Below are 72,089 nucleotides of genomic sequence, written 5' to 3' on the forward strand. Positions count from 1 at the left end.
TTAGTGACTTTGGATTCGGGCACTTTGGAAGAGTCACTTCTATTTAATTATTTTTTCATATACTGCTTTCATCTAATCTATCTGTACGATCCCCATTAAGAATGTGCTCCATGATTGACAATGCCATCCAGTGTACATCTTGTGCCATGTATGCAGTCCTTTAATAGCCGTTCAAAGATGCATACTGCTGTATGTGATGTGAGTGGGTTGCACATTTGGAAGCCCAGATCCTGGATCTAAAGGTGCAGCCTGAGATCCATTGGCAAGCTGGAAAGGAGTTTGTTGCTCACTAAGCAGACACTCGCTGGGATAGTTATGGAGGTGGATGGTAGTTCAGGCGAGCAGGATGAGCAGGCAGCTAGCTGGGTAACAGAAGGAGGGGTAGAGGGAAGAGATCCAGGGAGGCTTGTCCTGAACTCGCACATCCCAATAAGTTTTCAGATAAGGGGGATGCCATTACAGAATTAGCACTGCTGCAGCACAACATGGCCTCTGAGCACCAGGGGGGTGTCTGCTCCAGTAAAAAGGGATATAGGCGCATAGGGCAGGCTAAACAGGTCCTGGTAGTAGGAGACTCAATTATTAAGGGGGCAGACAATGCAATCTGCCACAAAGACCGGGATCGTCAAATGGTGTGTTGTCTTCCTGGTGCTTGAGTTCAACATATCACGGATCAAGTTAACAGATTACTGGGAGGGGCTGATGAGGATCCAGCAGTCATGGTACATACTGGCAACAAGCTAGAGGTAGGTGGAAGGCCCTTAAAAACTATTTCAAGGAACTAGAATGTAGGCTTAGGGCAAGGACCTCTAAAGTGGTGTTTTCTGTAATACTACCACAAGAAAGGCAGTGGAAGATTTGGGAGGTAAACAGAGTTGGTGTAGGAAGTAACGGTTTAGGTTCTACCCTAGAGATAGGATGCTCTCCATGGGGAGGATGCATCTGTGCTGTGGAAGAAGATGGCTAGAAGGTTGGGGGAGTGTTTAAACTAGGAACTGGGTAAGGGCAACCAGTGAGATAGAGGAGAAGATAGTATAGACAGAGATCTCGGCCAAAATAATAAAAATAGGGGTGCAGCAGTGGGAAGGGTTAGTACAGTTAAAATGCGCAGAACAGTTAGTAAGTATAGACTTAAAATACAATGCAACCAAAACATTTTAAACTGTATGGTAACAAATGCTAGAAGTCTGATGAATACGGTTGATGAACTGGAAGTAATAATGTTTAAGGAAAACTACAACATAGTGGGAGTAACAGAGACCTAGTTAGATGAAAGCTGTGACTTGGCGGTGAATTTACAGGGTTACAGTCTGCTCATACGGGTAGGGGTTTGTCTTTATGTAAAATCCTGTTTAAAGCGCACACTATTGTAAGGTGTATGAGAGAGATGAACATGTGGAGTCTCTATGGGTAGAAATACATGGAGGTAAAAATAACAAAATCCTCATAGGGGTTCTCTATAAGCCACCAAATATAACAGAAGCTACTGAAAATCTATTACTGAAGCAAACTAATGAAGCAGCAAATTACAATACGGTAACTATTATGGGGGACTTTAACTATTCGGATATACACTGGGAAGCTGAAGTCTGTGGATCTCCTGAAGGTAACAAGTTTCTGTCAATAACTAAAGATAATTACCTTAGCCAACTTGTATAGTACACAAGGAATGGGATGGCCATTTTGGACCTAATAGTTACCAACAGACCTGACAAAATAACAGTGGTGCAGATTGGGAGGCACCTGGGAAATACTGACCACAATATAATACTGTTCTAATACTGGAGGACAATGTACAGCAACAAACAGACCTAGATAAGCTGGTGGCTTGGGCAGAAAAATGGCAAATGAAGTTCAATGTTGATAAATGTAAGGTTATGTACATGGGCAGGAGAAACGGATGTCACCAATATACACTAAATGGGGTACTGCTAGGGAAAAGGGAGATGGAAAAAGACCTGGGGGTACTAGTGGATTGTAAATTAAACTGTAGTAACCAATGCCAGTGAGCTTCTGCAAAAGCTAATAAAGTCTTGGGGTGCATTAACCCTTTCAAATCCAATTTGCATCCTGGTTTTCCTAGGGGGCTTACTCTTTTTCTGCTGTTATACAATGGCGCTAAATGCTGGCTAAAGCCAGTACTGCATGAGGTGACACGTTGGATAGGCTCCGACAGCAGAGAAGCTGGCAATATCCAGTAAAACAACCCCGACGGATGTTTTCCAACATCAGAGCTGTACAGCCTTAAATCATAATGTCTTCACAGGTCAGACAGTGGATTGGAAAGGGTTAAAAGTAGAGATGAGCGAACGTACTCGGTAAGGCTGATTTCGCAATCGAGCACCGTGATTTTCGAGTACTTCACTACTCAGGTGAAAAGTACTCGGGGGCGCTGTGGGGTGGGGCGTGGTGTGGTGGAGCAGGGGGTAGCAGTGCGGAACAGGGGGGAGCTCTCTCTCTCTCTCCCCCTCCCCCCCACTCCCCTCTGCAACCCCCCGCTCACCCACAGCGCCCCCGAGTACTTTTCACCCGAGTAGTGAAGTACTCGAAAATCGCGGTGCTCGATTGCGAAATCGGCCTTACCGAGTACGTTTGCTCATCTCTAGTTAAAAGAGGTATAGGGACGAAGGATAAGAACATTATTCTACCACTATATAAGGCACTTGTTAGGCACCACATGGAATACTGCGCACAGTTCTGGACACCGGTGCTCAGGAAAGATGTTACAGTGCTTGAGGGGGTTCAAAGAAGGGCAACCAAACTAATACATGGAATGACGGGACTGGAATACCCAGAGAGGCTATCAAAATTGGGACTATTTACCCTGGAAAAAAGACGGCTAAGGGGTGATCAAATATCTATGTATAAATACATGAGGGGACAATACAAGGATCTCTCCCATGATCTGTTTATACCCAGGACTGCGACGGTAACAAGAGGGCATCCTCTATGTCTAGAAGAAAGCAGGTTTCATCGCCAACACAGAAAAGAGTTCTTTACTGTAAGAGCAGTGAGACTGGAACTCTTTGCCTGAGCATGTGGTGATGGCAATATCCATAGAAGACTTTAAAAGGGGACTTGATGTCTTTCTAGAGGGGAAGGATATTACAGGATATAAATTTTAGGTGACCAGCAGGTTGTTGATCAGGGTATACAGACAGGTAGGAACTATTAGAGGTTGATCCAGGGATTAGTCTGACTGCCATTAGGGAGTCGGGAAGGAATTTTTCCCCCAAAAGGGCTAATTGGCTTCTGCCTCTTCGGGTTTTTTGCCTTCCTCTGGATCAACAAGGAGGTTAAACAGGCTGAACTAGATGGACATTGTCTTCATTCGGCCTTCCATACTATGTTAGTATGTTACTATGTAATACTGTAACGTTCTACTTGTCAAAATACTAAACTTTAGGAAGGCCAAGTTTGACCAGATTAGAAATGCCCTATTATAATAAATTTTCGCTTGTCTTCCAAAAGGGAGGTTTTCTGGGAGCTTTGAAAATACTATACTTTAGGAAGGAAGTTCAATCAGCTCAGATATGCCCTTAACCTTATTGACTGGAATAATGCCCTCAAAAATAAGACTACAGACAATAAATGGGTTATGCATATGGGCAGAGGAAATACATGTCACCATTACACACTAAATGGGAAACGGGAAACACTGACATGGGAAAGGACTTGGGGATTTTAGTTAACTTTAAGCTTAACTGCAGCAACTAGTGTCAGGCAGCTGCTGCCAAGGCAGATAGGATCATGGGGTGCATCAAAAGATATATAGGAGCACATGATGAGAACATTGTTCTTCCTCTTTACAAGTTACTGGTTAGACCACACATGGAATATTGTTTACAGTTTTGAGCACAGATATTTATGAAGGACATATCAGAGCTTGAGTGGTTTCAAAGACGGGCAACTAAAGTAATAAATGGAATGGGCGGACTACAATATTCAGAGTGATGATCAAAATAGGGGTTATTTAGTTTAGAAAAAAGACGGCTATGGGGCGACCTAATAACTATGTTTAGGTATATCAGGGGACAATACAGAGATCTCTCCCATGATCTATGTATACGAGGACTGTGACTGTAACAAGGGGGCGTTCTCTACATCTAGAGGAAAGAAGGTTTCACCACCAACACAGAAAGGGGTTTTTTACTGTAAGAGCAGTTAGACTGTGGAACTTTCTGCCTGAGGATGTGGTGATGGCAAAATCCATAGAGGAGTTTAAAAGGGGACTTGATGTCTTTCTGGAGCGGAAGGATATTGCAGGATATAAATCTTAGGTTAATTGTTAATCGGGCTATACAGGCAGGTAGGAACTATTAGGGGTTGATCCAGGGAACAGTCCGATTGACATTAGGGAGTCGGGAAGGAATTTTTCCCCCAAAAGGGCTAATTGGCTTCTGCTCTTGTTTTTTTTTTTGCCTTCCTCTGGATCAACAACACAGGAGGATAAACAGGCAGGACTAGATGGACATTGTCTTTATTCTGCCTAACATACTATGTTACTAACATATAAGGGGGTTCTTTACTGTAAGAGTAGTGAGACTATAGAACTCTTTGCCTGAGGATGTGGTGATGGTGAATTGTATAATAAAGTTTAAGAGGTGTCTGGACGCCTTTCTTGAGTGTTACAATATTATATGTTATAATCATTAATAACGGCAGAAGGGTCGGTCATCCAGGGATTATGCCAATTGTCAGATTTGAGTCAGGAAGGAATTTTATTTTCTTTAAATGAAGAAAATTGGCTTCAACCTCTTTTTATTCCCTTCCTCTGGATCAACATTGGGGGGTTAGTAGGGTGAACTGGATGGACATGTATCTTTTTTCAGCCTAACATATTATGTTACAGTACAAGCAAAGTGGATCATATCTAAGGAAATCATCTAATTGTTGCGTAAACAATCTATGGCGTAAATTTAACTGTGATGCAAATCTTAAATTGGTAGCATGTGAATTCGTGCTAAAGATTTTCAACATAGATTTCATCACTTCAAATTTAAATATTTAGTCACGTAACAAGTAACAAAGAAATTGAAAATATTTTTAGAATGAAAACCTAATTTCTTCAATTTTCTGATTTCATACATCTAGACTATTTATTTTTCAGAAAATGGACATAAATAAAGATGGCGTTGTGACTATAGAGGAATTCATAGAAAGCTGCCAAAAAGTAAGTATCATGCAATCAAATTACCAAATGTGGCATCTGTTCAAGAAGCACCCCAGGGTGGTGGCCATTTTATACGTTTACTTTGTGATTTTTCTGTCTTTTTATTTATGTATTTAACTTACCGTGTTTATGAGAAAATAAGACAGTGTCTTATATTAATTTTTGTTCAAAAAGGCTTAACTTTTTTACATGTATAGCTGCCTGGACACTATTTAAATTGCCTTTTTAATTAACTGTTAGCAGGGCTTAGTTTTGGAATAGGGCTTATATTTCAAGCATCCTCAAAAATTCTGGAAAATCATGCTATGTCTTATTTTTAGGGTATGTCTTATTTTCAGGGAAACGGTAGCAGGGGAAAAAACTGTTGGATCCCTTTGCAGTTAAGGAGTGAAGCATATGGATGTAGCAAAGTTTAACTTCACTGGTAACTTTTTGCTACCAGTTATGTTAAGTCATAAAGCCACTCAAAAGCTTTGCTCTTATTCAAATGCAAAAGCCATTGAAAAGCTATTGAAATGGAAAAACTGTCAAAGAACATTTTCTTAACGCATTATAATTCAAGTTAAACTTTGATACATCTATAGCATATCTTATTCGGAGATGAATTAACACCTTAATGACCAGAGTGTTGTGCTCTTAATGAACAGACACTTTTTAGTGATTTTTCACAATTTTTTTTCCTGTTCTTTTTTTGTTTCATTAGGGGTAATGTGTGCCAGAAGTTAGTGTTATTTTTTTTTTTATTTATGGTTCGTTATTTTTAAAATTAGTATAGAATTGCTCAAATTAAGCATAGGAATGGGTTACCCATTTTGTTTCAGTTGTTCTGACATATAACTTGTATAGTCTCAGAAAATCGGGCAACTATGGCGACAGTTTAGTTTGGTGTGGGCCTTTTTTTATTATATTTCTATTCTATATTTGTTTTACTTATTTCTGTGTGTATATTTTTTTAACATCTATATCCCCAGTGGCTTCATATTAGATCTCTGGGGGACATCCACAATGTCATTTTCTTTTTTTGTTAAATTTCCCAGTTTTCCTCTGTATCTAAGGTGTCCACAGTAGTAGCATCCCTAGGAGACCCAATTACAGGGGAAAACTAAGCTAAATCTGCTAAGACTCCACAGCTCTGCCATGCTGGGAGTCACTGCTGATCACTATGTAGCACTCCTTGAATGCTAGGTAGGCTGGAAAAGAGAAGGAAAAGTGGTTATAAATTGTATCTGTCTTCTCCTCGGAGTCCTCAGCTGTCTCTGACAGACGAGCACCCAAACTGTTTCTGCTAGATTGTAGGAGCTTTAAACCTGCACTAAAATGACGCTACTTGAAAGCCCAGGTAGGACGCTTGGTCATAACTGGGATAGCTGTCAGCCAAATGGATGTGGCCCCTCAGTACTAAATTGCTCCTCTGTTTTCTTTGTCTTTCAGGATGAAAACATCATGTGCTCTATGCAGCTGTTCGAGAATTTGATTTAGCTCACGTTTGCGGACTACGAAGAACGGACGTTTTATCTATTTTTGACAATAATTTGGAGCTGCAGTTTCCATCTTACCATGAATAGACTGTTCAGCTTTATACTAAGTCATATATTATGCAAAGTAGCTTTTCTATGATGCCTTCCAAAAATCAGGTCTCATGACGTATAGTGTTTCGGGTTTGTTCCCATGCTTCATACGTTTCACTGTCGATAAGATTGTTTTACATTCCACGCCACTTAATTTATAGCTTTTTAACATTATTAAATCATGCATAGACCATGATGTATTGTTTAATATCTGTTACTTATGAACACTCCATTCAGACAGGTTATGGGCTGGACCAATAATGATGCCAATGTACATTGGCTCGGCCAACAAGATGGCGAGATCTGAAAAATAACAGCTGTATTTTTGTTTATCATCGCACTATTTATTTCATATGAATTGTAGATTCTATTTATTTGGTTATGAACTGAAAATATAAGTCTGTATCTGTAAATCTTGATTATATGCCTTCTGCCTGGAAGAAATGCCTACAAACTGTTGATAACTGTAAGTTTTAGCAAGTTTTGCCATACTTTTTGGTATTCTCATGATGAATATTGGTTTTCGGAGAAAAAGGATGATTGTTTTTTTTTTGGCCGGAATACCATGATCAACCATGAAGCTTCAGTAAAATAAGATTTATAGAAGAAAAAGGTTGTTGATCTCAATACTTGACTATTTGAAGGTGATCAAATCCATTATAAATGGCAGATATCTACAAAATGCCACTGTTATATTGCACCAACTATATGTCCCTTCAAATGATGATTTGCGGATCCACAACCTGCGCTGCTTTGAGCTTCAAGACAATTTAGGGAGCAATAGAGCTCTGTAGTGGGCCAAGTAGAGGAGGAATGTTCTTGATTCATTCCAAATTAAATGGGTTTTCAGGCAGTAAACTATTGATAGTGTATCCTCAGGATATCTTGTCAATAGTTGATTGACGGGGGTCTGCCACACTGGTGCTCGTGTGAAAGCTGCTCTCAATTCAGTCCATATCAGGCACAGAGCCATGCATTATATAGTGACTGGGTCTGGTATTGCATCACATTAACTTGAATGGGACTGAGCTGCTTTCAGGCCATGTGACCAATAAACATGACATCACAGGCATCAGAAGAGGTCACAGTGTTCGACGATTAGCTGATTTAAGAGTTCACAGCACTTGGTTGGGGATCCCAAGCAGTGGAGTCCTCTGATCAACTATTGATGACCTGTCTTAAGGATAGATCATCAGTAGTTCAGTTCCACAAAACCCCTTTAAGACAGCAAATCTCTATGAACTAAACTCCAGATCCTCAACCTGTACATGATCATAATGTTCTGAGTACTTTAATGTCATTTGTTTGGTCCATCATTTCTCAGTGTTCCTAAGTCAAGCCCTCCCTACTTAGACTATACCAAAGGTGTCCATACACCTTCAATAGTTGTTGGTGAACACTCATTTAGCTGGCAGCTTATTTCTCCAAACTCTCCCATTCATATGAATGCTCTGTTCAGCCAAGTGTTCACATTTTTTTCATGGGTAGAGGGGAGTGGGCTACTGTCTTACATACGGTGGTTTATTTCCAGGGAGAATAAAAAGATTGGGAGTTGAAACTCAACACATCTGATACTTCTTTCCTCTAATATCTTCTGTAAGGGAAAAGTCGAGAGCCCCCCCCCATGCCTGTAAGAGAGTCTATCAGTCCCACTGTTTGGTCAGGTTTGGATGACTTTTTACTTTGGTGTGTATGGAGGCCATTAGTTTCTCTGAAATTCAAAGATGATGGTACTTCAATATTTCCCTGGTTCTTTTTACTTGTGGGCAACATTTCCCTATGAAGGTTGTGGACCCCATCTCATTGTTTGACTGGCCATATTTAGAGCGAAATTAGAAACCACGGCATCTACTACATAATGGAGTCACCTTGAAGTAATTCATATAGATCTGTCCTTAATGGATACCCTTCACTGGACCTATATACATGATACTTGGACCCTAATTTCCTTAGCTCACAACATAGAAAACATCTCAAATCATATTGGTTACTATGGGAAAACCAACTTTTTCTCTAGTTTTAGTATACAGAGTATTAGGAAATTTGTTTAAAGGGGTTGTCCCGCGAAACAAAGTGGGTCTATACACTTCTGTATGGCCATATTAATGCACTTTGTAATGTACATTGTGCATTAATTATGAGCCATACAGAAGTTATCAGAAATTTTTCACTTACCTGTTCCGTTGCTAGCGTCCTCGTTTCCATGGAGCCGTCTAATTTTCAGCATCTAATCACCAAATTAGACGCGCTTGCGCAGTCCGGGTCTTCTTCTTTTCTCAATGGGGCTCCGTGTAGCTCCGCCCCGTCACGTGCCGATTCCAGCCAATCAGGAGGCTGGAATCGGCAATGGACCGCACAGAAGCCCTGCGGTCCACCGAGGGAGAAGATCCCAGCGGCCATCTTCAGCAGGTAAGTAAGAAGTCACCGGAGCGCGGGGATTCAGGTAAGCGCTGTCCGGTGCTCTTGTTTTACCCCTGCATCGGGGTTGTCTCGCGCCGAACGGGGGGGCTGTTGAAAAAAAAAAAAAACATTTCGGCGCGGGACAACCCCTTTAACTTAACAAAACGACCCTGGATACAAATTTATGTTAGCATCATATAGTCTAAACCACTTTACATGTTTCTATGCTAGTTGGTTCTAAGGACTTTTATGAGAGTCTTATTGCAGAATACACATAGTTATGTCGATCAGTGATATGTTCTATGTCTCGCCTCTTCATTTAACATTTGGGCGTAATAGCCAACTAACATATCATAATTAGGAAATGCAATTAGCAGACATTTCATACTGACTCATTAGGGAACATTCATGTCTATGAAGTACAGACTGACATAATGTAACAAATTCAACATATCAATGGATCTGCACATAACTGACTAAAAGGCTTTTCATGCTCCCATTGAAGGATTGCGGGATGATATCACCTTTTATGAGTTTCAACTTAGTGCATTAAAATATGGAATAAACATACATTATAACAGGAGTATCACAATGAATCTGCATGAATTCATCGGTAAGGTGACGGCAGTTCTCAATGGTGTTGGACATTTACTTCATCTGAAGGTCATTTGGGATTGAAGACCCAATTTATTTGAAAAGTCCACTAAAGTTTGAGGAGTTGAATAGAAACAAGGAATGATCACCAACAAGATGAATGCTTACAATCACAGACATCACAATGGTATTGAGAAGCTACTGTAGAAGACTAAAGTAGAAGACACTATTCATATATTCATATGCTTACTACAATTCATACCAACTTGATGGTTTAAAAGAGGGCTGACTATGTTAGACTCATGGATGTTCATAGGAAGCAATACACATCCCAAATTGATGTCAATGACATGACTACGTAATACACTGATGTAGCAAATCCCCTAGAAATAGTCACTTGTGGAGAATCTCTGCTCTTGCTAGCAACTTCCATGTTAGGGTTGAAGTCTGCCAGAGCGAAATCCATTTGTATAGAGTGGCTCTCCATTCTGGCTTATAGGAAGAGCTCCGAACATGTGACGCCTTGCAATGGCCTATATATATATGCCTGTGCCTCTTTAGGAAACAATCCCTTTCTATATGCCTTTTGCAGACTAGTAGAGGATATGGACTCTACTAGCCAGAGCAGACAGACACTAAGGGCTTCTTCAGGCGCCCGTATTTGTATGTGTTCTTGCGCGCATAAAATAAACGCATGCCCTGCGCAGAGAATAGAATCCATTCAGCTTCCCTTGGCAACTGCTGGAGAATTTTGACAGTATGACAAACATGATTGTTAAAATGGACTGTCAACATATCATCATGTCAACCACAAAAAGTCACAGATGAAAGCTAATGAATTAAGTGAATTGCAGATAACAAATTTGTGCAGAAACTAAGCAGTGTTACTGTAGTCTGTCTCACGAAGAGAGTGCAGCCAATAGAGTGTATCACTCCACCGTTTGTGGTTGAAGATTGGCCTTCTGTCCTCTTTTCGCCTCTCCTCCGGTCAACGGAGCTGGTGACGTGATCGGCACCATTGATTTTTGTCAGAGGTGGCCAATCCCCAACCACAAATGGTGCAATAATACACCCAATGTAACCGCTATCGGCAGCATTCTCTCTGTGAGCCCTTTAATACAGAATACGATTTTTAAGAGGATTGACACTGTCATGGCTATAGCATTCTTAGCGGGACAGCGTTATCCCCATAACTCCTGTCTCTGCTCTTATTAGCTCAGTGTACATTTCCTTTGAAATGTTAATGTTGACAGCAAGATGACAGTGGAGGAAAGGAAAACATTTATTAGTTCCTAAGGAATCTGAAGCATTAGCTCAGTGCAGCAAAACATGACAAAAAGCTCCTGAATGGTCTTATTAGAACCTCAGTGTATGCCAACTGCATACCAAGTTACTGTGGATGCTGCAGAATCCAAGAGCCACCGCTACGGAAGGAGGGCGATCACTAACAAGTGTATTCCAAAACAATAGGATATGTATACATGACGGATATATACAGAATACAAGAGCCGCTAGTATTGAAGAAGGGAGACCACTAAGAAAACAACTATATTTAAAGGATATGTTTATGCGGCGGACTTTTATAGAGCGTGAATCAGAAATCTCCTAAAGTATAAATAACATATATGATATATCAGATACTGTTAAAAGCATACATAACTTTTCAGATGACTTCAGAATAAGCTGCCATTTGTGTGTACAAGAGAAATAACACTATTTCTGGCCATTCTGTGACTTGTATCCTGTATTTATCACTATTTTCACTTTTGAAGATTCCATCTCTAATTCTCAGTTGTTCTTGAGCTGGTGGGTGTAGACTAGCTGCTATGATGTCTCCAGACATTAGCACATCCTTGTAATAAATACATCATCGAGGACATTATACAGCAGCACTGAGCAGTGTAGATGTGATTCCAGTAGCTGCAAGACAATGATTACTATTTAGGAGTAGCAACGGGAGAGAGAAATCTCTCTCCCCCCCCCTCCCCCCCATGGTGCTCGGACGAGTAAGCAGTTACTTGAAAAGACTGATGCTCTCTCGAGCATCAGCCTTAAACGAGCCTGCTCGCTCATCTCTACCTACCACATAAGACATACAAAGGGTGCCTGTCCACTGATACATGCAGCCTTACAAGCATTTTAATGATGCCACATAGGATTGCCTTGCACCTTAAAAATGAATCACACTGTGCGAATGTGTCAGTACCCCTGTGGTTTACTTTTGAGGTACAGGGCACACACCAGGCTGCATCATATGTAGTGTCATTAATAGACTGTACGTTTGCTGGTGTATTACATGAATCAATTAGACTGGCACCCTTTGTATGTCTTATCTATGTGCACATAGAATACTTAACAGCCCCCCATATGTGGTAGGTGTGTGAGTGGGTGTTCGTCAGTATACAGCACCTGTGCAATGCTCCTCCATATGACAATCTGCCCATCTGCATGCTGAGGTATGAGGTGTCTATACCTGACCTTGTATTTTGTATCAGTATATCAGTAAGTATGGCCGCATGAGCCATTGTCTTTACAGCTCTTCCTTAAAGGGAATAGATCACCAAATTTTGTTTATTAACTAAAATCAGACAGATAAACATTTGCCATTTTTCTAATCTGTTTTATTCTGATAGTAGAGCATTTTAATCCGCTGTCTATACATGCCCATGGGGGCGGCCATCTGTCCTGAGCTACATGGAACAGCATTTAGAGATATACTTTACAGCAGCCTCATGGGCCATGCACACTATGGACAGGAGCTGACCCATTGACTTGTATGGGAGACTTCTCTAGGCAAGTTCTTCAGCTGTGCAGACATCATTGTGCGGGTAGGGGGAGTAGATAGTCACAGCTGATCACCTCCAATGAATGGTGGATCCTGTGCAATCTATATATAGGTGTCACCTCTCAGGGTTAGGGTGGCTTTACACTAGCGTGTTTTTGTGCGTACATAGTTGCATACATAAGTGCGCACCCATGTACGTGCAAAAACACGCATGTACGAAGGTCCGTGCATTGCCTTCAATGGAGCCGTGACTGCTGCCGGTACCCCGTAATTTTTTTTAGGGAAGGGCTTTTAATATAAGCCCTTCCCTGAAAAACAACAATTTTAGTGTAAAAAACAAAAAGTACCTGTCCGCTGATGCCGTGTCCCCGCGGGGATGAAGAACACATCTGCTGCATGCGGCAGATGTTTCCTTCATCCCCGCGTGGAAAAAGAATTCCCTGCCGCCCCTGCCACATCTGTGACAGATGCAGCAAAGGAATTCTAAATCCCTGTAGGGAATAAAGAATTCCCTACCACAGCTGCCACAGATGACAGCTGCGGTAGTGGATCAAGCTGCCGGCATCCAGTAATTGTTTTTCGGGGAAGGGCTTTAAATATAAGCCCTTCCCTGAAAAACACTCAGTCAATTAGAGGCAGCATTTACTTACCCATTAATAAATTCATGAATGGGTGTGTGAGTACTGCCTCTGATTGGCTGAGTGCTGGGACCAATCAGAGGCAGCTCTCAGCTGTCATTCAATAGCTGAGAGCTGCCTCTGATTGGTCACAGTGCTCAGCCAATCAGAGGTAGCCCATTCAGCAGGCGGGGATTTTAAATCCCAGTCTGAAGCCACCCTAATCCTGCCTGTGATGTTACTAAGACGACAGCTGCAAAGTTTTCTCTACAGATCTGGAAGTGACAAACTAGTATTAGGGTCGGTGGTCAGAGTAACAAATGCAGGATTTTAGAATTATTTTTGGAAAAAAAAAATTTGCCAAAATTTCTTAAAAAATGTTTAATAAAAATGTGATTTTTATAATAGGGCATTTTGTGATGATACATTCCCTTTAAAAGAATTGTTCAGTTGTGAGCTATGTAATCCACTCGGTGCATTCAGCGGCAGGGTTTGAACACTGACAATAGGGGAACAGCGGGGAAGGTAACTATAAAACTTACCTCCCCGGACTAAGTGGGTCAGCTACTGTGAGTCCATAAGCTTAGAGCTTAAAGTAGCGGACAAAGTCTCCGTAACTAAATGGCATCCCCTCTACAGTAACACTCTAGCTCCAGTTACAATTGGCTATCTACTGTTTCGAGCTATGTATAAGTGTATAGCCTCTGAATTTAAATGAGACTGTTCCCGTTATCTGACAGCAAACAGCTCTTGAGGATGGTGAAGGATTGAAAGGCAAATTATATTGGAGCGTTGTACAATTTATACAGTAATTAATCTTTCTATAAAACTGGAAAATCTCTTTTAAAATGACAAAGAAGTGTCCCCTGATGCAGTAGGGCTGCCTTCTCCATAGCACCCCTATAGAATATAGTAGGGGACTATTGTAAATGTCTGTAGATGTCTGGATGATAAAACATGATGTATGTGAATATATGATCTAAAGATAGTGAAGCTCTTGCAGGGCACCCACTGCTGCCTCTACCTGTGAACCAGAGCCCAATGTAGGTCGCATTGGTGAAAGCTATGACCAACCTGCGGTGGATGTGATTATTCCCTTCATTCTCAGTGAGTCGGTACAACCATATTGAGAATGTATTATTCCTTATGAGCTATTCCTAATTTGCACACAGAGGGATGACTAAGGTACTTAGGTCCATCGGCACCGCTGTGACTCAATCGGTGGTTGCCGATGTTACCCTTATTAAGGACCCCAGGTCTTCCATGTATGTGCACCTATTGGACCCTATCTAAAAATGTTAAGGCTCTTGGAATGCAGTGTCACAAGAAGAATAGGGAAATAAGCTTATGGCTTTCAGAATCCAATGCGAAAAAAAAGCAAACTTAACTCTGTATATAAGTGGCTTGTCCAGGACTAGAAAAAAGGGATGTGCTGTTTTTCCAGATGCAGCACCACATCTGCCCATGGGCTTTATCTGGTACTGCAGCTCAGCTCTATTCACTTCAATAGCTCTGCTGTTTCTGGAGTCTTTAAGGGGTTCATATAACATTTCTTCTAGTGTCTCAGTATTTTAACCTAACCTAAGGTCATGAAGTGGAACCTACACTGCAAAAATAATGGTGTCAGAAGCAGGAATCATGATGAGATGATATACACTAGATTCCACTTTTGCCTCCGTGCAAATTCGGTTACGGACACAGGGAGTAGAAAGGAAACTGAGGGTCCTTTTTAGGTTATAAATAAAGGATGTGCTATTTCACCTGCACTTCAGCATACAGGAGAGCAATGGGGGGGGGGGGGGGGGGGGCGGCAATAACCCTGCAAACCTCTATCCCTGTAGGTTGGGTTGCATGTTTAACCCTTTGAAGGACCAGGCTGTTTTGTACCTTAGGGTGGTTGTTTTTTACAAAAATAATTTTTGCAGCTTTTTCCATGACATATAGGGCGATTTTTTAAAATATCTTTTTCACTGACTTTTTTTTTCTGGTTTTTAATTATATTGGGGGTAAAAAGCTAAAAAAATTTTTTTTCGACATTTATAGTTATTTTTTTTCACATTTGTATATTTATGCTAAAATAAAGTATAGTAACGGACTTCTCATTTTGTTTCGGACGTTTTGATATATATCATGTATAGTTTTGGATTATAGGGAGCTTATAGCGTTTTGGTTGGCGTCGGTTTGGGGTTATTTTTTTTCTTGTGTATATATTGTTGTTTTATTCTATAATTTAGTTTTACTGATGTATGTAATTATGTTTTTTACCATCTATGTCCCCCATGACGTTATGTAAGACCACTGGGGGACATGCACATGTTTTTTTTTATTTGACACTTTTGGCATGCATAGGAGCCCCAGTTACAGGGGAAAACGGCCCCTGCAGTGACAGTAGTAACTGGCAGAGCTGGTTGGGGTCTAGTACGACCCTGCAGCTCTGCTGTCCCAGGGAATCCCAGCGGTCACGTGACCCCCAGCGCCCGTAGTGGAAGTTATACTTCCACTTTCTAGTACACAGTGCTCATTGAGCGCTGTGTACTCGGGGAAGGAAAAGGCAGAAAGGGTTAAAAACCCCTCCTGCCTTCTCCTCCGGGTTATCAACTGTTACTAACAGCTGACAACCTGTCCTGTCTCTTGATTGATTACGGAGCCAGGAGGCTTAAATCTCCAACGTAATTTTACTATCGGCACGGCTTTAAGCCCAGGACCAAGCGTTGTATATTTACCGTGCTTGATCCTCAATGTGTTAAACCTGCACTCTGTACTGACTGCAGACCTTTGGGAGTATGGAACCGCTAGGTGCTCTGGTAAAGTGGGATTAGTATTCTGTTGAGTAGCTAGTGGGTCTGGGGGAACAATGTTTCTTCTTATACAGTGATTGTCAAGTTACAATGGCCTCAGGATACATTATTTCAGCATACAATGGTCTTTCTTGGGGCATTGTAACTTGAAATCAGGTCCAGCATGCAATGTCACAGACAGTCCGGCACATAGCTGGAAAATCTGGTAAACCACTATGGTTGTTTCAATAATAAAAGCCTTGTATTACTGAAGCGCATGCACTGATTGGCTGTCCAGTAGCGCCTCTCTACAGTTCTGTGCGGTACTACTGATGGGAGCCATTTAATAGCTGCAGTGGTCATGTGGAGCCCCACTGGCTCCCTGCAACCCCTGGTACCAGTGGGTACCAGAGAATCGGCGAGACAGCAGCGGTGGGGCAATGATGAGTATGTATTCCATTATTTTACTACTACAATCTGTGCAAGGTTTTGCATAACTTTATGTCCCCAGATAGCCCCTTTAATATTTGCCCTTTTAATGCAATTTTTGAAGCAAGTGTCTAGATTGGATTGTAAACGGAGTCAGAAGATTGCATTGGCCATCTTGGATGGCTGAAAATGGGATCCGGAACCGGTGGATTAGAGCGACGGCAGAGAAGAGCAACTGCAGGTAACATGCTCCCCTCCCCCTCTGGTCCCAGGGCAGAATTTTGTCCCAAAACCAGATGGTTGCTTTAAAGGGAATGTCCCACAAAACTAACTTATCCCTATCTGCAGAATAGGTGACAAGTAGCAGACTGATGGGGTAAGCCGCCGAGATCCCCACTGATCATGACAATGTTTGTGCACTACCACACCATTCATTTTTAGGGGACTGACAGAGATTGCCGAGTCCTGTACTCAACTTGCCTTTGGCAGTCCTATATAGACAAATGGAGTGGCCACACAGTGTGCTTGCCTGTCCCTGCTCCTCTCCAACATAGAAACTACCTGTGAGTAGCCACACACAGATAAGCATTTCTGTGCCCAGATGGTTGGGGGCTATAGGTTGTGCACCCCTGGTGCAGATCAATAAAAGAAGGATTGCAAAAATGTACATACTGTATCCTTAACACCTAAAACTATCTGGAGTTCGTAGTTTGAAGTTAGATTTTGGTTAAGGACTGAGTCTAGGGTCAAACCTTGATAACCTGTTTATCCAATATTTTTTTTCTCATCAGCCATGGGTCTATCAGCTGTCTTCTTCTACCTACTGTATATCCGTAATATTCTGCCCTCTAGTGTTCTGAGTACGGGCAACAGTGAGTTTGGTTACGGTAAACTGAGAATGCCAAGTGTTCACATAACTTTTTATTCCTGAACTTCCCTTCGAAAAATAGGTATGGCCAGAGGGTGATGCGGTTGCTCTACAAGGATCATTTTTAATAGATGGCACCAGCCACACGTGCGTTTGAACCAGAATGGTAAGCTAATTGTCCTGAACAGAATGTGTTCCCTTCTACTCATATTTAGTGTTATATTATGAAAGAAGCCATACATGACTAGGCAATGTACACTTCCAAGGTCAATTACCGGTATTGGAAAGAACCATCCGCCACCAATTAGCTCAAAATGGCAGCAATCACAAAAAAACAAACATTTCTCGAGAAAAGAAAAAAAAAAGTCAAACCATGAAAACACTGCAAATCTTTATTCCCTGTCATTAAACATTGAAATTGATACATTATAAATTCCCCCAATGTATATTGTTCACTAGGCCAAGAACCCATTCTGTATGTACGAACATGAGCGCCAGCCTGCGCTAGTGGGCTTATGTACTGCAAGCCATAGAAGTCCATTCCAATAAATCGTTTCCCCGAAGCACGTGATATTTAGAGGTTATTATATCAACAATCAAAGAAAACTTCTGCAGAAGAACTTGATTAAATTTATCAAAAGTGAACATGAAATGAGAAGAAAGTCTCAGCACGGGGTGGAAATAAATCTCTACAAGTGTCTCTTTCATGAGACTAAGATTAAGAAGTGTGGAGAGCTTGATATGCACAAAAAAACAACATCAGAAGGAAACAGGCGCCTGCAGTACTACGTTTTATTTAACCCTGTGATTGCTGCGCCAATGTCACATGTGGTCATACATCTTCCAATGAAGGATAAACTAAAACCTCTCAACACCCTTGATATTTACAGTATTGTACAACTGGATCTAATGGTGTCCAATGATTTTAGACAGAACAGGAAATTATTTTTATTCATACAAAAATACTGGATTTTCATTTGGAAACGGTTAATGCAAACACTTTTATAAAAGTTATAGCCAGGCCAGCTCTGCTACATGGTGATGACTCTACAGTAATTCTTTACAAATACAAGGAATACAGGAGGGCGAAATACTTGGGAAATACTGGGCTCAAGACAATATAAAATGATTCTCTACATGGCATACCCACAGTTTGAAGCCTAAGTACTGGTGAGATTTAGTTACGGAAAGAACTTTTTAAAAAGTTCATATGGTTTATCAACTTTTACACAAGTACAGCGGTGCTTGAAAGTTTGTGAATCTTCAGAATATTCCATATCTCTGCTTCAATTTGACCTAAAACTACATCCGAGTATCACACAAATCATAAAAGTAGATAAAGTGAACCAAATCAAACAAATGAATCAAAAGGTATTAGATTTTTTTGAGGAAAATCACCCAATATCACATGTCCGTGAGTGGCAAAAGTTATGAACCTTTAGGACTAGCAGATAACTTCAAGGTAAAATTAGATTCAGGTGTTTTCAATCAGTGGGATGACAATCAGGTGTGAGAGAGCAAACGGTGTTATTTAAAGAACAGGGATCCATTCAAAGTCCGATCTTCACAACACGTTTTTGAGAGTGTAACATGGCAAGAACACAGATTTCTGAGGACCTCCGAAGAAGAGTCGTTGATACTCTTCAGACTGGAATAGGTTACAAAACCATCTGTTAAGAGTTTGGATTCCACCAAGCCACAGACAGATTGTGTACTAATGGAGAACATTCAAGACTATTACCCTCCCCAGGAGTGATTGACCAACAAAGATCACACCAAGAGCAACGTGTATAACAGTCCACGGGTTCACAAAAAAATTCAAAGTAACCTCTAAGCAACTAAAGGCCTTTCTGACATTAGCCAATGTTAAGGAGTCCACTGAACAACAATGGTGCGCATGGCAGGATGGCAAGGAGAAACCCACTGCTCTCCAAAAAGAATATTTGTGCCCATCTGCAGTTTGCGGAGGACCACCTGGGGAGGCCAGAAGGCTATTGGAACAATATGTTGTGGATGAGACCAAATAATACTTCTCATCTAAGCCAAAAGCTTTATGTCTAGAGTAAGGAAAGCACTCCATTACGGCATAAATACCTCATTGAGGTTGGAATATCATGGTTTGGGCCCGTTTTGCTGCAATTCAGCCAGCTTGTCAACATTGATGGAGCAATGAATTCTGAATTAATACAGCAAATTCTAGAGGAAAATGTCAGGACATCGGTGAGCCGAATCTCAAGAGAATGTCAGTCATGCAGCAAAACAACCCAAAGCATGCAAGTTGTTCCACAAAAGAATAGTTAAGAAGAATAAAGTTTTGGAATGACCAAACAGTCTTAAGAGAAATATTCTGGAAGGAGCTGAAGTGAGCAGTTCATGGGAGGAAACCCACCAACATAAGGCCTCATTCACACGAGTGCTGTTTTAGTGCAGTATAAGCACGTGAAAAGATTGCAGCTATACTGCTCTAAGGATCGCGTGAACTGGTGATTTCCAGCTATTTTAATTAGCAGTGAAATTGTCCATTCACATGATCAGGAGGTGCGTGTTATCCAGCTCCCATAGGAGTCTATGGAAAGCACGCTCCAAGGATAGGCCAGGTCCTTACTTTTCTTACACCACGGACCTTAGATGGAAGCATTGTAGTTGCAAGTCCTACCTTTGTTAGGTGTGAGTGTTTGGCGCGTCTAGAGTTCTTTCATCTGAACGGCTCTGTAGGATATCATTGGTTCTAATAAAAGCACTTTGTGTGCTTCTAATGCGCTAAAACAGCGCTAGTGTGAACAAGGCCTAAGAGTTGAAGCGGTTTTGTATCGAGGAAGGGGCTAAAATTCCTCCAAGCCAATGTGCAGGACAAATCAATAACTAGTGCAAATGTATACATGCCGTTATTGCTACACAAGGGGTTCAAGCCAGATACCGAAACAAGGTTGTGAGATCAATCCTCACTTGGTTCAGGTAGCCGGCTCACGGTTGACTCAACCTTCTGAGGTCGGTAAAATGAGTACCCAGCTTGGTTTGGGGGGGAAGGTAATAAATAAATTACCTGAAAGCGCTGCGGAATAAGTTGGCGCTATACCAAGATTTATTTATTTTATTTTGCCACTCAAAGTAATATCAGATCATTTGCCCAAATAAATGCCAGGTCTAATACTTTTGACTCCTTTGTTTGATTTGGTTCTCTATCTCCTTTTAGGACTTGTGCAAAAATGTGATGTAGTTTTAGGTGAAATATAAGCAGAACTATGAAAACTTCTGAAGGGTTCACAAACTTTCAAGCACTACTGTATCTCAGACACATCACTCTTAAGCCTTAGGAAACTGCATAACAGAAACTGAACTGCAGCATCTTTTGACTTGTATATTTCTTAAAGGAGTATTCCCATCCTAGATGGTCATAGAATACAGCTATGATATTTCATATAGCATTAGGATTCCCTTTGAGGGGCAATATTTTTTTGCACTTAAATGCATGTATTTTGTGCGGATGATCATTTTCGCAGTAGGGTTTGAAAAAAAAATTCTGTAGTCTCTCTTTAAAGGGGTTGTCCCGCGCCGAAACGGGTTTTTTTTTTTTTCAGTAGCCCCCCCGTTCAGCGCGAGACAAACCCGATGCAGGGGTTAAAAAAGAAAACGGGATAGTGCTTACCTGAATCCCCGCGCTCCGGTGACTTCTTACTTACCTGGTGAAGATGGCCACCGTGATCTTCTCCCTCGGTGGACCGCAGGTCTTCTGTGCGGTCCATTGCCGATTCCAGCCTCCTGATTGGCTGGAATCGGCACGTGACGGGGCGGAGCTACAAGGAGCCACTCTCCGGCACGAGCGGCCCCATTCAGAAAAGAAGAAGACCGGACTGCGCAAGAGCGTCTAATCCGGCGATTAGACGCTGAAAATTAGACGGCACCATGGAGACGAGGACGCTAGCAACGGAACAGGTAAGTGACTAACTTCTGATAACTTCTGTATGGCTCATAATTAATGCACAATGTACATTACAAAGTGCATTAATATGGCCATACAGAAGTGTATAGACCCACTTGCTTTCGCGGGACAACCCCTTTAAGGCCTCCTGCACACGGGAGAAAATTCTGCGGCAGAATTTCCGTCTGTGCCCGCTGCCATAGGATTACATTAGATAATGCAATCCTATGCAGACAGCCGCGATTTGACCGTGTGAAAACTCGTGCGGTAAACAAATCACGGCATGTCCTATTTCTGTGTATGCTTCGCAGAGGCTGGCACAGAAACATCAAGGCTGACATGCCGGCTCTGCTCTGCGCATGTGTCGGCTGGGCGGCAGCTGGCACATAGCAGAGCGGAGAAGACGCCAGGAGGAGGTGAGCCGCGGTGGTAACTGCAGGGGCGCGGCTCGCATCACGCTGTGAGAATTCTTGCAGCGGGATCCGACCCGGCCATCTGCAGGAGGCCTTATCCAATAAAAAGTGTAAGAGAGGAGAGATAAAAGCTAAAAACTAAACCATCCATCCAGCCTCACTTGCAGATCTCCTACTGAGACTTAGACTGCAGTTTATATATACAGTGATATGTAGAAGCTGCAGAAGATAAATGGTACAAAATTTTAATTACAGCCTACTGCAAAAATGATTGTGAGCCCCCAAATTTTTTTCCCTAAAAGAAGTCCATAGCCATTAAAGGGGTTGTCTAGTTGTAAACTATTTATGGTCTAGCCTCAGGATTAGTCATCAATAATAGATTGACAGGGTTCTGTCACCAGGGACAATTGTCGATCAGCTGTTCTTTGGGCCGATGCGCTTGTGTACGAAGCTGATTCCTGCAGGAAGCAGATAGCTCCATTCTCACTGCAGTGGGCAGGCTTGGTATTGCAGTTTGAACTGAAATGAATGGAAACTTTGCGTGTAATACCAAGCCTAATGACTGGAGTGAGAATGGCGCCATCTGCTTCCTGAAGGAATGAGCTCAGTACACAGGCACATTGGCCCAGAGAACAGCTAATAAGCTAGGGTCCCGCCAATCTACTATTGAGGACGTATTCTGAGGACAACCCCTTTAAGGATCATGGGAGTCTTGGCAGTCAGATCCCCAACAATCCCTATATTATAGCATACCCTAGTGATGGGTCATCATTTACTATAGTGGGAAAGCCATTTAAAAGGGTTGCCCCACTTGTAGCTGTTTTGCTGCAGGAAGCAGACAGCTCCTTACATTGGACAGTGGCCCAGGTTAGTACTGCAGGCTGAGTCTCCTTCATGTCAATAGAACTGAGCCTGCAATAATAACCCAGGCCACTGCACTATATAAATAGCAGTCTGCTTCTTGCAACAAAACTGCTACAAATGGGACAACCCTTTTAAGTAAGGGTTAAATATGACTTTTAAAATGGCTCTTGTAACTTATGTCACATTTTAAATTGGTGAGGTATGAAGGAACAATCCCATGGAGGAAAAAGTTTAGTTTTAGGCGTTTTACCCACACATTGTTCTGAAATTTGATTTGGATCCCATCTCCTGCTCTTTCAAAGATATAATTATCCAAAATGGTTTTAGAAAGTGTCAAAATATTGACAGCTGAAATTCTGCTTTAAGAGGTTATTTCATGAATGCTTATCCATTGGCAGCTCTATACGCAGGCTAATGGATGTAGTCTCAAGCAGAAAACCCAATATATCATATCCAACAGGGCATATATGGTCTTAGGAAGACAGCCCATTTAAAAAGGCATTCTAGGCCCCCATATCAGCGGATTCCCAAGGCCGCTGTCACTGCAGTCAGCAGAAAGCACTGATAGCACAGGTGTGGGTATTGCGGGAGAAGCTCCCACTGAATTCTACTTCCTGCTGTAACAGCGGCCCTAGGAATCCAAGCAGTGGGTCCCTGCTGATGGTCATTAATAGACAAGACCCGGAATACCCCTTTAGTGAATCATGAATCTCCATAATATTGAATGTAATAAAAAGAGAAGCTCCATCTATCTTACTCTACCGTACATTCCCATCAGGTGAGATAAACCGGATACATGGTCTTCGGCTGCTCTGTTAATTTAATGTATATAATCCTTATCCATCTGACCCTGAACTAAAAATACATTTGGTTTGAACACTAAGGAAAGAACTGCAACAATGTCAGTCTGAGCCCCGATCCATGTCCACATGTGAAATCTGCAGGCTGACATTAGGATTGGGGCTGACCTTCTTCATGTAGATCCATCAGCTGTATATAGAGCAGTAGGTCGGTATTTTAGATTTGATTATTACCAGGCTTTCCTGTATAGGAGAAAAGAAAGAAAAACGGTAAAATTAACTTCAAATAAACTATAAAAGTCAACATTTAGTCTAATAAGTCTGTACACATTAGACTCTTACAAGTCCAAATCCATGACATCTCCAAAGGCCTCACGCACATGACAAAGCTGCAGTAAGAAGCCTTGTATGGCGGTTCTCATCGTCCCTAACGACCATATTACACTCCATGTCTAACCATTTGCTGCCTTCCTGGGGCACTGCATTTTTCCCTAGAAGAACCTCCGTAATGTGGCATACTTTTAGATTGTATGAATCTATGAGAAAAAAAAAAAAACAGTTCATGCCCCAATGTCAACTCAGAGGCCCATACAGAGATATTGTATTGGCTCATAACTTTTTTTTTTTGGTGCCATATCAGATGTTTATGACACCCATCTATAATATTGACATGGGTCTTCACAATTGTGGAACATCATTACTAAATAACGTACTACAGAAGTAGCTACTGTTGATGATTCAATTAAACGTGTTCTAATAACTAACTGCAATGTACTACAATGCTGTAAATGTCAAGTTAATGTTTGCTATCTCTGTACCCATACAACACCAAAAGGCAGCAGCAACATACATTTCTGGATTGACATGCTCTGGATTCTGTAAAGTACTCGGCATTCTTAGGGTGGCTTCACACGAGCCAGCTATTGGCTTAAAAGCGTGATTTTGACCAATCACTATCCTGTGTTAACCTGTGGACCTGATAGGGTACCGAGTAAGAAACCACCCAGCAGTCACTAGTTGCTTCCTTTAGCAACTGTGAGTGACTTCTTGCAGAGTGTGAACAGGCAGTTGTTCATCTTCGAATGACTGCCTGTTCACAGTGAATGGAGGCGGGCTGCCAAGAAAAGATCTCCATTGCATACCATGTCCATTCACTGAACAACTATTGCTCCCGTATGGAAGTACAGGAGTGATATTGTTGGGTGCCCGACAGTTGTTCTACTTAAGTTCTCCTATATGCACACTCCCTGGTGCTGGAGGTGTCTGTGAAGTTTGAACTTTATGGATACATTACCTGCCCCAACAGATGATATGATGCATATTCTGAGAGCTATGCCCTGGATTCACACTGAAAACAGGAGATTTCTGGGTAATGTCATGGGTAAAGAGCATGCCCCAAATCTGCACTTACAATGTGTAAGGCCTCATGTCCACGGGGAAAATCAGGCCCGCCGCGGATTCTTCATGGAGAATCCCACAGCAGGTCCCTCCTGCCCCGCGGGCATGAGGCTAAAAATAAGAATAAACTCACCTGTCCGGACGCTGCGGATCTTCCCTCCGTCGCTGCCGGATCTTCTTTCTCCGGCCCGGCACGTCGGCAGCGGGCCGAAGAAAGAAGATCCGGCCGCGATGGAGGGAAGATCCGCAGCGTCCGGACAGGTGAGTTTTAATTCTGATATGGGTGTTCCGCGGATCTGGACGGCTTCCATAGGCTTTAACCCCTTGAGTGGCACGCCCGGAAAATTTCCGGGGACGAGCTCCACTGCTCATAGCAACATAGCCCGGAAGATTTCCGGGCTATGTATCACTATGGGAGCTGCAGAGCACAATGCCACAAGCTGTGACAGTGTGCTCTGCCTGCACAGACCCACAGAGAACAAAGCAAGGGCTTTGAAAAACCAGCAGAAGATATTGCCGACATGTCGGCAATGTCCTGCTTTGTTTACAAGTTGCCATAGAGACCATCGGCTTGTCAGAAGCAAGCCGATGGTCTCTGTGGCAGGGAGAGCTGGTTGTTAGCTGTCAGAGGACAGCTAGGTTCTAGCTCTTACAGCAGAGATCAGAGAAAACCTCCGATCTCTGCTGTGTTAACCCTTTACATGCTGCAGTCTATGTGACTGCAGCATGTAAAGGGTTGTCACTGCAGCATGTAAAGGGCTGTCAACATCGGACCCCCGGAATGTGATCAGGGGTCCTGATGGGTCCCTGTGGAAGTCCCCTAAAGGGACAAAAAAAATTTAAAAAATTTTAAAAAATTAAAAAAAAAAAAGTAAAAAAATTATTAAAAAAATTAAAAAAAACACTTGTCTCCCTTTACTTTGTAAACAATCAAAAATACAAATCACACATGTGGTATCCATGTGCGTCGTAATGACCCAGAGAAGGAAGTTAATACATTATTTAACCCCTTAATGACATGGCCCCTTTTTTTCTTTTTTCCCCATTTCTTTTTTTCCTCCCCCCTGTTTAAAAAATCACAACTTGTCCCGCAAAAAACAAGCCCTTATATGGCCATGCCAATGGAAAAATGAAAAAGTTATGGTTCTTGAGACGCAACTGCAAAACTAGTTGAAATTCAATGATTAGACCATTTTAAAAAACCTGCCCTGGTGGGCACGACAGGGTGGTAGGACACCTGCCACTCAAGGGGTTAATAGAAGCCTGCGGGAACCGTCCCCGCGGGAGACCCGCACTAAAATGGAGCATGTCGCGTTTTTTTTCCCACACGTGGATCCACGCCTGAAGGGAAAAATCACATCCACAAGTATTTAACTACCTGTGGGTGTCCAATGCATCACTATGGGGCGCGGATCCACGTGCGGGAAAAACGCTGCAGATTTTAAATAATCCCCGTGGACATGAGGCCTAAAAGTATGGCTCAGATTTACCTTTCCCCCATACTGTTCCAGCTTCTGTAGTGCAGAGGTCACTCCGTCCTTATATTTCTTGTCCATTAATCTCCTGGAAAGCTAATAAAAGGTAAAAAAAAGACACATTGACATCAGCCTGTTGCCCAGTTACATGAATTAAAGGGGTTGTCCCGCGCCGAAACGGGGTTTTTTTTTTTCCAACCCCCCCCCCCCCCCCCCCGTTCGGCGCGAGCCACCCCCGATGCAGGGACGTACAGAAAGCTTACCGAAGCGCTTACCTTAATCCCCGCGCTCCGGTGACTTCTATACTTACCTGTGAAGATGGCCGCCGGAATCCTCTTCTTCCGTGGACCGCAGCTCTTCTGTGCGGTCCATTGCCGATTCCAGCCTCCTGATTGGCTGGAATCGGCACGTGACGGGGCGGAGCTACACGGAGCCGGCATCCTGCACGAAAGGCTCCATAGAAGAAAGCAGAAGACCCGGACTGCGCAAGCGCGGCTAATTTGGCCATCGGAGGGCGAAAATTAGTCGGCACCATGGAGACGAGGACGCCAGCAACGGAGCAGGTAAGTAAAAAACTTTTTATAACTTCTGTATGGCTCATAATTAATGCACAATGTATATTACAAAGTGCATTAATATGGCCATACAGAAGTGTATAGACCCACTTGCTGCCGCGGGACAACCCCTTTAACTACAGCAAGGTATAGCCAGAATTCACATATATGAGGGAGAACATCGTATTTCTGTATGTAAGCTACATTTGTATTGAAACAAAAGTGTAAAAGAAATTCCTCAACCCCTTATCAATCTATGATGGATATATCCATCATGGGTCTCAAGTGGAGGTATGGAGTGAGCTTGGGAGCCGAGCTTGCTTCATACCTGGGAGCGATCAGCTGTTTCTGATAGCTCAGATTGCAGCCATTTAACTGCTTACATGCCACGGTTAATGTGGACCATGGCATCTAAGCAGCTAGCTAGAGAAGGGGCCACTTCCAACGTTCCCTTATACACAATTGTGGGTTGCCAGAACAGCCTAGGGATTAGTGAAAGCTCCCAGGCGTGTCCAGTATTTCAGCCTATTAAACCCTAGCTGTGACTGGGCTTAATAAACTGCTGCTAAAAGAGATTAGATTTTATTATTTTAATTAAAAAAAAATGTAAATGAAAAATAAAAATAATTAAAAAACAAAAAGAAAGAAAAAAAAAAATACATTGTGGCATTTAAATGCCACTGTCAGAATTAAAGAGTTAACAGCTGCAATCGGTGGCACTACTGATCGGTGCTGTTGTGGGCGGTTTTCAGCTGTGAGAAACAGCATTGTGTGGAGGAAGGTCGAATCCAGAACCCCCTCCATACAAACCCCGAACATTTCATGACGTGACTGTACATCATGGGACATTAAGGGGTTAAAGTTTTTTTTACAAGTGTAAAACACTGCTAGCCTACCTTGGGCACACAACATTTGACTTGTTTGAGATGCCATCGCCCTAGTAACCCTCATTGATCTGCAGAATAAAAGGGCTGTAGTGCTTTGACTATTGTTATTACTGTTAGTCTCTTTAAGTGTCACCGACTTCCCGCCCTATAAGAGAAGTTTATGGGCTGGAAGTAGGTGACCCGCTGAGTGTGGGGATGTATTAGATTAAGGCCTGTTTCACACGGGTGACGCAATATCGCCGCGAGAAAATTGCAGCAATATCAGCGCAAGAAAAATCACAGCGATATGGCATCGGTGGTCTGTGCGATAACGGTGGTCTGTGCGATAACGGTGGTCTGTGCGATATGGCATCGGTGGTCTGTGCGATAACGGTGGTCTGTGCGATAACGGTGGTCTGTGCGATATGCCATCGGTGGTCTGTGCGATATGGCATCGGTGGTCTGCGCGATATGGCATCGGTGGTCTGCGCGATATCGCTGTGTTTTCTCGCAGCAATATCGTGATTTTGTGTTGCTACAAAGTCACAAGACTTTGTAGCGCTCTTTTGCATGGTTGGCGCTTGAAATACAAGCCCTACCCCAAAAATAAGTCCTAGCTGCATAAAAAAAAAAAAAATACCAAATACATCACCAAACAGCTGCCCTTCACTGTGCCACATCTTCTCTACACTTGTTTGTAGTTTTCTCTCAGTGCTTCCTGGTCGGAGGTTCAAATTCACCGCATCCAAGAAGCGCTGGCTGTGAATGGTTTTGTAGTCAGAGCCAGCACTCGATGAACCAATCACAGCCATTCATTCATTTAGCAACCAGCTATTTTTTTCCCTTGCAATGTTGCAGGCTACAAAACATCGCTAATGTGAAGGAACTGATGGGAAGGTGTGGGCTTCACATACATACGATTTGTAGCACTATCGCATTGCGAAAAGATCTTGCGATTTTATCGCCCGTGTGAAAGCGGCCTTACCTTCCCAATCGTTCCCTTTAACTGTATAATGGGAGGGCTACTTAGCATACATAAAGCGGCGGTTTTCAGTGCTCACAACAGGGGAACGGCAGAGGAGGTAAGTATAACACTTACATCCCCGGACTCAGCGAGTCACCTACCTCAGCCCATAAGCCTAGTTTATAGGGTTGGCAGTAGGTGACCGATTGCCTTAAATAAGTTTTTTAGATTCCCTGTTAAATAGTTTTCTTTTAGCTTTAAGGTTTGACAATATGTTTGTGCCGTGTACGGCAGGGACCACCGCATCCAGCCAATCATGTGGGTATCCAGCAGGGTTACTAAATGTACATTAGGATGGCAAACGTGGCTTATTGCCAAAGAGATAGATGGCAGCAGGAACCCAGATGGTGAATTTCTCTTTATTCCAAATTGTCACGAGGCCAGAGGAGGGGGAACAGAGGGAACTTAATGTCTCCTGGACAGAGATGGATCTCCATAAAACTGATTGAGTAGAAGAGAAAATACTTTAAAAGTAACTTTGCTGAATTTGTCCATATTACTTCACATCTGTGGCCCTTTAAGTGTCAAAGACATCAACACGAGTGTGAATGATTTATAGGCCTGAACAAACCAACCAACGGGGATCTTTCCAATCGAGACGGAAAATGTGTTTAGCCTCGAATACGTCTCATCAGAATGATATATACCGTAGTATCAATTATTTATATACAGCTAACCCGCCAGAAACTTGGGCACTAATATAGAACTGCGATCGGAAACTGAACTTTAAGGTGAAATAAAATATTTTTACTTCCTCAAAATACAACCAGCAAAGACTTCAAAAAATGCCTCATCACATCAATGGGTTGATATCCCCTTAAAGGACCAGTAACCGAAAAAGAAAATAACTCTAAATCACTAAACTTTATTAATTTTGTTTAAAAACACCAATTTTGGACAGACTCACACATATACGTAAAGTAAGGTGGGGATTTAGTTAATAGATGGAAACCAGAAATCCTTACACCTCATAACCTATTTCTCGTGATGGTATTTCATTCCGGGTGCTACATATCCACCCAACCGATTTAGGTATTGGTGAAATTCGTAGAACCCTCACACCGCAATTGAGCAGTAATATCACCGATTGGGAAGGCACTTCACTTTTGAATGTCTGAAAGCCTCCTCATTGGCTCTGCAGACATTGTATAATGACAACCCATGTATATAGAAATTCTGAATTAGTCTATAAGGTCAGAAGAGAGCAGGGATTCTTTTTATTTGATACATTTCCACACTGCCTCCAAAGCTCAAATACACTTTTGGCATATAAGCAATCTTAGCATTGTTTGATCACCCCTTATTTCCGGTTAGTACCAGCTGTTCAGACTACTGGTGGTGGCTTGAAAAAGACCATTATGGTTGAAATGTTGCCTAATTCAGGATTATGGAACAATAAAATAGAATTCCGTATTTTTCACCATTTATGCTGCCACTGTCTACTGTGTCTTCTATAACTAAAAGAAATGTTCTGTCTCTGTGACTCACCCCCTAAAGGACCGGACACTTTTCAGGGATTTTACCCATGCGGTGCTTTTACTGCCCCTACCAAAATTATTTTTGCTGTGTTTTTTTCTGTGACATATAGGGTTACTTTTAAAATCTTTTTTCACTGACTTTCTTCTGTTTTTTAGTTTTATTGGAGGGGTAAATGATTTTTTTTAACTTATAATTGTTTATTTTTAAAAATTAGTATATTTATGCTAAAATAAAGTATGGGAATGGGTTCCTCATTTTGTTTCAGATGTTTTTATATATAAAACTTTGTATAGTTTTGGACTGCAGGGTGCATATGGCGTTGATTTGCCTCAGGTCATTGTATACACACACAATATACATATTCCTGTATGTAAAGAGATTCTATATACATCCATATATCCAATGATATGATTTCGGGGTGATCTTTTCGGAAAAAATATTGAAACAATTAAGTTCTCAAAGTACATCAAATTAGGATACAGGAATATGAGGTTGTAAACAAAAAAAGTTATAACCCTAGTGGATATACACACACAATATATTTTTTATTATATAAAATTGTTTCACTTGTTTTTGTCACTATTTTTTTTCCATCTATGACCCCCATGATGTCATAAGACCTCTAGGGAACATCACATTTTTTTCATACTTTTCCACTGTAGCTAGAGCATCCATAGGAGCCCCAGTTACAGGGTAAAACATCCCCTTGCAGTGACAATAGTCACTGGCAGAGCTAATCAGGGTCTGTTAAGACTCTGCAGCGACAGGGGCCCTCGGCGGTCACGTGATCGCCGGGTCGCATAGTGGAAGTAATACTTTCACTCTTTAGTACATAGCGTTCATTCACCTATGTATGTTGAGAACTGCTTCTCTCTTCTCCTGTGGGTTCTCGGCTGTGTCTCACAGCCGAGGACCCGAGCTGCTCATGCTTGATTGCAGGAGCAGAGGCTTTAATCCATACTTCTGCTATCGTCCAGAATAAAAGCCCAGGGCCAAGTGCTGTATATTTACCGTGCTTGTTCCCTAAGGGGTAACATAGTATGTACAGTAGCACACAAGCTAAGGCAAATATGTAATTGTTATTCAGTGTCAATTAAAACAGACTGTATCCTGAAGACAACCACTTTCTATTGTCCTATTAGGACATGTGAACACCATAGAAAGGGTTCTCCAATCAGGACCCCGGTCTATTAGCCACAACAAAGAGCCGCTTGGTAGGAGAAGCTCCCAATCTGGCGGACTCCCTCTCCTTCTCTTACATGGTTAACCATTTATCTGAATTGCCACCATATAATGCTAAATTTACCCTCCAGAGGCCGCTACAGGGAATACGCCTAGCTGGCCGTATCTTCCGTTGGCAAAACCAGCTGTTTGCTTAGTGTGCCGAGACCAGCTGATCACCCCGGCACTACATACTGAAAAACTAGGTCTGATGAGACAACAACTTTAACTAACCCGGATCATCCAGCTGTAAAATAATGTACAATAAGGTTTCCTTCTACTTACACTGGTTAATAGATTCTTCAGATGAATATTCAGTGCCGGCCCCACTATGGCGCTTAACTGCACCAAACCATTCAGTCCTCTTTCAAAAACGCCACCATCAGTGTGCACCTACAAGTCAAACACACAACATGTATGTAATGTGTCGGCATCACAAGTTCCACCTTCATTTTAAAGAGGACCCGTCGTGTCCTCACGTCAACGGGGCCAGTTGTATAGCTTTGCAGCTATAGCCTGCTGACTCCAACTAGGTCTCTCCTGCTTACACCCACCCTGTATGGGCTCTTCTTCGTTTTGGTTCCCGATGCCGTGAATGCATCAAGTAGGTGTTCAAGGCTTGATTGACAGTGAGCAGTGTTGGAGTCAGCTTGGCCTCCGCTACAAAGTTATGCAGCCAGCTTCACTTATATGACAGCTCCTCTGTAAGGCGAATTTCACACAGACAAGTAAGATATTGGGACATCAAATTCGGTCCAATATCGCACTCGCCAAACATGCGATTTCACTGCGGATGTGAGGAGTTTTTGTATCAAAAGAGTCTCGCAACACTTTGGGAAAGTAGCGATCCTCCGGCATGGCTGACAGCCACGGTGGAGGATCGTGGAGCATTTTCCATTGCTTTCAATGAGAAAACCTTGTAACCCACTCACATGCACCTAGCACGCAGTGCGCTGCTTGGCCGTCCCATCGAAAACAATGGGCGATGCGAGGGCACGACAAAGATAGGACATGCCACAATGTTTTCCCGCTCTGACGTGCAATTTGATGTGGGAGGGGAATAATCGCTCATGTGTATTCAAAATAATAGGGTTCATATTTGCCTTGCAATGCACAAATCCTGCGCAACATTCTCGGCCGTATGAAGAAAAACACGTCGCTAGACGTTCTGCAGTCTGCAATGACCAAATGGAAGTCAGGCTAATATAAAGGAGTGTTTCTTAGTCTATCTGAGCTTCTCTTGCATATAGAAGCAAAGGGGAAGGGTTCTGGCTGTATTAGGCTTAACCCCCCCCCCCCTCCCTTCACCTCAGGCTGGCAAAATGGCCGCTTCCTGGTACAGATTTCCCAGCATTATTATTAAAATATGGAACTGGACAAAAGGAGAGAAATATTTTGATTGACAAAGCTCCTTATTTCTGTCCACTTTTCCTTTAAACTAAGGCTCCGTTCACATTTATATGTCAGAGTTATAGGTCGGGCGTATTCCCTGATGCACATACACCTCCAGTGTATACCTATGACATCCGAGACTGTATAGGCATACAGAGGTATACGTCGACCACTATTAAGAAACTATATCGCACAGTATATGTTTTTGCGCTGGCCCACTGTATATTATAAGAGCGCAGAATAAGAATAAAAGGATTGATGGTGGCCGGCGGCCATGTTCAGCTTGTACACCTGGAGACTTCCTGGCACATACGCTGAGAATATGGTAATAACAAGATGAACTCAGCCTAAAGCTTCACGGCAGAACATTATTAAAATGTTTATTATAGCGGAGGACCCCTTACAGTGAAATATCTGTTTCTGTACTTCTCCATGTGTAACGCAGAGCCAGGTACGTGCCTGTCCGACTCTCCCCTGCTCCTCCTTACCTCCCAGATGCTACTAGGCTCAAACGGCATAACGGAGACAAGGAACATGAGTTGGACCCTTGCCTATAAGGCCATTAGGCCCCATATTTTGTCACATAGAGGGCAAATTTTTAATATCTTTTTCACTTAAAATAAAAACATGGGGAAAAAAATGATATGGGGTAATGTAAAAATTTACATTTATAGTCCTTGGTTTTAAATTATATTTAAGTATAGTACAGAAATTATTTGGACATTTTGATCTATCATTTGTATAATTACGGATTACAGGGCAAATATAGCAGTTTTCTTTTTTCAAAAGATATTTTTAATTTTTTTACTTATTTTTGTACCTTTTTAATGCCATATAAGATCTCTGAGAGGCATTCAGAGGTTTTTTTAATTCACACTTTTCCATTGTAACTGGAGCATTCATAGGACCCCAGTTACAGGAAAAACATCTCCCTAGTGTGACAGTAGTCGGGAGACTGCTAAGACCCTGCAAATCTGACATGACAGGGGTCGCCGGCAATCATGTAATAATTGCATCCCATGCAGGAAATGGTAGTGCCGCTTCCTGCATTCTTTACAGGGCACCTAAATTAATAAACGGAATTTAGGGACTGGAATACCCAGAGAGGCTATCAAAATTGGGATTATTCACCCTGGAACAAAGACGGTTAAGAGGCGACCAAAAAACTATGTATAAATACAATAGAGGACAATACAAGGATCTCTCCCATGATCCCCAGGACTGTGACAGTAACAAGAGGGGATCCTCTATGTCTAAAGGAAAGCAGCTTTCATCACCAACATAGAAGGAGGTTCTTTATTGTAAGAGCAGTGAGACTGTGGAACTCTCTGCCTGAGGACGTGGTGATGGCAAAATCCATAGAGGAGTTTAAGAGGGGACTAGACATCTTTCTAGAGCACTATGATATTACAGGATATAGACATTAAATAACCAGCAGGGTTTGTTGACCCGGGTCTTGTAGTCAGGTGGGAACTTTCAAACATTGATCATGGGATTATTTTGACTGCCATTATGGAGTCGGGAAGAATTTTTTATTCCCCAAGGGAGCTAATTGGCTTCTGCTCATTGGGTTTTTTTTTGCCTTCCTCTGGATCAACAAGGGGGAGTTGAAACAGGCTGAACCAGATGGACATTGTTTCCCTTTAGCCTAACATACTATGCATGTCACTGAGGCTATGTATAGAAGGCAGAAGCAGTGAAAGACGGTCTGCTCCTCCAGATTCTCGGCTGTGTCTGATGGCCGAGAACCCGACCCGCTCCCGCTAGATTGCAGGACCTTTACTCCTGTGGCATAGAATTACCAACGGCTGGGATTTAAGCCCAGATCCAAAACGCGGTATATTCGTGGTGCTTGGTCCGTAATGACTTAAATAAACATAACATACAAATGTAGCAGAAATCATAATAAAAATATTTAATGTATGGTTTGTCTGTATATCTAATGAAGAGCAGGTATGAGGAATACATACGAGGGCACCTTTCAAAGCGGCTGCAAGTTTGGGTAAGATGGGCAGAGCTTTTTCAGCAGCAGCAGGAACCATCAGTAATTCCTTGAATCCTTCCTGGGATACAAACGTATAAGGGTGTCTGGTTTCTTTGAGACCCTAAGTAGGAGACACAGAGGGGAAAAAAATGAATATCTGTAAGTTTTAAGAACAAGAAAAACAAACAAATAATATATAGCAATACTGCGTTGGGTTCCGAGCTACACATGTACACCGAGATGCCACAATCAGCTAATCTACATCAAGTGGCCCAACGTGTGCGATTCAGTGTGGCCAATAGATGCCGTTTCTGCATATGCAGCGTCCCGTAGGGTGACCCCGGACACATGGCATACGCTGAGGAGATGGGAGGGTAAGATGCTGGTTTGTCACAGCGGCACTTACCACGCTCACTCCTGGAGGAATGCGTGCAGCCAAGGCCAGGGCAGCGCTGGGCCTCTTTCGGACACCTCCGGCATGGGGATGCCCAATAAACAGTAGAATAGGTGATGAGGTTGTCACGGGTGATGCCACCATTCTGATACCCGCCAGCATAAACATCGGCAGGGAAATAATTGAGCCACAGACAGTGATAGAGTACCTCAGGACCCTGGGAACTGGGGCCACTACACATTTACTGGGCCACTATACATAGATAGAATCTCTATCGATGACACAGGCACAGATTGTATTTCCTCCTGGTCTCTCCCTGCAGATGACTAATACAAAGATAGTACTGCCTCCTTATCTCTCCTATAAATAATACAGACATAGAATCAGACACTATATACAGTAGTAAACTACAACAGTAGGGTGCGGGTCCAGCTCCCAAGAGCTTACAATCTGTGAGCAGTGCTGGTTCTGTACAGTGGTGCAGCCATCTTATATTAATAGGGTAGTATAAATAAAGCTATATGAGCCGCTCACCAGCCGGTATCTATATATGTACAGATGTAAAGTGCGTTAAAGGGCCACGTTAGTGTTACCTTGGTTAGTTATTCCTTTCCATCTGAAAAACCTGGTCTTTCGCTTCAGATAGTCATGTGATCTCAGTTCTGACCAACTTGGATTTACTTGGGGTTATGTATGCTCAAATTATTCAGCTTTCCAGTCAGTATAAAGTCTGTGTTATGTATGTTACCACACAAGCTCTACAGAGGGGAACGCAGACCTTCCTATCAGAGATGATTATAGTAACCTGTCACAGTTATAATAGAGGAGATCACAGCTCATCCTCCTGACTGCATAGTTATGGGCTTTAGCTAATTTAATATACAACACAAAGAGTAATATTGGTGCAGAGTTGGCACAAGCTGCAGCTGCTCCTGCGATGCATCATGGGAGTGTTAACAGGGCTAGGGGCTCATTCACACGGATGTATTTAGTATCGATTTGTAAATATGCAGTGTATTCATGGAACCACAACTGTTGCACATTCCTTGCGTATTTAAACATTCTTGCTTTTTTTCTGTGCATAATCGTTGCGTATTTACGCGCACAAAATAAACGGTAAAAACGTTTTTTTTTTAAAGTGTGCTTAGATCCTATTTATTCCATGTGCAAATCTGCACAGAGTACGAACGCAACATGAATATTTGCACATTTCTATTGAATTTAACGACCTATTTTGGTCTGTAATACAGACCAAAGAAGGACATGCTGCGTTTTTTTCATGTGCATGACATGTATGTGTGAATACCCCAATACAAATGAATGGCTGCCAGAGCACAGAGCTCCTGTACCACCAGGTCCCTTTAGTGACTACAGAGTGGTATTTACTGACCAGGCCTTACCAGCTGCCTCTATATGCAGGATGCCACAGAGAGGGAAGCAGTTGACTGCCAGGCAGGAGAAGACTCTCATGTTTCTACTTTTCCAGATCCCTAGAGCAAAACCAAGATGGCGCAGCCGGAACCCACAATGAAGCTCCCCAGCATCAGGGCTGACAGATCGTTCACCCAAGCGAGCAAACTCCACAGAGCTGTGAAGGATCAGCTCTGTTCCATCAGACAGTGTTACTTTGCATCAAGCTTGTACAATTCCAACTTGTGATCAGCAGGGAACCACATGGAGACCTAGCGGGAGCCTCTACAACACTGTCATCATCTTCTGCATGGCCACATGGCGCTTGCAGCCTCCTCTCCTTCCTCCAGCCCAACAAAACAAAGGCAGGAAATGGACTCTCCTGAGGGGCAACCTGAGTGACCAACCATCTTTTAAGGATGGACCCCCCCGTCACACAGAAAATATTTGTGAAGGAATCCCAATAACGAATTACATCTATTATGAGGTTATTGTGAGGTTCGGATTAAGGATGGTAATGTCATTATCAGAGTGGAGAGCACAAGTAAGGTGGTAGCAGAGGAGATATAGGTCGGTGCAGCACTGTGGAGGGTTTTATGGATGGGAGTGATGAATTTGGATTGCATTATTTATTGGACGGTCAGTCAGTACAGTGATTGGCACAGGGTGGAGACATCGATGTAGTTAGTGAATAGACAAAAAGATAAGCCTGGCAGCTGCATTTGGTATAGATTGGAGAGGGGAGAGTTTAGCAAAGGGAAGAACAAATTAGTAGCGAGTTGCAGTAATCAAGGCAAGAATGGTTCAGGACAACAAAAAGTTTTTCGCTGTTTCTATAGTAAGAAAAGGGCAGATTCTGGAGAGGTTTTTGAGCATGCATATGAGAAGTAAAGTAAAAATCTGAATCAAATAGGACCCCAAGACAGCAGGATGCGCTGCCTAGGAGTTATGGCAGCACCGCACACTGAAATGGAAATATCAGTTTTCGATCAGTTAATAGATGACAAAAACAGAAATATTCAGTTTTTGAAAGATTGCATTCAGGTAGACAGAGGACATGATGTCAGACAATCACTGGTGGTGTGATGTATATCAATGTGCAACTGTTATTATGAGAGTACGCTGCAGGTTTCCTTGCATGAGCTACAAAAGAGAGATCATGTTTAGAAACGATGCTAAAAGTACACAGAAACGGGTCACATCGTGATGGCATGTACATCCTTATATTGAAAACAGAAGAGCTTTCAATCCTCCCGGGTGATAACATGGATGCACGACGAGCCAGCATCTGACAGGTGTAGAAAACGGTTGTGATGAGCCATGATTAATCTCTGCAGTGGTTGATCGGTGTGAGACGCCCCGCAGTAATTACTCTGCTGCAGCTTCTCTGCCACTAAACCGTGGTGACAGATGTTGGGATGCATGCTGATGTTAAATGGCAATTAGAGATGAGTGAACGCACTCGTTTAGGCAATTACTCGATCAAGCATCGCTTTTTTCGAGTAACTGCCTACTCGGGCGAAAAGATTCGGGGGGCGCCAGGGGGTGGGGGCAGCGGAGCGGGGGTAGCAGTGGGGAACAGGGGGGAGCTCGCTCTCTCTTTTCCCGCCCCCCGAATTCGCCCGATTAGGCAGTTACTCGAAAAAAGCGATGCTCGATCGAGTAATTGCCTAAACGAGTACGTTCGCTCATCTCTAATGGCAATCAATCACTTGTGCACTTTACATATGAAAAGGTGATGTCCCGGGTTTCCAGACTACTCAAAACTGCTCTAAAAATATTAGCATGTGCAGAAATCATAGAGGTATATGGTAAAGCCCCAAAAATGTGTCATACTCACCTCAACCATTTAGATGTGCCAAATCTGCCTTCGGTCTCTACTTGCTGTTGCATGGTGTTTTGACAGTGGGATATGCTGCAGTACAGATTGAACATAGCTTTCACACAGTAGCGAAAGTTAGAAGATTCATAGACTGCCCGTTTACACGAGCCAATAGTCGTTTGGTCTTTAGCCGTGATAAAAACCAAATGACTGACAAGTGAGCGATTTCTAGCTCAGTGCCGTATTGGTGGCCGCAAGTGAACGGAATGACAATTGTCCAAATTTACTGTTTCCAGCAAATGGATAAATGATAATCAGCCCGTATATAGGTACATTTAGGCTGGGTTCACACGGGGCGGATTTTCGTCGGAAATCTCGCGGTTTGGCCGCAGCAAAAACCGCGAGACTTCCGCCGGGAGAACCGCCGCGGCGGCTTCGAAGCGGCCCGGCTGCGCTGCGGCCGGCGCTCCCATAGAGGAGAGCGCGGCCGCAGCGAAGAATGGACATGCTGCTTCTTTTGAAACCGCGGCTGCGGCCGCCGCAGCCGCGGTTTCAACCGGATTTACCGCAGCGGATTAGCCGTCCCGTGTGGACGAGATTTCTGAGAAATCTCATCCACATGGCTGGCTAATCCTGGGATTAGCGGCCGCGGGCGGTTTTGCCGCGGGCGGATCTGCTGCGGCAAAACCGCGGCAAATCCGCCCTGTGTGACCCTAGCCTTACACTGCAGTGGTGGAAAAGTCCTACCTGTTGCTGGGATCAAAGCTATAAAGTTGCCATCTATCCCTGCCCTACGAAGAAATATAAAGCAATACATTTCAACAGTAGTTTACCTCGGCCAACGTTATGAGTAGAGGGTCGAATGGTATCGTTTCTGGAGGGCGCTCCCAATGTAACCGGTGTTTTACAGAACCATGAACCAGCCTGTGGAAAAGAAATAGTAAATGAGTGACGGGAAAAGTTATACTTCTATAACTAAACTGGGCTTATTTACTAATACTTAGACGGTGCAAACTTTGACTAGACAGTCTAAAAAGGTGCCAGATGCATCATGTAGCTTTACCGAATTATAAATCTGTTGAATTTTAAGACTATCTTGTCTAATTTTTTATACCATCTTTTAATTGGCTTTTAGTGCATTTTAGAGCACGGTGTTGCATTGAAGTTTCATTCCCCTTTCAATGATAGAACACCCCTTTGTTACACAGAGTGAAACAAAACTGTCCAAAAGTGTGTAAAGTTTCAATAGCAAATAAGCCCCAGTATTTCTTTAGACTGTCCTAAGGCAAGCAAGTGAGCAGTGTGGGAGATATCCTATATGTTCACCATTCTGTATGTATTTTCTGTTATTAACTGTGAATATACTGTATTTTGTCTATAATGGTCTGAAACTCTGGGGGAAGTGAAGATCACCCCCCCACCACCCCCACAAGAATTTAAGGAGCAGTGCCTATTGTCCCAAATACTGGTTAAACCAGTTCTAACTGGCCAAACCTTTTTAGGAGTGCTTTGTCTTGGACAGCAGAGAGGAGAAACACAGGATGTTCTTCTCATGAAGCTAAATTCAAGAATGAACTGAGCGTGCTCACTGAAGTTCCTCCCAGATGGATGACATCACAAGCTACCTCACAAATACCTCCCTCTGAGGACAACCAATCAGCACGCTAAATAATGTAACTGTATACTTCCTGTGTTGAAACTTATTTAAGTTTCAACGCGCGCATAATAAAGACAGACTCTTTGGGGAACACATGATGTAGGCTTGTGGTCTTTGAAGGCTCTCCAGGCCTGTACACATATTATTTAATTTGGAACACATGGTATATCTATAATAGCGAATTTTGCGCTAACAAATTTGGAGGCACCGCTGGGATAATGAAGATACAGAGATATGAAGATATTTCATCGTTATCCGGACACAAGGGGACTTCGAAGCAGAGACGGACAGATAATGAGCTCAAACAAGGTAATAAGTTATTCTTGTACCTGTCCCATCTCTCCCTCTCTGCTATGATCCGCCCCAGGCCGGGTGAGTTGAAATATGATAAGTCTGTATCAAAAGAACAATTAAGCAGATATACTGTGTTGTTTTTATGTTGTCTGTGAAGAAAATGTCCTGAGTGAAAGAAGGTGTGAGCTATGGGGGTTTATATATTCTCTGTAGAAGTGAATGGTGTGAACAGACTGTGCAGGTTAATAAGGAACAAAGAAAGTAGAATAACTTGTTAAAAGAAAGCAAAAAGGAAAGTTGATATAAGCAATTTTAGCTGAAGGTTATAGTAGTGATTCTGGTTAAAAACAGTAGTGTCCATGTGGTCAGAGAGTGTCCATTGTGCAACATGTGGCTGAAGAGGTCTCCCTTTGTTATGTGGGGGGAGGGGTGCACATGGAATGCTTGCATTTGCCATGTCTGCATACCTCAACTCAAGGGAATTTGGGCTTGGAGTAGAGATGTGGGCTAGCCAGAGATTCTGCTCCGATTATGGCAGGCCAAACGGACTGTTGAGGTTCCACAATGTGGTGCCAAAAGTACAGATCTGTGCCATGAGGTGCAGGAGTAGAGAATCTCAATTAATTAAGGATTTTTCCAATTACGACAAGATGGGCAGGGGTGAAATTGTAAGTGCTTATTAGTGGTAAGCCAGACCTGTGTCGTGAGTTGTGGGAAAAATCGAAGTATGACTCGCAAGCAAATTCAGTGAGATGATGTTTGTAAACATAACTGGACACACAAAAATGGGAAAGGAAAAAGCAAGTCAATGAGTTAAGGAAAAGTAGAAGGTTTAACAATGAACGATGATAATGGCTGCTATCTGGAGTGGTGAATATAAGTATGTGGGTGGAAATGGGCATAAGTTGTATTGTGTTTGTCATTGGATAGCCTATGCTGGACAAAATATGTAAAAACCGCGGTACATAAGAGTTTTTTTCTTATATATATATACTTTGTTCAATATGGGAAGTTCTATGTACAGTAAATACAATCCCAGTTTCTACTTCACATGAGATACTTATCAGTCTGTGTATATGAGTGAGTGAAAACCCCAGTGAGTGTGAATTTGTGTGTATAAATGAAGGGCCCGTATGAGAGTTAGATTGTGTTATATGGTGTGTGTACTGTCCGGTGGCTAGAAACGAAATGAGGCAAGAATGACCAAACGCTGAGCCAGACCACAGGGGGTGGAGCTAGGTGATGTAAGGAGATGGGAGGGAAGAACAATAGGAAGAGGTCTTGCTCCACCCTCAACACAGATCAGCCTAGGAGAGAAGTGTGTCTCCATTTAAGTGGATGTTGGTATATATATATATATATATATATATATATATATATATATATATATATATATATATATATATATATATTGTGGTAATGTATAGAGGGAAGGTCACTCTTAGACTCCATGTTAAGTCTCTCACTTGAAAAATGTAGGTGGCCAAAGGAGGGGCATCTAATTTATTTCTGAGGGTAGTTGTGTGAGATAATAGTCCAAGATTGCCACAGTATATATATCTATATATAGGTTCTTTGAGTATGTGGAGAATTTAAAAATATTGAGTCGTGTTATTTTGAATATTATTGAATTAAGATACGAAAATGAGATAGTTGTGTACTTGAGACATCTGATAAGTACTTTAGTCAAATTAATAACAAAAGTTCTATTTTATAATGTATCTCATTTTCAATTAACAACAGTATTTTACATGAAAATAGTTACATTTGAAAAATAAGTACATTTTTGATGCCAGTAATTGAGTTTATCCCAAAGGGTATCAGGGATACTAGTCCCTTAGTAAACCAGTAATTAGTCAAATAAATAGCAGTTGTTATGGTTGCAGATTGTAATAACAATATTTCCTCTCCTGTTTGCTGTACGTTTTCCTGCAGGCACCAGAGATGGTGTGGGGCCCCTTAATATCATGCTTCCTCAAGGGGTCATAAAATACTGTATAGAGTGCAAACTAAACATCTTTCAGCTTCCAGACTATCTATGTATGAGACTGCCCTGCTAGCACCCTCACATATCACAATCAAGAGGGGTATAGTTCCAAATGCTGTTTCATGTCTTTTACTGAATTCAGAAGGTTGAGAGGAAGGGGCAGCAGGCGCAGACCATGACATTTAATAGCAAGCACATGATTGTACAATTGTCTGAAGATTAATGAAAACAGAAAACTGGGTGTCCTAACAATAATGTTGTAACTGCCATGATTAATGGAAATCTTGAGTTTTACCCATAGATGGTTCCAAATATCGACGAAATGGACAAGTAAAACAGGCTATGCAATGGTAACCGACAGAAAGAGGTAATTGTACAAAAAACACTCTTTTCCTCATGAGACACTCAGTTACTCAGGAAATAGAGGTGATGGCGCTCACTGAAATATGTAAGCTGACTGCAGGTAGAACTGTTTATGTCTGCACCGACTTAAGGTACACATTGGGAATCGTACACGATTTCACATCTATGTGGCACAGTGGACGTTTCATGGGGTCCTTGAGTAAGCCAATCCAGAACGCAGAAGAAATGTCTTTGTTCTACAAGGTTTTAGCTCTTTCCGCACAGGTGACTTATCATCAGAGTCCAGGCTTATGCTAAAGAGACAACTACTGAGGCTGGAAGGAACCAGAGAGCAGGCATCGCAGCAGCCTGACTTCCCTTGAATGAGGTAACGGCTGGTAACCTGCTTGCACCTGAAACAGGTGTAGATATTTCTCTGTTGCTTGAATTACAGGAACAGGCCTCAAAAGAAGAAAAAGGAGGAGTGGAAAAGCGAGCGGAATGCAGAAAGGTAAATGCCTGTGCCTCCCCTGCACTCTGTACTCCATGATGTCACACCTGATCCCTGAGCTAACCCATTCATCCAAGGAGGTAATGTGTGGTATGGTGTCTTCTGCTTGGCTTACCCCAGGGTTCAACACTGCTGCAATAGGGTTTGTACAGGGATGCATAATATGCGCCCGTTACAATCCAGACCAATTGGTCAAGGTACCATCTCGGTGCGAGCCAGACTATCTGTATCAGTGACTGCAGGATGATAGCATACAGCTACCACAGGTAGGTGTTTGGAGTTGTTGGTTTGCATAGACCTCTTTTCATGTTATTTGGAGGCGTGGCTTGAGAAATAAAAATAAATAAAATAAAAATAATTTTAACACGCTTAAAATATGACCTAAAAATATGTTTTATGAAAGTAATTTTGAATATTTGGGTACACCAGAAGTAATAATAAATAATAAAGGTAAACATTTTATTAGTCATCTACTTGAACCTCTCAAAAACTGACCTTCTCCTGTTTCCATCCTCTACTAACCGACCTCATCCTGACATCTCCATCTCAGTGTGTGGCACCGCCATAACTCCCAGACAGCACGCCCACTGCATTGGGGTTATAATCGACTCCGCTCTCTACTTCACCCCCTACATCTGATCTCTCGCCCGAACATGTCAGCTGCACCTCCAGAACATTACTAGAATCCGCCCTTTTCTCACCCTGGACACGCTAAAAACGCTCACTGCTGCCCTCATCCACTCTCGGCTCGATTATTGCAACTCGCTGCTGATCGGCCTCCCTGAATGCAGCAGCCAGGCTCATCTTCCTGTCCAGCCACAACTTGGACACCTCTGCCCTGTGCCAGTCACTGCACTGGCTGCTCGTTAAATACAGAACACAATTTAAACTCACTACCCTCATCCACAAAGCGCTCAACAGCACCGCGCCGCCCTACATTGCTTCCCTCATCTCAATTAACCACCCAGCCCGGGCCCTCCGCTCTGCTAATTAAATCATACTGAGTGCCCCTTCAATTCGAACTGCTCATTTCCACCTCCAAGACTTCTCAAGAGCAGCACCTGTCCTCTGGAACGCGCTACCAAAAATATCTGGGCAATCACTAAACTTCAGGCGTGCTCTAAAAACACACCTCTTCAGGGAGGCGTACCATATCCCGTAAACCTAAACCCCTCTGTACTCCGCCTGATAACATGCTCCCTGTCCCACAGACTGCAATCCCTGCTACCCGTAATTAATAGAGATGAGCGAACACGTTCGGCCCCGCCCCTTTTTCGCCCGAACACCGAACTTTGCGAACACTTCAGTGTTCGGGCGAAAAAGTTCGGGGGCCGCCGTGGCAGCGCGGGGGGGTGCGGCGGGGAGTGGGGGGGAGAGGGAGAGAGAGAGGGCTCCCCCCTGTTCCCCGCTACTGCCGCCCGCGCCGCCGCGCATCTCCCCGCCCCCCGGCGGCACCCGAACTTTTTCGCCCGAACACTGAAGTGTTCGCAAAGTTCGGTGTTCGGGCAAAAAAGGGGCGGAGCCGAACGTGTTCGCTCATCTCTAGTAATTAACTGTTACCTGCAGTCCTCCTGATTCCGCCACTGTATGGCCTGACCATTGTCTAGGTGTATAGCATCCCACACTCTCCAAATCGCCACCGTGCACATCTCCAGCCCCTTTACCTTCTGTATCACCCCATTATTTGTAGTATGTAAGCTCGTTGGAGCAGGACCCGCACCCCTATTGTTTCCATCAATTGACTACTTCATGTAACCGTGGTTTTGTGTTATTTCCCCTGTATTGTAAGCGCTGTGGAATATGTTGGCGCTATATAAATAAAGATTATTATTTCTAATGCGTATCTGTATGTGATCTGTAGTTTGCACACTAACATGGAGCTAATGAAAATCTATGAGTCTACTAACATGTGCGTGCTTCTCACGGTTGCATTTTTAAAGACGCAGCAGGACCTAATTTTGTCCATTTTATTCTGAAAAATATGCCTGTTATAGTCTACGGAAAGTGATGTACAGATAGTCCCCGACTTGCGAACATTCGACTTACGAATTTCGCTAGTTGCGAACAATCTGTTCTGCACAGTATGATGTAATGCTATGGCATTACATCATACTGTGCAGGGACCGGGCAGGCTTCTATCAAGCCTGATAGAAGCCTGTCCGGTCAGATCGCGGTTGCTGGGCAGCCGGGGGCCTTCTGAAAGGCCCTAGGGCTGTCTATGCAGAGCGCCTAGCAAGCCGCGCGCTTGATAGGCACTCTGCATAGGCAGCCCTGGGGCCTTTCAGGAGGTCCCCGGCTGCCTAGCAACCACACAGCATCCAGCGATCTCATCGTGGGACGCTGTACGGGCCCCCTGAACGTCGGGTGCCGGCTGTTTCTTACAGCGGGCACCCGGCGGCAGCAGTTCTGACGAGCCGCGCCGCTCGTCAGAACTGTTAACACTCTAAATACCGCTGTCAGAGCGGTATTTAAAGTGTTAACAGTTCCGACAAGCGCCACGGCTCGTCGGAACTGCTGCCGCCGGGTGCCCGCTGTAAGAACAGCCGGCACCCGACGTTGTATGGAGCGGGATCCACCCGCGATCCCCTCCATACAACCATTTGTTCGACTTGCGAACAAAACGGACTTGCGAACGGGCTCCCGGAACGGAACCTGTTCGCAAGTCGGGGACTAACTGTATCTGTATTTTATCAGTATTTGCATAGGCATTATTTTCTATTAGGCAAAAAAAAAGCATCCACATTTCCTCAGTAGAGAATAAAACCAATGCAATCAAATAATGATGAAATATGGATGCACCGCAGATACAATTAGATCTGTAATACGTTCACATTGTAGACATATATAAATATGAAACTGGCTTCAGGGTGGTTTCACATCTGCACCCAGGGTTCTGCTTTCCTGCTCCATTCGGAACCCAACAGAGTCGAATCGACCCTATTGACTATAATGGGGTCCGTTTGGTTTCCGCTCAGCTACCCCGCTTTTGGACGGAAGAAAAAATGCTCCATGCAGCACTTTTTCTCCCAGTATTTTGAGTCGGATCTCCAACGCACATGTGGAGCCGGCCTAAGTGACACAGAAGATGCTGGATTTCCGATTTCATGCGTGCTCCAAATACCAAGGACAGGTTAAGGCTGGTGGCACATGGGCGTAAGCGCATTTGTGCGTGCATTTGCGCAATGGGCATTAGATATTTGCGTGTGCATGTTCGTTTTACTGTAAGTTTTGCGCATGCAAAAAAAATGCAACCATGCTCCACCCATTCACTAAAATGGGCAATTAGTTTAATTAGTTCAATATTTGCTCTTTCCCTGCACAAATTAGATCACTTTTATAACGTTTTTTTCGGAGGCAAAAAGAACAAAATAAGCATTTTGCATAAGTTTTTAGGGTTAATTTTTAAGGTTTTTGCCATGCAGGATAAATAGCGTGTAAAGATGAGCGGGCATACTCGCTATGGACAATTGCGCGAGCGAGTATCTGCCCGCTCGGAAGAAAAGGTTCGCGTGCCAGCAAGGGGTGGGGAGCGGCGGGGGAGAGCAGGGGGGAACCCGAATCTTTTCTTCCGAGCGGGCAGGTACTTGCTAAGGATAATGCTCACTCATCTCTAATAGCGTGTTCAATTTATTGTACAGGTTGATATAGATCCAATGATACCAAATATGTGGGATTTTTTTTTTACATTTTTATCTTTTTTTATATAAATTGGGGAAAATGAGCAAAAAAAGGGGGGAGGGAGGGCTTTTTTTTAACATTTCCTGTGTTCCTGTAGGGGACTTAAACCATAGCAGCTATGATCGCTATGATAATGCATCGCAATACTTCTGTACTGCGATGCATTATCACTTACATTGCAGAGGTCAAATGCGAGCTTCCCCTGTGAACCCTTTACATGCCGTGATCTACATAGATCGCGGCATGTAGGGAGTTTACTGCAGGGATCACTGTCCCTATGTATCCCCACTGTTGCAGCGGGGGGCCAGCTATTGGTAACAGCTGTCCCCCGCTGTGGGATGGCGAGGGCTCAGCTTCTGATCCCATGCCATCCACTTGGTGCAAGTTTACGTCCTATTGTGTTAAGCACACCGCAGCCAGGATGTACACTTACATCCTGTGATGTTAATGGGTTAAAAATCTAGTGTGTACATCATCGCAAAAAGTCATGTTGTTTATAGGTTCACTGTACCGGGTCTAGCCACTTTCTTAATTTTCTATGTCATGTAGCCCTCTGCTTGAAAAATATTTGCACTTCCTCTGACATCTTGTCTGCTTTTGCTACTTCCTCCCCTGTCCATAGCCTCCAACATCCTGTGAGCAGTGCATGATGGGAGGACAGGAGCAGAAGCACTGTGCTGTAATGCTCATGTGCAGCTCAGAGTGCCGGAAGCTCCTGTCTGTCCACTTCAGCAGGCTTTCTCTGGCACTCAGAGTCAGAGGGAGGTTGGTGCTAGTAAGCGGTAGGACTGGTGAGCTGTGGGCGAAGCTACAACACTGGCCGGGAGACAAGCTCTATGCATGCTGGGAGTTGTAGGTAACAGTCTGTTGTGTTTACTACACAAGTGATGCATGCAGACATAGCGGCAGATCGGTGGCTGCATGGAACAAAGAAGAGAGGCAGAGTGAATAGGTACAAGTTGCTGCTATTTAGCTGTACCTCCTCAATTTAAGCCCTGCCTCTGCCAAAGCCTAATAGGAATTCTAAGATTAGTCGACCAGCTGCCATAACAACCTATTAGCACCCTGCAATCACATTGTGGGCAGACCAATGACTTTGTCTAACTGCTTAGATGCTGTAGCCGCTATTGACTGTGGCATCTAAGGGGTTAGACGGCTGGGATCAGGCTTCTCTCTGATGCTGGCTGTACCATGAATGTGACACATTCAGAACAGGTTGCATCCACTGTGTATGGAGCAGGCTCAGCTCCCGAACTTGCTGCATACTCTTTCTGAGCACTTCCATCATAACTTATATGGCCTTAGTCAGTTGTTAGAAGGATCTCTTGAATATGAGCAGATCATAAAGTGCCCCCTGCTGGGACCTCCAACAATCAGTTGTAATCTGTGGGGAAACTGGGCAGTCAAGCATTACACAATATTCAGATTATATCATCCAACCAAGAAATGTCGGCACTCAATAATGAGGTATATAGAAACAGCTCACCTGCACTCGGCAGCCCACTTAATTGTAGCTGCACTCAACTCCCAGCAATCTCCCTCATTTTCCAGTCTGGCCCAATTTTGTGAACATTTGTGGACAGCTGTAAACTGGTGTAATAGACAGCTCATGCGGCCATAGCGAAACTCTAGAGAATATGGAAATCTGCAGCAATCAGCTTGGGTTGATCAGAATATTCTCTATGTATCTTGGGAGTATATTCACAAAGTAGATATCATTTAACTCCTTAACCGCCCACATGCTTTTTTACAGCAGCCGTTCAGGGGCTTTATTCTGACGCATACGCCTTTTTATGACACAGCATCAGACACCAGGCATGTGGAGCTGTATCGTTGTGGATCGGCAAGTCCACGGATCCCAGACGATTAACCCTTTGCTTGCTGTGGTCAATGCAACCGTGGCATGTAAAAGGCCGACAGAGGGAGGGGTGCTCCCTCTGTGTCCCATCGGATCCTTGCAAACTGATCACAGGGTCGATGAGACAAATTTTGTATTGTGTTCATAGTGGCCCATGTAAAGAAGTTACTATATTATTTAACCCACAAGGTGCATGCCATCAAATCAGTGGGAAACACTTGCGATCCTCAGACACGCGTGAAAAATACGCCTGGGGATCGCAATGTCACAGAAGTGATGCGAGGTGTTTTTGAATGAAAAACACACGTTGGCAAGCGCCTCACAGAGCTCTGTCGATGGAAAAATAAGAATGTTATGTCTTTTGGAATGCGGCAACACAAAAAGTAAGCGTTTAGGAAAAAATAAATAAATAAAAAATGCTTTTAGCGTACAAAACAAACAAAATGTAAAAACTTCATATCGCTGGAATCATGCTGACCCAGAGGATAATGTTCATCCCTAGAGATGAGCGAACATACTCGTTTCGAGTAATTACTCGATCGAGCACCGTGATTTGAGTACTTCCGTACTCGGGTGAAAAGATTCGGGGGGCGCCCTCTCTCTCTCCCACTCCCCCCCCACTCCCAGCTGCAACCCCCCCACTCACCCACGGTGCCCCCCGAATCTTTTCACCCGAGTACGAAGTACTCGAAAATCGCGGCACTCGGGTGAAAAAGGGGCGTGGCCGAGTAGGTTCGCTCATCTCTGTTTATCACATTATTTATTCTGCATGCCGTAAAAATAAAAAATCCAAAAAACAATGGCAGAATTTGTTTAGTTTTTTTTTATTTCCAATCTCCCCCCCAAACAAAGAAAGATAATTATATAACACATTATATGTACCATAAAAGGGTGTAATTTTAAAAACAAACAAACAAAAAAAAAGCCTCATACAGTCACATCCATGGCAAAAATAAAAAAATAATTTTTTTAAGTTCTGCCTCTCAATGCAATGATGAAAAAAAAAAAATGAAGAGAACAACCTGGTCATTAAGGTGCAAAACGGGATTGTTACTAAAGAGTTAAATTTGGGAACATTTATTAATATAGTGATTAATCGGTCAGTATATGGTTATTATGCCTTGGTGAAACAGAACTGGACAACTAAGGATCAATGTTCAATCTCCTCCAAGAAACCCAAAAAAACATACTGCATAATAAAAAAAATACTAAAAACATATTAGCAATAATAAAAGCAGGTCCCGACTGTGGAGCGCACAGGAGTAAAAGATGTTCCAGTTAATTATTGAGGAGAAGGAACTCATTACACAGTGGGGAACGAGCCTGGAACCAGACGTGCTCACTTTTAACTCTACAGGCGTCTTTAAAGAAAAGATCTGCTGATATAAAAACTTGAAAAGAGCGAATTTACCTGCAGGGAATTCCTCCTTTAGAATATATGGCTGCGAAGGGGGAGGAGGCGCGCTGGGTATCAGCGAACTGCAAGCAAGAAGACACACGGTAAACTGAATGATAGAGCCAAGAATGAACAGCAGTGTGATGGGTAAGCCAGAGATGTGGCTGCTATACAGACTACAAAGAGCAACGCAGAAACAAAGTTTTCATCTAGTCAATAGGCAGAGATTTAACGACGCACCTCTTAAACGTTGCTAGAGGAGAACTTGGGGTTGGGAGGGTAACATGTTGTTAAACATGTAACCTAAAATCTCAGCTATAACGATTATCTGAGTACAATGTTCTGCTCTGTAGCAACAGGTAAGCAGCTTGTTTTGAATTCAATGTTCAAAATATTTATTTTGAATTCAATGAATGGCTGAGCGCTGCCTGTGATTGGCTAGGTGCTCAGCCAATCAGATACAGCCCTTTCAGCAGGCGGGGATTTGAAATCTCCGCCTGCTGAAAGAGCTTCAGAGCAGTGCAGGGAGAACACAGGCTGGACGCGCCTGAGCCCCAGCAGTTGAAGAGAGGCGAGTGTATATATATATATTTTTTTTTAACACATTCTAGGGATGATTTTCAGGGAAGGGCTTATATTTAAAGCCCTTCCTTGAAAATCCCTGCAGGGCTTGCTGACAGCCCATTGCTTTCAATGGGACTGCAGAAGTGCCGGTCCCATTGAAAGCAATGGGAGAACATCCCTATCCTTTGTCACAGCTGTGACAGGGGATTCTTTACTGCCAGCGAAGATGAAGAAATCCTTTACTCCCCACGGGAAGTCCCCTTGGCACTGAACACTGTGACAGTGCTGTCACAGTGACAAGGGGAGTCCACGCTGGGGAATATTGACACGCACCACGGACCTATGGTGCACACATGTTCTATGTTTTGCAAGTAAGTGCGTTTGCACGTCTGTAAGACAGGGACATGTGAACACACCATAGGGAACCAATAGTTTTATTAGACATGTGGTTTTGTGCACGCAATTGTACGCACATAAACACGCTCATCTCAATCCACCCTCGTGGGGAGTCCCCTTCTCACTGAACACTGTGACAAGAAATCCCCTGCCACAGCTGTGGCAGGGGATTCTTTACTCCTCAAGGGGAGTCCCCTTGTCACTGTACACTGTGACAGTGCTGTTCCAGTGTTCAGTGACAAGGGGACTCCCCACAGGGAATATTTACACGCACCAAGGACCTATGGTACACGCATATCCTATCTTTTACAGGTGCACGCGTTTGAACTCCTGTAAAACACATACATGTGAACACACCATAGGGAACCAATGGTTCTAATAGGCGTGTGGTTTTGTGCGCACATAAACACGCTCTTCTGAATCCATCCTTAAAGGGGTTGTCCCGCGGCAGCAAGTGGGTCTATACACTTCTGTATGGCCATATTAATGCACTTTGTAATATACATTGTGCATTAATTATGAGCCATACAGAAGTTATCAAAAGTTTTATACTTACCTGCTCCGTTGCTGGCGTCCTCGTCTCCATGGTGCCGACTAATTTTCGCCCTCCGATGGCCAAATTAGCCGCGCTTGCGCAGTCCTGGTCTTCTGCTCTCTTCAATGGAGCCGCTCGTGCAGACTGCAGGCTCCGTGTAGCTCCGCCCCGTCACGTGCCGATTCCAGCCAATCAGGAGGCTGGAATCGGCAATGGACCGCACAGAAGAGCTGCGGTCCACGGAGGAAGAGGATTCCGGCGGCCATCTTCACAGGTAAGTATAGAAGTCACCGGAGCGCGGGGATTAAGGTAAGCGCTCCGGTAAGCTTTCTGTACGTCCCTGCATCGGGGTTGTCTCGCGCCGAACGGGGGGGGGGGGGGGTTGAAAAAAAAAAAAACCCGTTTCGGCGCGGGACAACCCCTTTAATATCTCTATGGGTGAAAAAGCTGCAACTATTGCAGGACCAACAACTATGTTGGAGTTCTTGTAATTGCTGCAGAATGTCTCCGATAAATATTGAAATAGTGGGGTGGTCACAAAAATTATGGGGTCAAAGGTCACCACGAAGTCCTAAATTATTAGAATTACATACAGCACTTAAGAAAATTCCCATGCATTGGCCCCTTTCCTAAAAGGAGACAGGACAACCCTCTTATACCAAATTTCCACCAACTACAAAGGATAGGCGATAGATATTTGATTCCCAACGGTATTGCCACTCACAAGAAGGGAGTCTCGATTCCACATACTTGACCACCGCTCCATTCACACAAAGGACTCGAGGTGCACAGTTCTTGTGATCCTGGGGGTCCCAGCAGTTGGACTCATACATTTATCACATATCCAGTGGATAAGTGATAATTATTTTGGTGCGTCTGGCCCTTTAAGAGTATAAAAGCACTCACCGGGTCTATAGTCTTAGGGTTCAGCTTGTCACTTGGTTTGCCACGACTTGCACTGGCCAGAGCTGCAGATGAGGATACTGGAGCAGTTTTGCTTCTTGGTGCTGCACTTCTGGACGGGCCTCTAGAGGACGCCGACATTTTTGGACCATAATTTCCTAAGAAGGAGAAAGAGGGAGAAGTTTATACAGAGACTACATACAAACTGACAGAGGGGCACCCAGATAGAGCTCTGCATGTAAGGTGGATGTGTAAGGGATTACAGCTGCGGTCCGACGAGACTCGGGGTCCCGCCACCGGAGGCCGGAGCCGGCTGCGGTCCGACGAGACTCGGGGTCCCGCCACCGGAGGCCGGAGCCGGTCCGACGAGACTCGGGGTCCCGCCACCGGAGGCCGGAGCCGGTCCGACGAGACTCGGGGTCCCGCCACCGGAGGCCGGAGCCGGCCCGACGAGACTCGGGGTCCCGCCACCGGAGGCCGGAGCCGGCCGCGGCCCGACGAGACTCGGGGTCCCGCCACCGGAGGCCGGAGCAGGCCGCGACCTGACGAGACTCGGGGTCCCGCCACCGGAGGCCGGAGCCGGCTGCGGTCCGTCGAGACTCGGGGTCCCGCCACCGGAGGCCGGAGCCGTCCGCGGTCCGACGAGACTCGGGGTCCCGCCACCGGAGGCCGGAGCCGGCCGCGGTCCGACGAGACTCGGGGTCCCGCCACCGGAGGCCGGAGCCGGCCGCGGCCCGACGAGACTCGGGGTCCCGCCACCGGAGGCCGGAGCGGGCTGCGGCCCGACGAGACTCGGGGTCCCGCCACCGGAGGCCGGAGCGGGCTGCGGCCCGACGAGACTCGGGGTCCCGCCACCGGAGGCCGGAGCGGGCTGCGGCCCGACGAGACTCGGGGTCTCACCACCGGAGGCTGAAGCCCTGCTCCCCCCTTGTCTTATAAAAGGCGCCCTCGGAGGCTGTAATAAGAGTGCAGCATGTTTTATCTTCCCACGTATTACGCATGATAGAGCCCTATTGTTCTTTACAGGCGTGTAATAAACGCTGTACATACATAACTACATTACATATGTGCCCCATTTATACACAATGTCGCTAAGCAACAGAGGGGGAAATAAAACAAGTAAACAAGCCAGACCGCACATGGGTGAGATATGCTGTTACACAGTCCAGAATGGCGGCCATCCGTGGCGATGCCCGACTCAGACAGGGTTTTACCGCACGCTTGTCTGAGACGGCCTCAGCGCCAGGTCACACTCAGCGTTCTGGGAAATCAGGTGGCCGGTAATCTCCATGGGAACAGCCATAACGATCGTCACCCGGCTCTCCCAGGAGGCTGCACTGCATGGATTTCTATGTACTGCTGCTTTATTACGGAGCAGGCTTGTCAGCAGGGAGACATGGCGGATGACCGGCCCCTTGTGAACAGCTAATACTGCGCACTACGTGGAACTGTAGGACATTACTGCCGTTATCTCCGGTGCTTACCGGCCCGCGCCGCCTCCTCCGTCACCAGGATCACCAGCTACAGCGCAAGCCTCCTGTTACCATAGTAACACCAGCCGCTCTACGGCGGCCTGCTAGGGTCAGACTACTGCAGTTAGCGCAGCGCCGGTCGTATACCTTCTACTCCACTTCCTTCCCTTCCGTTTCCATTCAGCAGGGAACTTTCTCCAGCCTGCTTTAACCCCTTCCTGTCCACTTTAGCTCACCCTCATGTATCTCTCCCTCTTCAGCCCTGAGTTAACCTCTTCCTTTCTATATAAGCTTTCCCTTCCTCCAGACCTTTCTCTTCCCTTCATGCATACATTCTGTCCACCCCAGCTCTGATTATTTAGTCATTTATCCCTTCTGCTCCCAGCCCTTACACCTTTCCTGTAGGGTGACCATCTTTATTACTATACTGACCAAGGTAAAAGGGATGTCCGTTATCGGAACTTATGTTTTTACCTCCGTTATTCCAGTAGCCACAACTAGTAATAGTGCCCTCAGTAGTGGCCCCAATAGTAATAGTGCCCCCTTAGTAGTGGCCCCAATAGTAATAGTGCCCCCTTAGTAGTGGCCCCAATAGTAATAGTGCCCCCTTAGTAGTGGCCCCAATAGTAATAGTGCCCCCTTAGTAGTGGCCCCAATAGTAATAGTGCCCCCTTAGTAGTGGACCCAATAGTAATAGTGCCCCCTTAGTAGTGGCCCCAATAGTAATAGTGCCCCCTTAGTGGCCCCAATAGTAATAGTGCTCCCTCAGTGGCCCCAATAGTAATAGTGCCTCCTCAGTGGCCCCAATAGTAATAGTGCCCCCTCAATGGCACCAATAGTAATAGTGCCCTCAGTAGTGGCCCCACTAGTAATAGTGACCCCTCAGTAGTGGCCCCAATAGTAATAGTGCCCTCAGTAGTGGCCCCAATAGTAATAGTCCCCTTAGTAGTGGCCTCAATAGTAATAGTGCCCTCAGTAGTGGCCCCAATAGTAATAGTCCCCTTAGTAGTGGCCTCAATAGTAATAGTGCCCTCAGTAGTGGCCCCAATAGTAATAGTGCCCCCTCAGAAGTGGCCCCAATAGTATTAGTGCCCCCTCAGTAGTGGCCCCAATAGTAATAGTGCCCCCTTAGTAGTGGCCCCAATAGTAATAGTGCCCCCTTAGTAGTGGCCCCAATAGTAATAGTGCCCCCTTAGTAGTGGCCCCAATAGTAATAGTGCCCCCTTAGTAGTGGCCCCAATAGTAATAGTGCCCCCTTAGTAGTGGACCCAATAGTAATAGTGCCCCCTTAGTAGTGGCCCCAATAGTAATAGTGCCCCCTTAGTGGCCCCAATAGTAATAGTGCTCCCTCAGTGGCCCCAATAGTAATAGTGCCTCCTCAGTGGCCCCAATAGTAATAGTGCCCCCTCAATGGCACCAATAGTAATAGTGCCCTCAGTAGTGGCCCCACTAGTAATAGTGACCCCTCAGTAGTGGCCCCAATAGTAATAGTGCCCTCAGTAGTGGCCCCAATAGTAATAGTCCCCTTAGTAGTGGCCTCAATAGTAATAGTGCCCTCAGTAGTGGCCCCAATAGTAATAGTCCCCTTAGTAGTGGCCTCAATAGTAATAGTGCCCTCAGTAGTGGCCCCAATAGTAATAGTGCCCCCTCAGAAGTGGCCCCAATAGTATTAGTGCCCCCTCAGTAGTGGCCCCAATAGTAATAGTGCCCCCTTAGTAGTGGCCCCAATAGTAATAGTGCCCCCTTAGTAGTGGCCCCAATAGTAATAGTGCCCCCTTAGTAGTGGCCCCAATAGTAATAGTGCCCCCTTAGTAGTGGCCCCAATAGTAATAGTGCCCCCTTAGTAGTGGCCCCAATAGTAATAGTGCCCCCTTAGTAGTGGCCCCAATAGTAATAGTGCCCCCTTAGTAGTGGCCCCAATAGTAATAGTGCCCCCTTAGTAGTGGCCCCAATAGTAATAGTGCCCCCTTAGTAGTGGCCCCAATAGTAATAGTGCCCCCTTAGTAGTGGCCCCAATAGTAATAGTGCCCTTAGTAGTGGCCCCAATAGTAATAGTGCTCCCTCAGTGGCCCCAATAGTAATAGTGCCCCCTTAGTAGTGGCCCCAATAGTAATAGTGCCCCCTTAGTAGTGGCCCCAATAGTAATAGTGCCCTTAGTAGTGGCCCCAATAGTGATAGTGCCCCCTTAGTAGTGGCCCCAATAGTAATAGTGCCCCCTCAGTAGTGGCCCCAATAGTAATAGTGCTCCCTCAGTGGCATCAATAGTAATAGTGCCCCCTTAGTAGTGGCCCCAATAGTATTAGTGGCCCCAATAGTAATAGTGCCCCCTCAGTGGCCCCAATAGTAATAGTGCCCTCAGCAGTGGCCCCATTAGTAATAGTGCCCCTCAGTAGTGGCCCCAATAGTAATAGTGCCCCCTTAGTAGTGGCCCCAATAGTAATAGTGCTCCCTCAGTGGCCCCAATAGTAATAGTGCCTCCTCAGTGGCCCCAATAGTAATAGTGCCCCCTCAATGGCACCAATAGTAATAGTGCCCTCAGTAGTGGCCCCACTAGTAATAGTGACCCCTCAGTAGTGGCCCCAATAGTAATAGTGCCCTCAGTAGTGGCCCCAATAGTAATAGTCCCCTTAGTAGTGGCCTCAATAGTAATAGTGCCCTCAGTAGTGGCCCCAATAGTAATAGTGCCCCCTCAGAAGTGGCCCCAATAGTAATAGTGCCCCCTCAGTAGTGTCCCCAATAGTAATAGTGTCCCCTCAGTGGCCCCAATAGTAATAGTGCCCTCAGTAGTGGCCCCGAATAGTAATAGTGCCCTCAGAAGTGGCCCCAATAGTAATAGTGCCCCCCTCAGAAGTGGCCCCTGCTCCTGCTAGATTGACCCAATGTTCAATACGCGAACCTAAAATGTTTGGAAAAATGGTTGTAAATGTTTTAAGAACTGTTGAGCAGAGGATTCGGCTTGAACTGTTCGCCGTCCACAGCTCGGTCTTCCACATGGCAACCATCAAACTGGTAAGACCTTGATATGAACGTTCCTAAGGGCTCCTGCACACTTGCGTTTTTCTTACACGTTTTTTTCACACAATTGTCAATGGGACTTTCTAATGTTAAAAACGCATCGCACAAAAATTGCAAAGCACCAACTTGCGCTGCATTTTTAACATTAGAAAGTCCCATTGACAATCGCGTGAAAAAAATGCAGCAATATCGCGTGAAAAAAACGCGCAAGAAAAACACAAGTGTGCAGGAGCCCTTAGTAACGCTTGACTCTCCCAAGCGGCGCTGGGTACTGTTGTATCTTGTCTCCACCACAAGTATGGGTGGAGTTAAGGGTTAGGCTGCTTGACAAACAGGTGATGCCCCCAGTTCCTGATTGGCTGCAAGCTGCGCTGCCTACTCCTCACTCACCCCTCCGCTGCTGTGCCTTGTGCTTACCTGCTGTCACTTGTCCCCGCCGGCTGCGCTTAGTTACCCTGCCGCTGACGCTTGTCCTCTGGTCCTTCTCTCTCGCCTCACGACTCCAGTCATGTTCGGACTCTTGGCCCTCCTGGCTCCTGTCAGTCACCCTGCCGCTGCTCTCCCTTGTCTTGTGGTCCTCCAGTCTCCTGTCATGGCTCCTGTCACGTTTGGCCTCCCGGGTCCTGCCTTTCACCTTTCCCCCGCTCTCCGTTGTCCGGTCACGGCTCCTGTGTTCATAGCTGCTCCTGTCGTCCTCCTGCGCCGCTGAAGCGGGGGCTGCTCTCTCAATGGCTGGATGGAGGGCAACGGGCCAGGTAACAGCTTAGGGGGGAAAGGTGGTTTGGGTGCCATTCGGTATAGGCTGGAGCGGAGATGAGGTGACACGGGCGCCAATGTCCTAGCAGCGTGGCCAATTACTTTTGGCTGGGATGGAGGGTTAGTTTTAGTGTTAGGCTTACATTAATAGCTGTAAATGCTTCCATGTTAATGCGGCCCCGCTCTAACATGGAAGCATTTACAGCTAATAATGTAAGCCTAACAGTGAAACTAACCCTAACCCTCCATTCCAGGCAAAACTCACTCCCCACGCTGCTAGGACCATGCTACAGGCAGCCAATCAGTAGCAGTACAGAGGGCAGTTACATACCATCACTAGGTCTCCACCCATATTTGTGGTGGAGACAAGATACAATAGTACCAGGGCGCTGTTGGCTGAAGCACAACAGTGCCGCTAGACTTAACATAGGAACTTTGACCTGGCCTGACAGTCATTCAATGTATCAAACTTAAATGTTAGGATTTTACAGCGGTGGTGAGAATGTCACAAATCTAATGACACCAAAATCATCCACTAAAGGTCACGCAAAAGGGTCAAAGTGTGGTGCAAGAAAAAGCCTGTAGACTTATTTATATTAGATGTGTGTTCACTCATTCCTATACCAACTTACTTCTAATAACCGGAAAAAGTGACAGTGTGCGCTGCAGTAATTTTTATTTTTATGCCTCTGATGCTGCCTCAATGGGATTCACACGGTTTTTGGAAAACAAAAATTCCCAGCATACGCTGAATGAGTGCAGTTGGCAGGGCATACTGGAAGCCAGAGTCTCCCAAATGATGAAGGGCCACAGCTCTGTCCTCCATTAATATCTTGAAGGTTATGTACATACCCACATGCAGTGCTGGCTGCAATACAAACTGAGAAAATGTCGTATTATACCATCTAGATTGGTACATCTGGCAGGACGGCCGGTGTCTGTCTACTGTGCCCACAGCACCAAAACACAAATGTGACTGTACTTTTGAACATGCCCTTTAAAGCGACCCTCTGGTTTTGGGATAAAATTCTGTTTTCGGATTGGAGGGTCGAGAGGGTGCATTACCTTAGCTGATTGTGTTGGTGGCTGTTCAGTGCTGCTGGCTTGGGATTCTGCCAGTTCAGGGCTCTGTTTTTAGATTGGCCAAGATAGCCTCCGACATCTTTAGACTACCTAATAGTTCGCAATGCTTTGGTAGTCTTAAGGCTCTGTCTGATGCCCGCTTTTGTGCACGTTTTTCCACGCATACAACATACATGTGCAGAGAATAAACCCATTGATGTCACATTGTGTAGCTTATTCTCATGAACGTGTTATGCGCATGCAAAATAATAGGACCTGCTCTATCTTTCAGCGTATTGCTCATTAAAGACCTCCATAGACGTCTATGAATGACGGCTGACGTAATCAACTACAGGTAATATAATCCCTCCACCCCATGGACCTGGGACAGAATTTTGTCCCAAAACCAGAGGGTCACGTTAAGTAGCTTGTATGGTACATCTATGAGAAGAAATGCACCATAAAATGGCACAAGCAGCAAATTCTACAAGAGCTACAATGGTTTTATAAAGTGGTGCATAAAATGAGAGTGGCCCAAAGTTTGTGAAGTTATTATGAACATATTGGTATACATATACTTCAGGCAGAAGGTGGCATGCCGAAGAGAGGTGTGCTGAATTGCTCTAAATTTATTAACACATGTGCCATCTTCAAACGTTTGGCGCAATTTATTTCTGTTCCGCCATCTCATAAATGCACATATAATTTTATATAGGAACCGTTCTAAAGACATTTCCTCTATGTATCCATAAGGAAGATGGAACAATACCTCTGCAGTACCACCTATTGGAAAGCAGCATTCCTGCAAGTCAATGCTAGACTCTTTATATAAGCCTTAGGGTGGACACCCACTGGCGTTTTTTTCTCCACTGCGCTATGAGAATAAAGTTAAAGTCTCGCAGCGCAGTGCGAGAAAAAAAACGGCATCACGCCGGGATATCGGTATCACGCCGGGATATCGCCTGTCTCTTTTCAATGGGGCCAGCGGCAGCAGCGCTAGCCCTATTGAAAAGAGATGGAGAATGCCGGGGACTTCTGCCACACCAATGACACATAGCCCTTAACTATTCATTCATGAATAGCAATATCTTAGCGATTCATGAATGAATAGCTAAGGTCAGTGTGTCATTGGCTGAGCGCTCAGCCAATAGCTAAGCACTAGCTGCTATTGGCTGAGCCCTCAGCCAATCTGCACAGCCCTTTCAGGAGGCGGGGATTTTTACACTTAACAGCAGTGCAGGGGAGCCAGCAGGAGGACGCGTCTGAGCGCTGGAGAGGTGAGTTAATTTAAAAAAAACTTTTTTTACACTGATTGCTGATTATCGGGGAATATTTCAAGCCCTTCACCGATAATCATACCGCGGGGCTTGACAAAGCAGTGCTTTCAATGGGATCAGCAGCAGTGCCGATCCCATTGAAAGCAATGGGATAGAATGCCGCGGACTTCTGCCACAGCTGTCACAGCTGTGGCAGAAGTCCGCGGCATTCTCCCTATGTTTTCAATGGGGCTGCCGCTGGCCCCATTGAAAGCACTAGCGATATGCCGGTTCTATACCGTCGTCTTTCTTGTGCTGCGAGGCGAGAGTTTTCTCGTGCTCTCGCAGCGCAAGAAAGAAAAAAATCGCCAGTGAGCGTCCACCCTCATATAAAGAGTCTAACATTAGCTTGCAGGAATGCTGCCTTCCAATCGGTGGCACTGCAGAAGTATTACTCTATCTTTCTTATTTGCATATTTCCCAGAGGAGCATGGGTGGCCTCACTCACTACTAGGTTCTCTCCTTAAGGAGAAACAATACCCTCCCTGACCTATATATGTGTCTCACCTGTGAATATATACTGTAATTGTAAATGTTGCTGTTATAATATGAGTATAATAGCTGTGGTATAATGTAGTGGTAGTAGTGATGAGGAAACGTGAGATCTGGGGGTGTATGTAGGGCCATATAGGGAAACAGGCAGTAGTACTGCAGAACGAGGGGCCAGATCTCAGTAAAGGTCCATATAGATCCCTCTTCTGATGTGGGTGTAATCATTGTAGCACTGAACCACCACGATAGTTAGGAGAGGTGAAGCGAAGTGTTAAACTTTGTGTTTTAGCGCCAGTTAGCGTGTGGCGAGGACCGCAGGAGGCACCAGAGGAACCTACTCACAGCGTCGGAGCAGAGTAGGTCCCAGAACAACTATCAGAGTGTGCTGGAGGGTTGCAAGCAGGAGTCAACAACGGAAAGTCGGAATAAAGTTTCACAGTGAGGTCCCTGAATAGCTGCCGGGAGACGAGGGAGCCGAAGGGTTCCCTATAACTAAACTGTTGCAAAAAGTGTTAAGAATTTTTTTTTTCTGTTTCAAACAACAGTGACGCTGTACACTAAGGGCTCACTCACACGGGCGTACGTCACCCGCATATTCACACAGGATGGCACAGTACACTTACAAAAGTATGTCCAAACTTCCTAGAGATATAACATTATCTGTACCCCTTCTGCCAATGTTTTCTGCCAAAATCTGTAATATTCCAGTTAGAGGTGTCGGGCTGCTGCATTACCGCTTTCTGCCACGAGATGGCACTATGTGCCTGTGATTGACTCTGCTGGTTATGGGGCCCTTTCCTACATGGAATGCCGAATATAATATAAAGTCTCCTATTTAGTGAAGTCTAATATTTGTCTAGGAATGTGGATCTTCATCAGACAAAACAGATTTTATGAAGTGATAGTAGAGTTATAATTAGAAGCTGCCGCTTATAAGCGGAAAGTTGGAATTACTAGTGACTTGCCAGTTTCTGTATTTATAAATGGGCTCTTCGTGTGCTGCTATAATTTTGGCTTCTGCCATGAAATCAATCTCTGTAACTACAACATGTACTAATGGATTGTCAACTTTTGACACAAGTAGGAACATATAACTTCTACATTTTGAACAATGAAAAGAGTAAACGTTCTTTGTAGCGTGCATATATTTTTTTACACTAGGCCACTCTTCTTTGTGTCCCTCAACGTAATAGATTCCCCTAATCATCTATAATAATAAGCTTTATTTATATAGCGCAGGCATATCCCTCAATGCTTACAAAACAGGGGAGAACAGATACAAGAAACAAAGATACAAAAACCACTGTAATCAGTTGATTGAAACAGTAGGGCTGAGGGTCCTGCTCCAAAGAGCTTACATACTACAGATAATGGGGTGATACAGAAGGTAAAGGGGCTGGAGATGTGCACGGTATGGTGAGGTGGAGAGTGAGGGATGCTATACACATAGATAATGGTCAGATGTAAGCCGTGTGGTGGCTGAATTAGTATGACTGCAGGGGACAGTTGATAGCGGCTAGCAGGGATTGCAGTCAGTAGGACTAGGAGCATGTTATCAGGTGGAGTACAGAGAGGTTTGGTTTAGGGGATATGGTATGCCTCCCTAAAGAGGTACGTTTTTAGAGCACGCCTGAAGTTTTCTGTGTCAGGGATTGCCCAGATAGTTTGGATAGCGCGTTCCAGAGGACTGGTGCTGCTCTAGAGAAGTCTTGGAGCTGCGAATGAGAGGTTCGAATTAAAGGGGCACTTAATGTGATTTCATTAGCTGAGCGGAGGGCGCAGACTGGGTGGTGGATTGAGATGAGGGAAGCAATGTAGGGTGGCGTGGTGCTGTGGCGTCCGAGTAGCGGCTGGACAGGAAGATGAGCCTGGCTGCCGCATTCAGGATGGATTGGAGAGGGTAGAGTCTGGTGCGGGGAAGGCCGATCGGCAACTAGTTGCAATAATCGAGCCGGGAGTGCATGAGGGCAACAGTAAGCGTTTTTAGCGTGTCCACAGTGAGAAAGGGGTGGATTCTCGAACTCACAAGATGCAGCTGACACGTTCATGTGAGAGATTGGATATAGGGGGTAAAGGAGAGATCAGAGTCGAAAATAACTCCAAGACAGCGGACAGTTATGGTGGTGCCACACATTGAGATGGAGATGTCAGGATGTGGTCGGTTAATAGAGGGCGGAAACACCAGTAGGTCAGTTTTTGAGAGGTTCAGTTTTAGGTAGAGAGAGGACATAGTGTTAGAGACAGCGGACAGACAGTCAGTAGAGTTCTGGAGGAATGTTGTTGTGATGTTGCGGAAAGAGGTGTATAACTGGGTGTCGTCAGCGTAGAGATGGTACTGAAAGCCAAATGGTCTGTCTCTCAAAGGGGGTCTGTGTAGATGGAGAAGAGGAGGGGGCCAATAACTAAACTCTGTAGGACCCCAACAGCAAGGGGAAGAGGAGGGGAGGTAGAGCCAGCAAAGCAGGCTCTAGAGGAGTGGTCAGATAGGTAGGAGGAGAACCAGGAGAGGGCAGTGTCCTTTAGTGCAATGGAGCAAAGCATACTGAGGAGGATCTAGTTGTCAACAGTGCTAAATGCTATGCAGAGATCGAGGAGGATCAGTAGGGAGTAGTCACCCCTCAATTCGGCTGTCACAAGGTCATTTGACACTTTTGTCAGGGCGGTTTCTGTCAAGAGCGAAGGCCAGACTGTAAGGGGCCAAGAAGAGAGTGTTCTTATAAATAGCTTATAAGGCGAGAGTAAACCAGGCATTCTAATAGTTTGGAGATGAAGGGGAGGTTGGAGATGGATTGGTAGTTGGCAGCATCGGTCGAGTCAAGAGTCGGATTCTTTAGCAGTGGGGATATAATAGCATGTTTGAATGAAAAGGGGAAGATGCCAGAGGTCAGAAAGAGGTTAAATATAGTGGTGAGATGGGAGATGACAACTGGGAAGAGGGACCAGAGCAGGTGTGAGGGGAGAGGGTTACTAGCGTAGATGGTGAGGCGAGTTGTGAGAGACCAAGGGAGGAGGTGAGTGATAGAAACTGAGTGGCTGATGGGGTCGTTGGTGGGGATGTTAAAGGCGCCTAAGATGAGAGTTGGGATTTCGCAGGATAGGAAGTCAGGCGGCAAAGTGATCCAGAAACAGTGCTTCTCTCACAGTAATAATGCCCCTTAGTGACACCTTCACAGTAATAGTGCCCCTCATCGATCCCCTCACAGTAATAGTGCAACTCAGTGCCCCCCTTGCACTACTACTCAATCAGAATTATAGTGCAGTTACCTCCAATGATCACAGGAGATCCTTTTCTCTGACAGACATCATCCAATTTTCTTCTCTATCCAGGCCCAGACCACCATGAGGACTTATTCCAACCATGGCTCATCTCTGCATGCTCTCTGCATCCTGCCGCTACCCAAGGCACCTCTGACTTACTTCCCCCTTTCCCCCAACATGTAGTACTAATGCACCTTCTGGCCCCAGAAGGTAGTAATGTCATTTTGTGGCTCCAATTCAATAGGAGATGCACTGTTATACCAACCTAGGCCACTGCGCTGTGGTCAGTGCTTTCTTCTTTCTCCACTGACCATAGCAACAGGAATCAGCTGATCGGTGGGGATTCAAGCCATGGGTCCCCGACAGTCATCTATTGATGATCTTAAAGAAAGATAGCACTGTCTCGAAATACCCCTTTAATAATGAGCGGAAAGTATTAATTCTTTTGGAGATCAAGGTTATCCCACCTGAAGCGCAGACAAAAGGATTTTTTCTTCTTTCTGCACTGTTGCTTCACCCGTTTTTTCGCCAAAAATCGGGTTATCCTTGGACTGCAGCTCTCCAGGACTCTGGATGTTGGAAGAAACCTCCAAAGCTACCGTTTAAGGCCCACTTGAATCTTTGGTGCAGGCAGGAGATCTCTTAAGGTGTCCCGCCGAGCACCTGGTAAGTTGAACTTTATTTTAATTATTTTTTTCTCAAATGGTGTGCGAGGCATTCTCCCTGATATTTATTTATCTTTTAACCACACCAATAAGGATAACCTTACTGATAACCTGCAGTTAACCTCAGACTGTTATCCCAAAATCTCATGCGTTCTGCGAACCGGTGTCCTATAATTTCCACCACAGGCGTTTTTCTGCATGTAAAATTCGCACATGTGACCGCTGCTATTGAAAAGCATTCATTGTATCTAGTGCAAATTTTTTGACATGCGGAAAAACACCCGCTACATACTGAGCGCTAAGAGGGTGTAAACTGAGACATAGTACTAACGACCACTCCATGTGTGAGTGTGTTACATGCGCCGCCCCTGATCACATGATAGTAATGTCATAAAAGCATTAAGTCAGGTATTAAAGCATAAAACATGCAGAGCCTGACAGCACCCATGTGATGATATCCCCGTCATGTGATCAGTCACCTGGGCTCTGACCTACGCCTCTGCAAACCCACAGAATGGTGAGGTCAGCACAGGTATTTCACTTTTTTAAAAACCTGCAGAGTCAGACAGCAGCCGTGTGCTGACAGGACCTGTGATGATGTCACCGTCATGTGATCATTCACTTGTGTGGGAGGAGTCCACATGACCAGGTCTCTCCCCTCAGTGTATGTAGGACTCTGCTGTGTGACCTGCAATTTAACTGTCCCATCAGGATGTATTCAGAGAGTGTATGGAGCAGAGACTTCTGACTATGTTACTTGCCTCATCAATCTGTACTGCAAAGCAAGACCTCAGGTTGCTGACCCCTGCCTTTCCTGACTACTCTCCAGATCTGTGGCTACTACACCTGAGGCTCCACCCTAGTGCCTGAACCGCTCCACACAGCTTTCATCCAATCAGTTCTCAGTTATCCCTGCTATGCCATTGTTTTCCTCAAACATTATTACTTCCAGTTTGTCAACCTTATTGGTCAGACTTTTATAATTAGTCTAGTTTAGAGGTTTTTCGTTATTTTTTATATTAAGTGTATCCCTTTTAGGTGTATTAACTATTCTGCCAGTTCTAACTGTACTAACCCCTCCCACCGCTCCACCCCCATTTCGATTACTTAGTCCCAGTTTACTGTGTACACTATCTTCCCCTCTATCTCTTTGGTCGCCCTACCTCCACAGTCCATAGTTTAAACACTCCTCCAACCTAATAGCCATCTTCTTCCCCAGCACAGCTGCATCCTTCCCATTGAGATGCAGCCCATCCCTACAGTAGAACCTGTAACCAACAGCAAAGTTGGACCAGTTATCCAGGAAAGCAAACCCCTCCATTGTAGACCAACTCTTGAGCCACTTGTTTACCTCCCTAATCTCCCTCTGTCTTTCTGGCATGGCACTTGGTACAGGTAATATTTCAGAAAATACTACTTAGGAGGTCCTTACCCTAAGCCTACATCCTAGTTCCCTGAAATCATTTTTAAGGACCCTCAACTACCTCTAACTTTGTCATTTGTGCCAATATGTACCATGACCACTGGATCCTAACCAGCCCCTCCCAGTATTATGTCAACCCGATTCTCTGTTTCAAACTCGAGCACCAGGAAGACAACCCGCTGTTCAATGATCCTGACCTTTGTGGCAGATTGCCCTGTCTGTCACCTTTATAATTGAGTTTCCTACTAACAGGACCTGTCTAGCCTGCCCTGTGCTCCTATCCCCCTTCTTACTGGAGCAGACATCTCCTGGCAGTCAGAGGCCATATCATGTTGCAGCAGTGCTAATCCTGTAATGGCATCCCCCTCATCTACCAACTTTGCAGACTTGTTGGGGTGTGCCAGTTCAGGACTAGCCTCCCAGGTTCTCTTCCCTCTGCCCCTCCTTCTGTTACCCAGCTAGCCGCCTGCTCATCCTGCCCTCCCAAACTACCATCCACTTCCACATCTACCCCAATGAGTGTCTGCTCAGTGAGCAGCAAACTCCTTTCTATGGTGCCAATGGATCCCAGTGTTGAAACCTGTGCATTCAAATCAAGGATCTGGGCTTCCAAATGTGCAACATGCTCACATCTCATAAAGCAGTATGTGTCTTCGAATGGCTGTTCAAGCACTGCATACATGGCACAAGATGTACACTGGACAGCATTGTCAATCATGGAGCACATTCTAAATGGGGATCATACAGATGGATTAGATAACAGTAATAAATGCAAAAACTCAAATAGATAAGCAGTAAATAAATACAACAGACTTTTTCAAATTCCCTGAATCCAAAGTCACTAATCCCAAGTCACACACTTAAGAAACAGCACACTTATAATACAGCCACACTCAGCTCGTACGCTTACTCGTTTTTGCATTATATACAATCTGTAATACTCCTCCACTCACTGTTTGGATTAGTAGGAATTTCACTTGCGGAACCCCAACTCCCTCTGAGAAAAGGGGTTTCAGGTCTCAGTTTCCAGAGACATAGGTGTCTGCATATGTGCAGCTTTTGCCATGGGTTACACTCACATGGGGCAAGTGTACCATAGTTGTACAGCAAACTGCCACAGTTTCTCTGCTAGCTGCAGAACTAAAAAGAAGTTTAATTTTTACCATGTGGTTCTTTGCCACACAATAAAGGTAGTGAATGGGAGTTTCAAGGATAGCCAAGTGAGTGCGCTTATCTATTTCCTTATTTCCTCTTCACTATAATGGAGATAGACTTCACATAATTTGCTTTATCTCCCTGAAGAATGAGGCACTAGGAATTCCTTCTCTCATGATTGTAGGGGTTCCGGCACTTAGACCCCCATTAATCAGACATTTAATCCTATACAATGATGTTTATAGTGGAACTTGGGTTAATGATTGGATTTACTATTAGAGATGAGCGAGCATACTAGCTAAGGGCAATTACTCGAGCGAGCATTGTCCTTAGCGAGTACCTGCCAGCTCGGCAGAAAAGATTCGGGTGCCAGCGGGGGGGGGACGAAGGGGAGATCTCTCCCCCCCGCTCACTCCCGCAACTCACCGCTCACCCGCGCGGGCACCCGAATCTTTTCTTCCGAGCGGGCAGGTACTCGCTAAGGACAAAGCTCGCTCTAGTAATTGCCCTTAGCGAGTATGCTCGCTCATCTCTATTTACTATATATATCTCAATGTGCAAATAGTAAAAAAGTGAGTATCAATATCTAAATTATTAGTTAAAAGACATTTTCAGTTGTGGTCAGCCTTCTGTTTCTAAGACAAGTCCAATTTGCTGGAGGGGATCTCATTCCCGCTGACAGTGGAGCATCAACGTCCAAGGTCAGCTTGTCAAATAAATGTAGTGACAGCTCTCCGGAGTAATGCGATACTATTACGTTGTTCTTTGATCTTCCACCTTTTTGTGAACCTTTTTAATCAATTAACCATGAAACTACTCAGCTTGTCTTATTTACTTACTCTATATAAAACTACTTTGGTCTTGCTGACATATTCTACATTATAGATCAAAGACAGCAGGGGGCTCAGTATCAAACCGGGATAATTATGGAGCATTTTTTATATCGTGTGGGAGAAGGAAATCTCATCTGAGTGACACCCGGTATAGGAGATGCATTTTAATCTCGACTCAGAGCAAAAACCAGGTGCCTTTAAATAGTATCCGTCAATGCCAAAAATACCAGGGCGTCTCAGGTGAGGGGAATTTACAACTTGCTATCACTTAAATATGCTCAGAATCCTGCTTTGCTGTTCCAAATGATAATGTACTGAAGATGGGGGCACTAAAATATTCTGCTTCAGACATTTATCAGCGAGTTCAAGCAAAGTAGCAAGTGCAAATAAATATTGTGGAAGACCACCTACTGTACCTGTCTTTAAAGGGATTGTCCAAGATTTTCTTTTAAAATACAGCTTTCTCTTCCAGAAACAGCGCCACTTTATAATTTGCAGGTTGCATATGGTATTGCAGCTTAGCCCTATTTAATCCTTAGCTACCATGCTCAGGGTTTTTAACACAAGTACAAAGATTGGCAAGTGTCTGAGAGATACCATAATAGTGTTTAAGTATTAATCCCTTTAAAAGGGTTGTTCTCCAAGTAAACCATCTCTGTTCATGTGCGCTATTAGGGGATATGGAACAGGGTTCTCTGTTCATCCCCCCCCCCCCCCCCCCCCCCCACCACCCCCATTATCATCTACAAGTCGGAAGAAAGAGCAAAAGTTAAGTAATAGTAGATTCCATTCTGTCAGACTTCAGGTTAGGCTTGGCTCAATAGGGTGGCTTATTTGTGGAATACCCGATAAGAAAAGATAGATAAGTATATATATATATATACAGTCTGTCCGTATTCTGCTTGTGCAAAAAGCAGCACAATAACAGCATAGCCACACCAGAACAGCTTAGTCATTAAATACTGATTAAATACTGTAGTAGATCTGAGCTTGCAACATAAATACAGCACCCACATCAAGCTCTGTGCATTAATACAATTCCTGAATCAAGCTCATAACATAAACACATCCCCAGAAATAAGCTCATAACATAAATACAGAAGCAAAACTAAGCGATTGTGTTGCAGGTCTAACAGAGGCATCTCGAAACATCAGAGGGGATGAGACATAGGAGGAAGATGATTCATGTAGCTCCACGCGACACTGCTGCATGTAGGAAGAAGATCATCTGGCCAGGCAGACCTAAGGAAAGTGATTGTCTCCCTGATGCCTCGTTACAAGCTGGTGGCCTGCGCCTGTGCAAATGCACGGGTCGCACACAGCTAAGGGCTGCCTTAATTACTAAATGGCCATCACGTAATACTGCATTTCCCATGCAGTTGTTTTCCAGGAGTGTCAGGAATGGGACCGCATTCTGAAACAGGTTGTCTTTCATTGGTGCAACCTCTTTACGTTTAACATGGCACAGCTTGCCACCTGTTGACCAGTCATAACTACCCATCCAACGCCAGTTCTTTCACCTAATGATATACCGCAGAGAGGAGGAGAAATATAAAACTGGAGGACCCAGTTCCATGTTTTGTTTTTTTTGGCCTCCTGTCTATTGATCACATGTGGGTCAAAAATAGGAAAATTTAAAAAGTTCAGGAATACCCCTTTAGCTTTGTCTTTACTGTAGAAATTGTGGTAAGACAGACTTAAACAGTGCATAACTATAACCAGCTTTGCATATATTTGGAGAATTTAGCATGCATTCTTTTTTAGGCAGTTTGGCTGGAGGCAGTGTCCACGTTATTTGTGAGAAATGTATCAAAGTGTCACAAGATGTTGATAAGGTTGTTGCATCCTTAACCCCTTGAAGACACTTTTTATGCTTTTACTCATGTGCTGTTTTTTTGGCCCTATTTTCTTCCCTCGCCTTCCAACATTATCTTGCTGCAGTTTTTTTTGGCTATATTTTAATACATTTTTTTCACTTAAATTTATTCATTTTTTTAAATTTTATTTGGGGTAATGTGTACAAAAAAGATTTTTTAAGTGTATAGTTTTAGTTTTAAAATGATTATATTTACAAACGGGAACCCATTCTCAGGATTGGTGGGGTTCTCAGTGGTAAGACCAGCACTGATTATTAAGTTATCCGCTATCCTGTAGATAGGGAATAACTGTAGATTTTGGGAAAACCCCTTTAATATCGTTGATACATTGTGTAATATTTCTGATACATTGCACAAACTATGCTGCCATACCCCAACAATTCCAGCATATGACGCATGAATTTCACCAAGGTGTAGTGATTATATACAGTAATACCCCCATTTAGTGTTTGCATATTACTACCAGGCAATGGTGAATAGTACCACCTTAGATTGTTTTAAAAATGCTACTATACAGTGCCCATAAATGATGACATCTGATATTTTAAACAATTTCTCATAAAGATAGAATTTTTTAATACCCACAAGTCTATTCTATAGCGATGTGGAAATTGTCCTATAAGCCCCATTTTTATCATATGTTTATGCACCACAACTAGAGATGAGAGAGTATACTCGCTAAGGCACATAACTCGAGTGAGTAGTGCCTTAGCCGAGTATCTCCCCGCTCGTCTCTAAAGATTCGGGGGAGGCGGGGAGCGGCGGGGGAGATCTCTCCCCGCCGCAACTCATCTGTCACCCGCTCCCACCCCCGAATCTTTAGAGGCTAGCGGGGAGATACTTGGCTAAGGCACTACTCACTCGAGTTATGTGCCTTAGCGAGTATACTCACTCATCTCTAACCACAACCAAACATAATGTCAAAGGCAGCTCGGCTGCTGTAGTCTCACTCACTAGCAATGTCAGTCCTGCTTTCAAATCTTTTCAGTGCAAAAATGTATTTTTTAAGCTGTCTAGTTCAGGCTTGCTGAGAGTGTTGAGCTAACAGTCACTTATGAGATGTTCCTGACTAAATACAGCTATAAGGCCCACTGCTTGTGTTATTGCCTGCACCTGAGGACCTAAATGTGGTTCCACCCTTGGCTATAAAAAGGCTCTCGGAGGCTCCTTGTGTGTAGTGACCTATTCTTCCGCTTGTGTAGAGCTTGTTGACCACTAGACATCTCTATGATGCAATCCAAGAGATTTCACCAGAGGGAGCAAGTTATTGGAATACGAGAAGCTGGATGGTTGTATCAACGTATTGCCCACTACCTCACGACTGGGCTCAGGACGCTCTTGACACACCACAGAGGATCATCTGATCATCCAACAAGCATGAGCAGCTCGAACTGTTCCTTTGTCTGCCATCCAGAAACAGGTGGCGCCATAGTTACAGGCCCTTATCTCTGACTGAACCATTTCTAGGCGTTTTGCTGAAGGACATTTGGTCTCATGATGCTCATTATGTACATTGTCTTTGACACCCACCCACCGTCACCTCCGTTTGCAGTAGCGTCATGGACAGTGAAAGTAGACTGCTATAGTCAGGAACTGGGTTGTCTTCAGCAATGAATGCAGGTTTAGTTTGGACACTGACGATGGCCATGTTCATGTCTGGAGACCTCGGGGTGAGTGCCTCAATCCTACCTTTGCTGTGGAGCTGCACACTGCCCCTACTGCTGGCATTATTGTCTGTGGGGGCCATCGCATACATCAATCAGTCACCCCTAGTAGTGGTACGAGGGACAATGACAGCTCAGCGGTATCTTCAGGACATCCTGCAGCCACATGTGTTCCTCTCATCGCGGCTTCCAAGGGATATATTTCACAGCATAATGTTCAGCCGCACACACAAGGGGGTCACAGGAATGTCTCCACAACATTGTCACACCTCTGTGGCTGCCCAGGTCACCAGATTTATCACCATGTATAGGAACATCTTGGACTTCAATTTTGACAACCTACCTACAAGTTTGCATGATCTAGAGGCTCAGTTGCAGCAAATGTGGAGTGATATGCTACAGGATACCATACAGAACTTGTATGCATCCATGACTGAAGTATCATATCTTGCATCCAAGCTAGAAGCGGTACAACAGGGTACTAGAGCCTTCATGCTGCCTGTATTACATCTTGTATCCAAGCTAGAGGTGGTACAACAGGGTACTGAAGGCTCCATACCCGCCATTATCACATCTTGTATCCAAGCCACAGGCGGTACAACAGGCTACTAGAGCCTCCATACCTGCTTGTACCATATCTTGTATCAAAGCTAGAGGCGGTACAACAGGGTACTAGAGCCTCCATGCCCACCTGAATTAGATCTTGAATCCAAGCTAGAGGTGGCCCAACAGGGTACTAGAGTCTCCATGCCCA

The 72,089-nt window shown here is 44.3% G+C and overlaps 2 protein-coding genes across 3 annotated transcripts in view; one reads left to right on the forward strand and one right to left on the reverse strand.

Moving 5' to 3' along the window:
• Window positions 1-7,264, forward strand: part of KCNIP4 (potassium voltage-gated channel interacting protein 4) — a 606,250-nt gene extending 598,986 nt beyond the window's left edge. For both annotated transcript variants that reach the window (XM_066574633.1, XM_066574632.1), the window contains exons 7-8: window positions 5,111-5,173; window positions 6,605-7,264. In XM_066574633.1, the coding sequence (XP_066430730.1) occupies window positions 5,111-5,173; window positions 6,605-6,652 (111 nt within the window). In that variant the 3' untranslated portion in view covers window positions 6,653-7,264. The remainder of the gene's footprint in view (window positions 1-5,110; window positions 5,174-6,604) is intronic.
• Window positions 7,265-17,582: 10,318 nt separating this feature from the next.
• Window positions 17,583-53,893, reverse strand: PACRGL (parkin coregulated like). Its single transcript, XM_066573232.1, has 9 exons — window positions 53,832-53,893; window positions 52,351-52,505; window positions 49,965-50,032; window positions 39,060-39,150; window positions 34,587-34,721; window positions 31,510-31,617; window positions 26,096-26,176; window positions 21,265-23,450; window positions 17,583-20,740 (listed from the first exon to the last, which is right to left on the reverse strand). Exons 2-8 carry the CDS (start codon window positions 52,486-52,488, stop codon window positions 23,394-23,396), a joined length of 678 nt encoding a protein of 225 aa, XP_066429329.1. The 5' UTR covers window positions 52,489-52,505; window positions 53,832-53,893; the 3' UTR covers window positions 17,583-20,740; window positions 21,265-23,393.
• Between the last annotated feature and the right edge of the window lie 18,196 nt (window positions 53,894-72,089).

The sequence above is a fragment of the Eleutherodactylus coqui genome, chromosome 7, assembly GCF_035609145.1.
Source record: "Eleutherodactylus coqui strain aEleCoq1 chromosome 7, aEleCoq1.hap1, whole genome shotgun sequence".
Classification (NCBI taxonomy): domain Eukaryota; kingdom Metazoa; phylum Chordata; class Amphibia; order Anura; family Eleutherodactylidae; genus Eleutherodactylus; species Eleutherodactylus coqui.

Excerpts from the sequence above, each read along its gene's own strand:
- PACRGL (XM_066573232.1), bottom strand. The coding sequence starts at position 52,488 with ATGTCGGCGTCCTCTAGAGGCCCGTCCAGAAGTGCAGCACCAAGAAGC. Across the intron at positions 50,033-52,350 it reads ACCCTAAGACTATAGACCCG|TTCGCTGATACCCAGCGCGC; the intron begins GTGAGTGCTTTT and ends TCTTGCTTGCAG. Across the intron at positions 31,618-34,586 it reads CCGCTTTGAAAGGTGCCCTC|GTGCACACTGATGGTGGCGT; the intron begins GTATGTATTCCT and ends TTTGACTTGTAG.